This window comes from Cucurbita pepo, chromosome 15, assembly GCF_057944985.1.
Source record: "Cucurbita pepo subsp. pepo isolate OVF chromosome 15, ASM5794498v1, whole genome shotgun sequence".
NCBI lineage: Eukaryota > Viridiplantae > Streptophyta > Magnoliopsida > Cucurbitales > Cucurbitaceae > Cucurbita > Cucurbita pepo.
In genome coordinates this window covers 4,957,646-5,029,734 of record NC_141812.1, presented here as the reverse complement: position 1 = coordinate 5,029,734, position 72,089 = coordinate 4,957,646, and the positions used below count along the sequence as shown (strand labels likewise).

Here is a 72,089-nt window from a genome sequence, read left to right as displayed (position 1 = left end):
AAGGAACCTCTAGGCGTTTAGTGAAAGGACGATGAGCCGCTGAAACCCAAGGGGCAAGCCCCAAGGGACTAAGATTAGAACCAGACGTCCTAGAACCGAGTAGGAAACCGTGGAAATTCTGTTAAATTAAGGAAGAAAGCCTACAAGTAGGTGGCTTACTGAATATAATTTTTATACTCATCCTTGCTATGTTTTCCTTTTTTTTAGGAGCACGAGGCGTCGTTCAAGTGCGGCTGTGATGGAGGCGGGGTTGGTCACAGAGGAACGGGTTGTCCCGGGGCGTCAGTCTAGTCTTTATTTTGTATTTGCATCCTTTCGAAATTTATTTTGTTTTGTATGTTTGTTGTTCAAAAACTTTATTTGAATTTAAGGATTTTCTCTACTTCATATTTAAAACACTTCATGCATTTGTGTCTTGTCGCTAGTCACGATCTGTAGTAAAATATTGGGTCGTGACAGTTTTGGATTCATGAATGTTTATGAAAGACTCTTCGAAGGTTATTTATGATGAGCTTCCGCTTGATGAGTTATGTATGCATGGGTGACGTCACTAATTAGGTTGAAGAAAATTATGAGCATTACAGATCCACTCATCCTGGCAAGAAAATCCGAGAACGGACAAAGTAAGGTTCCAAACTTCTTGTTCCGATTTTATCTAGATATGAGGAGTTTCTTAAGATTTAGATCTGGAGTTTTTGAGGTTTGTAACTAAAATAAGATTCACACAGGTTTCTTGAAGTTTCGGGACAAAAATCGGAGTTTAGTCGGGCTTCGGGTAAACCGATCGAAAACAGAAAATGTGAGTTTTTTCGTATCTTTGGACGGCCTTAACTCATCCTGTGTTCAAGGAAAAAAAAATAAAGAAAAAATATATTGTAGAAGTAGAATATAAAATCTACAATTTTCGTGAAGAAACTTTGTTGACATATATTACGGATTGAAAGATAAGAAAATCCGAACAAAATACATCGAAAACGTGAAAACGCTAACATCTGGAAATTTGAAACACACGCAGGAGAGAGAAAGAGACCGCCACGCGTCGATCTGCGAACGGAAGAGTGTGGCGGAGTCGGCGTGCGTCACGTGGCAGCGTTCCGCTGGTGGGCTGAGTCGGGTCGACCCGTATGCCCGCCGAACCGGTCTGGAAACCCGCGGTCCAACCCGACGTTTCCTGCCAAACACTGTGCGCCACGTGTCGCGCTCATAAAATTTGAAGGTAAGTCCGTAACCGCTGGGGTTCGAAACGCGGCACTGCCCGCGCGTGTGCCCTGCGCGTGGAGGCTGCACTTGTGGCCGTGTGCCGGCGCGTGTGGGGACCTGCTGGCGCGTGGGACCCCATTCTCTCATCCGTTTGGCCTCCGTTTGCTTGTTTTTCGTCCCGATTTCAACATTGATCCTATTTTTATGTGAATTAGAACCTATCAAAGAAATTTTAGAATTTTTGGAACCTTTTCCGACAAATAATTCGAGCTTGGGAAGACACATGTCAACCAAGTAAGTAGCCATTTGGATTCCCAAGAGCCGTACTTGTAGGAACCGCTTGGAATAAGCATGCATGCTATCATACCCATAAACCTAGCTGACTGAACCTATCATATTAGTATGGAAACCATGAAAATGAAATAAATAAGGAAATCTATGGCTTATAGTTATGAATGATTATGTAATATGTTTAGATTGAGATTCTGATAATGTATGTGTGCATGAGGAGGATGCAAAACTTGTGAAATCTACGCTCCAGGTGAAGATGGACGTTATCTTCCCGTTGAGCATGTTTGTTAATATTGCATGAACTGCTGCGTGTTAACTCCTATGCATGATGATTGCTTGTGTTATCTTTCTTGTTGAATATGAAGAAATTATGAGCTTAGATTAGGGTGGTTGTGACTAAGTAGGCTAGGCGAGACCCTAGATTGGGGAACCTCTAGAATACCGTGCATTTAGACACGTGAAACAATTACCAGCGGATCCAGAGCCTAGAATTCCAAATTCGATAGGTTTGTGAGACCTAGCACGAGAATTCTAGAGATGCATAAATCCAAGTCTAAGCCACCAAGTTCCACCCTAGAAAGAATAGTAGGTCACCACGGTAACTGTAGGTAGCCCGCTAGAGTTGAGTAGTGTGGATAGTGTCATCAGAACCTCCACTTCCCTCCCTGCTCCAATACCGTACCGTCGAGACAAAGCTCCGGTACGGAGATTGTTGAGCTTGGCAGATCTGGAGAGGAAAGTGTGACAGGTGCCCAGACCTAGTGGTGATAGCTAAGGGGTCTTTTGAACAGGACTCCTGGGCCGTAGAAACCCGTCCCTGAGCGGGGGACGTGAAGCCACGTAGGATGACTTAGTAGCTGACCGGCACACAGGGGGTCGCACCCCAAATTTAGTGGATGTATGGTCCCGTGTGAGGGTTGTCAGCTAACCTCCACGGATGATGTTCAGAGAGAGTCACGTATTCAGATCCAGCCATACGATCCCCTCAGATTTACTTATGAGGTCGCGTCTCACCTTAGGATACTGATCATTCCACTGCATAAGATGGGCAAGCCTCCTAAGATACAGAAAAGAGAGTTGTAGCGTAATTCGTACTCACTAGAACCCAGAGATAAGACCGTGGATACCTACTAAGATAAGGATGCGAAAATAGCCTACAAGTAGGTTGCTTACTAAGTATATTTTTATACTCACCCCTTTCTCCCTTTTTTTATTTCAGGTACCAGTCGATACGGGGAGGTGTTCGAGAGCTGCACTGTCACAGAGGGGTGTCGTTCCGGAGCGTCAGTCCCTTGTCGGTCTTTTAGAGTCCTTTGTCCGTTTTCATATTTAGAGTCTTTTGTATTTCATTTTATATTTGTAATATTTGGCTCTGATTTTATATTTAATTTTGATGTCCTTGATTTCCTTTTCTTGTTTTAAATTTTGCCGGATTTTTACTTCTATTTTATTTTTTTTATTTTTACTCGAAAGTCGGGTCGTGATAAAAACGCTAGCGATGTTGTATTAAATAATAGTAAAAATAGGAAAATGTTGGGATCTCATGCATTATTGTGTGTTCATGCATTGGAGAATATCCCTATTCTTTCACGATAGTACGAACACATACACTACTAGGCAGGAGAGTGTTCTTTATGTTTATCATAATGCTGCCGTGACGGTCGTTATTGCTAACGGGTGTTTGGCATCAACAGCTCCCAGAGAATGCTCGCCCGACTAGAAATGGGGCCCAAGAGGTGTGCGTACCGACTGGTGGGTCCACACTCACGCATGTGGACCGTGTGTAAGATAATTAAGTACACATCCCAAGTACATGTTAGGATAGCCGCCTAAGGAATATAGACTGATATAATAGGTTCCACTCATGATTATGTGCATTTGGATCTAACTCTAATAGTGGGGTCACTTATTGAGTATTTCTTAAAATACTCAAGCCACGTGCTACTTCTGTTTTGAGTAAAAGAAATGCATCTTTATATGGCTGACAAGCATCACAATTCGAGACCATGACACATGCATATGGTAGTCGTATTTATTTTCTTAGACTTAAGATAGAATAGGATGTTTTTAATTTAAATGTTTATTTATTTTATTTAGTCTTTTATTATGTCCTTTTAAACATGTTTTTGAATACGTAAGTCCATGATAGTGTTTTAAGATGAAAGTTATGCTTTATGAAAGAATGAAATAATTTCGCATTCAATGTTCATGATATGTATACAATAGCGACCTTGACCTTAGATTAAATATAAAATTGAGAGTCGTTACAATTAAAGCTATAATATATTATAGCATTAAGAAAATGTTATTATAAGTTAAAAATATAAAATATTTTAGGTCTATTAGCTTAAAAAAGTGCGCTATAAAATGTTATCCTAGCAATTTACTTCTAGAAAGGTTGTCATCCCTTTTACTTTTGTGACTTGGGCTCATAATTTATTTCATTAGTTTTCTCTTCTCATAATAATTTTTAATTTTTTTCTCTCTTAAGAATCCTTCAAATCATCCATTTATTCTATGATTGCCTCCACTTGTAGTGCGGATTACGTAAGTCTTCAATGAATGACTATATAGGTTAATGCTCATTATCTCTTAACTTGACTGTTTTGCTAACCTTCTAAAGTTTGGAGTATTACCACATTTGTGATGCAACTCCGTAAGTACAAGGATAATTTTCTTTCTTTTTCTTTTTAATATTCTCATTATTTTTTATTGATGTAAATTTCCTAATAATGAGCCATTTGGGTAATTTGTTGGCTTTCTTTTCTTTTCTTTTCTTGTTTTTTTCAGTAGTGAGAGTTCAAATTATCAAGACTATATAATTTTTTTCATTTTTATGGGTGATATGGGGTGATAGATGTTGGATTGATATGGCAACCATAGAGAGGATGAATAGAGTTTTAACAGTAAAAATATTTAAGCCTCATTAATTTGTGTAATTATGAAACTTTTTATAAATAAGTAGACGTTGATAACTAGTACAACAAAATAATTCAAGAAATAACCATAAACAATTATGAAAAACTTAGAACATGCAATAAATGACAATAACAATTTTGATATTAGATAGGAAAGAGTTAGAAAATATAATACCGTAGTTTTACAGCGGTTCGGTCAAACTCGACCTACTTCACACTCCAAGCTCCTCTTAGGAATTTGAATAATCTTTCTTGACTCTTTCCTCGGATCAGAGCCCAACTGCTACACTGCTTTTTTTACGAGTTCAAGAACAAACTCAATCCTTTTCATGGCTCAGGATCAAACCGGTACAAATATTTGAATTTGGTAGGGACACACAACTCCTAAAGGAGTACGTTAAAATTTTGATCGCTCACAACTATTTTCTCACAATACATTAAAAATAGAAATAAAATTTCTAAAACAATACATTTACGATCAAACTATTTTCTCTATCATATAATAAAAATATAAATAAAATTGGAAGCTTAGAAAGAGCGAGTAGGCTTTAAAGAAATGATAGAAGTTATGTACACAAGGAAATCGATGAGTTTAAATAGAGAAAAAAAAGTGTCAAAAATATAAATTAATATGGAAAGTAAATATCAATAAAATTTTCCAAAATTCAAAATTTATTATAAAAATAATAATATAATAATAATAAATAGTATTAATAAAAATAATGTGAGTAACGACTTTTTGTATTATTATTTTTATTTTTATAATTCAAATGATATATGATGTATAAGTAATTTTATTTTTATTTCTGAAAAGTAATTAAAAAAACTTCACTCTTTCTTACCCTTCCAAAGTTATGAGTATCATGTTTTGATTGGTTCATGATGTCAATTTTGCCATCACATCGTCACGTCGGGTATCTTGTTTCGACTGTAACTTTATCGTTTTAACTCTGATTTGAGTGATTGAAAAAAGACGTTAAAGTCGTTATTCCCAACCTTACACGGTGGACCATTCAAAATATTGATAATCGTTAATAATTAAGTGTAGGTTTGTTATTAATTAATTTGAGCTTAAGGGTGAAAAAGCAATTTAAATTAACCATTGTCCTCTATAAGTATTGGTGTGCGTGTGGAATCAATCTTGGAAGTACCTTGAGGTATGGTAGCTTTTGATTATTGTTTTTTTTGTTGAAAAATGGAAAGATATCGCTGACTAAAATATTATAATAGATTGGATCCTCACCTTGACTTGACTTTGATGAATAATCTTTTATTTTGGTTTAAGCTTTAATTTCTTTCTCTTGTATTTTAGTTAGGTATATATATATATATTTTAAAGTAAACACCGTTCTTACCTTTGTGTTTTGTTGATGATATTGAAACATTTTCGATTGACAGTATGCCATGACCATTACTTTCTTCTTATTTATAGCAAATCCCAAAGAAATATTTATGCATTTGGTGCAGAATGACTTTGTTGTGATCAACCATCAAACAAATTACCTTGGTTGTATATAGTATTGGGTTCCCACAATCACCTTTTATCTACCTTTTATCTAGTGACATTAATTATGGTAAATAATTATGTAACTTAACATAAGACATAACGTGTCAACGTAGAATTTCGAATAAACAAAGAAACAATTTAATCTAAAGGGTAAGTCGAAGTTAACATATTTAACCAAAAATCGTTGTATGTTACTTTTAGCGGGTGCCAAGGGTAAACTTTAAAACAATATATAAGTATAATTAATAAAATAAAAATTGTAGTTAAATTAAAATTAACTATATAATGCAAGAAAATAATTTTGCAAATTTTGACTGCTCTCTCTGTTTTTTTTTTTTTTTTTTTTTTTTTTTTTTTTTTTTTTAAGTTATCCATTATTAATGGGCTTTTGGAATTTGTAGAAAATGAGAACAATTCTGGAAAGTTTATCTCCCAAATAGTTCTATTTCAAAGATGTAAGTCAAAGGTGTTTCCTCGATAGATGTCTTCAATGAGAGAGTTACCTTTATCACTAACCATAGTGATAGGGATTCCATGTAATCTTACTACTTCCTAAAGAATATGTCAACTAACATGTTTTGCATCATCTATTTTGTTGTATGCAATAAAATGAGTCGTTTTACTAAATTTGTCTACAAAAGCAAGAATACTATCTTACCCTTTTTAGTATATGGAAAACCAAGAACAAAATCCATATATATATATTAGTTCATGGTTCATCACTACATTCAAAGCAAAGGAGTATATAATTTATTTGGTTCTGATCTAAACTTAGCTTCTTTGCATTTAAGACATTGGTTGGAAAACTTATGAACATTGTTCTTCATCTTTGGCCCAAAAAAGCGTTCATGCAACATATTATAAGTTTTATTAATCCTGAAATGTTCCATTAAGTCACCCTCATGCGCTCGTTTTACATTTAGGAATACAAATCTTACTTTTCTTAAATAGAAATTCATGAAATACATAATCATCCTTTTTTCTTTGTTTTTTTTCTTTCTCTTCTTCTTCCTTCTTCTTCAAGACAAGATGCACATAAACCGTTTCAAAGCCTTGGTCATCTCTATATAATTCTTTAATATGTTCAAATCCAAGAAAATTGACACTAAGATAATATAGAGATGGTACCTTCTTGATAATGCATCAGCTACCATATTATTCTTACCTTGCTTATATTTGATGTTTCAATAAACTCCACCCACTTTTCATGTCTATGGTTCAATACGTTTTGAGTCATAAGATACTTCAAGCTTCCATGATTGGAGTGGATCACAAACTCTCTAGAGGCATAAGTAGTATTGTCACACTTGCAATATACGAACTAAAGCAAACAGTTATTTATCATAGGTAGGATAGTTCAATGTTGTCTCATTTAATTTTTCACTAAAATACATTAAAGGCTTTCCATCTTGCATCAAAATAGCACCTATGCCCAAACCACTTACATCATACTCAAATTCAAAAGTTTTATCAAAGTTGGGCAAGACAAGTAATGGTGCATTGATTACTTTCATCTTAAGCTCATCGAATGCATTCTCTTGCATTTCCCCCCTTTAAAAATAACATCTTTTTTCAATAAATCATTTAATGATGCAGCTAGCTATGATGCTAAAATCACCCTGAAAACTCTGAACTTTAATTGCATTGTTTGGTGTTGACCAATCCCTAATTGCTTTACCTTTCTCTTCCTCTACTTCCACTCCATTTTTACAACTAGGAAGGTAAGAAAGTTAACTTTTTCCATGCAAAACTACATTTATTAAAATTAGCATAAAGTTTCTATTTTCTAAATGTAATCAAAACTGACTTAACACGTTTCACATGCTCAAGCAAAATCTTCAAATAAATTAAAATATTATCAACATACATAACGACTTTCCAAAATACTTTCCAAAATATTCTCTCAAAACATGACTCATTAAACGCATAAATGTACTAAGAGCATTAGTTGACCCAAAATGCATAACAAACCATTTATACAATCCAAACTTAGTTTTGAAAGTTTGTTTTCCATTCACCTTCTAAATGCATTGTAATTTGATGATATCCAGATTTCAAATCAATCTTGGTAAATAGACGTGAACCATACAATTCATCAAACATATTGTCTAGCCTAGGAATAGGATGTCGATACTTTACAATGATTTTGTTGATGACTCTACAATCCACACACATGCACCAAGTTCCATATTTCTTTGGCACCAATAAAACTGGTACACAATATGGACTCAAACTTTCTCGTATATAGTCCTCTTCCATGAGCTCCTCCACTTACCTCTGAATTTCTTTAGTTTCAGTTGGAATGACTCTATAAGCGGGCCTATTAAGAATGACAGCGCCTAGAATGAAGTCTATTTTATGTTCAATACCTCTAATGGGAGGTAGTCATTTAGGTACTTCATCTTGGAACACGTTTCCAAATTCCTGTAAAAGAGATCGAAACACATTAGGCAAAGACAAGTTGTTATCGTTAAAGACCAAACATCATTCCTTGTAAATAAGTACAAAGATTGTTTTTTCGTTGCTTCTTAGCACTCAACCATAGCCAAACAACTCATTTCTTTCTTTCTTTTTTTCAAATTCATCTCTTTTTTCATTCTTCTTTCCACTATATTTTTCTCTAATTTTTTTCACTAAATTCTTGTTTTTCCTTCGATTCTTCTTGCTCGAATTCTTTCTTCTTTTTCTCCAACTTTAATTGATCAACAAATACATATGCATAACTCAAATGTACAATGTTGATTTTTCTACTATATTTTTGTAAAAGATTACCTAATCAAATAATCATCATATATGACATTCCTATCAAATTGTCAAGGACGGCCAATAAATATGTCTCGAGCAAGCATGGGTAACACATCACAAAAAATTTCATCTTTATATTTTTCTAAAGTAAAAGATATTAAAGCTTGAGAAACTATCTTCATTGTTCTACAATCATTGAGCCATTGAAGCTTGTAAGGTTTATGATGGGGTTGGGTTGAAATTTGCAACCTTTTGATCAACATGGTACTTACTACATTGGTGCAACTTCCATTATCAATAATAAGACTACTACATTGGTGCAACTTCCATTATCAATAATAAGACTACAAGTAGTCCTCTTAACTAAACATCGTGTGTGAAATAGGTTGTCTCTTTGATCATCAACATCATTCTCCATAACTTAGTTGTAAGAAGTCTTCTTGTAATAAGTGTCAAATGACTTCCATCTTCCAATTCATCCTCATTCGTTTGGACTTCAACGTAAATTTCTTCACCATTTGTGACAACTTGTCCATTCTTGATGATCATGACTCTCTTGTTAGGACAATCACAACTAATATAACCAATTCTTTGAAATTTTCAACATTTAATGTCTCTATTTCTTTCTCAATTATCCTTGTATTCCTCCACTTTCTCCTTACTCTTGGAGGTCTCAATTTTATCTTTTTCGTCACGCTCATACTTGCCTCTATATTTGAAATCTATCTTTTCAATATTTATGTTCTTTTTCCAATTGTTGAAAGTTTTAGACTTGGAAATAGCATGCCTCTTGGAGTTCTCCTTTTCCCAAGCTAGCTGCCCTTCAATTTTGACAGCAAGGTGTAACAATTCTTGCATATCAAAGTACGTTTGCCTATCCACTTGATGAGCAAGTTGTCAGTTCCACCCACTCAGGAATCTAGCCATTGTATCCTCCTCAGCTTCATCAATGGATGCTCTACTCATAAGAGACTCAATTTCTTTGTAATTAATTTTTCTACACTTTTAGATTCATGTTGCAAAGTATAGAGATTTTGCTTGAGTACTTGAGAATAATGCTTAGGAATGTACCTTTTCTCATTAATGTTTTCCATTCCTCCCATGTTTCAATTGGTTGTTCATAATTTCTCCTTTACCCTGATTTCAAAGATGTCCACCCTATAATTACAGAATAAAAAAATAAAAATTCAGCCATTACAAGCTTCAACTTTCTTTCTTCACTAAAATTGTTGCTATCGAAAATATGCTTAATTTTGCTCTCATATTGCAAATACTCCTCCGGATCAGGCCTCCCATAAGAAATTGAAATTTTAAGTTTTATTACCCCAACTCCTCTTTCTTATACTCTCTCATATTGATACTCCTTCTTCTTGGTGCAACTTCTTCGGCCTCTTCCTCTCCCCCCTAGGACTGTGTCCAACTAAAAGGGTGACATTGTCATCTTCTTCATTTTCAACTCCTTCATTCAAGATAACTTCCATTCCTTGAGGACTACCTAAAGATATTTCAATTCGTTCCCTTCGGTCTATGAAGGTTTTAATAACTTCATTAAAACAAGTAATGCACCCCTAGCTTCAATAATCTCCCCTCTATTCCCCTGTCTTAGTTTATGATTGTACAAACAGTAGTTAAATATGTTTAGGACCTCACACACTCAACTCACTAATTTTACACTCATGAACACTCATGTTTATTACACCCAAAGGTAGGCTATTTGAGAAAACGACTTAAATCATGATCAAGGTAGGCTAATATATGGATAAAACAATTCTTACAGTAGCTAACCGCCTATTCAAGTCAATCAAGATAAGGTAATCTTGAAATAACAACAAACTAAAATAAAGAAAGGATCAAAACAAATAAGAGACACAAAAGATATTTTTGGGTAAAATTGCCCACTCAAAATGAATTAAAAAAAGAAAGGTGGTTATGATTTTGACTAAATTTCATTTTAACTATAAAATAAGAGAATGATCTCATTTTCCTTTTTACATAATTTGGGCAAGTTCAGAAATTATTTTCTTGATTGAATTAGGAAAGAAAAATATCAAACACAACTGTTATCGATTTAGACCGTTAAACAAATTATGAATTGAAGTTTATTTGATCTTCAAATAAACGTGTAAATAGTCTAATAAATGATAAGGACAATTTATAGACACAATATTAAGAAGCAAAATTTGAGATGTGTTTTTTTTTTTCAAGATCTAAATATGATCTTTAAGGAGAAAATGAGAACAAAGTAAAAAAAATGTGCAGAAGGGTGGGAATGACAGCACGTAAATAAATGGACAGATTAAAAAAAACAATGCCTATATAAAAGATAAAATCAATTCTAGTATAGGTCACAAAATGTAACTAGACTCTAATACAAAATTGATACGACAATCTTAATCCGCAACCTAATGATTCAAGCTTTTGTTGAAGCAAAAACATTTGAATAAAAGAAATTAATACCTCCTTAACCCAATTCGGATCTACCAAGAGATAAGGTTAGAATTAGATTACCTCTCTCAAGATCAAAAATTTAGAAGCAAAATTTGGAACCTTGTTCTAAATTGAGTCACTCCACAATCGAACTTGATCAAATATTGATTGAATGACTCGGATGCAATCTATTATAAGAATTGCTTGAAACTTAGAAATTGTAAAAATTATGCTCAAATTTCTAAGGGTGAAAGTCTGATTTAGAGCTCAATTTTATTCATAAAAAATCTGCCCGCTAATTTGTGGGTATTTATAGTTTGTCCACAAAAGTAACTCTAGCTCTTGGAATGTCCTCTAAAAGAAGAAGTTCATGGCCATGATTGGTAAGTTACTCCCCTTACCCTTCAAAATGTCCACTAAAGTTATAATCATTTTTACAAGTAACTTCCCACCCTTTTGCCAACTACAAGAAGTTATAAAATTAAAATAATAAATAAAGTTTGCAAATAAATTATCAATCAAGTGTTATTTAGAGCAACCTCATCTTCTACTTTAATTGTGCAAATATTCACTTCTGTAGCTCCAAATAGTCTTTCCTCAATCGAATCAGCTTGTAACACATGAAATGAAGGTCGAACCGAGCCCATCTAATTTTGTAGATGAAGAAAGAAGACTTCATCAATGTAAAGAGGGCATCGATCGACCGATAGCTCTCTCTTGAAAATCAATTGAGAAATTCAGAAAAGAATTATTCTATTCTATCTATCTCTTGTCTCCCATATCTTCATCTTATGAACGAATTTATGACAAAACTCATAAAATCAAATCATTTCAAATGTTCTACTGAAGGAGAAGAAAATTCAAATGAACACATAAGAGGAGAAAATCTCACCATCTCAAAATACTGTCAATCAATTGATTGCCAAAATTGAAGATCAACTCCAAAATTGGACTATTCCAAAGGTAGATCCTAAAACTATCTACCAAATTTCGACCTCCAATTTTACTCAAATATCATGCATCAAATTCTCAGACAAAAATATCCCAATTCATAGCAATAGGGAATGTCTAAATCTTTTTTCAAAATCTCTTATACTCCAACATCGTGAAGAGTTTAATTATCTTCACGTCAGTCTTGTTCAAGTCGCTGTAAAACCATTGTTCAGACTTGGATTAGATATCCCAGTCCTTATCTCCCTACGAGATAAGAGACATGAAGACTTCTCAAATTCTTTACTGGGAATGGTTCAATCTAATTTAGAGAATGGACCCGTCTATTTCAATTGTTATCTAAATTCTACTTTGTCACTCAACGACCCACACATATTGTCAGCCCTCATACTGACTTACAGTAAAAAAATTTGAACATCAAGGCTGAAACTCATTCTTCCGTTCATAGTCAGGGTTTATTATAAGCTCATGAATACAAATACTTCTCAAAGAGCATTAAGATCCTCACCCCAAAGGGATCAACCATGCTCATAGAGGCAAATATTGGAAAGTGTTGTGTGACTGTTACAAAAACTCTCTCTTGGGATCAAATAACCAGAAATACTCCCAAAAAAATTCGGCGAAGAATCTAGTAAAAGAATTCCTGAATTCTAGACCGAGCACTTCAGGAGTTTCAAGATCAATATATGACCCCTTCAAGGTAAAAGATGATAAGAATCAGGGTGTTCCAAATGAACCTATTGCCAAGAAGATTCAAAAAATGTCATGAACATTGAAAAAATATGTCAACAACAAAATTCAAACCTACCTGCGGAGTTTTCAATTGATTTCAAACATGTCGCATTAGCCACTCAAGCACATCAACATTTTTTAGAAAGAACTATGTTTAATTTCATAAATTATGTAAAAGTCAAATGGTCAATTTGACTTATTCTTTTGTGGAGATTAAAGGAGATCGAGAATAAATCTCGTCCACAAACGTCTCGAATAAATCCCCTCCACAAACGTCTTTTATCGGGAGACTATAAATACCCACAATATATTATGTAAAATTGAGATTCGTGGATGAATGTAATTCAGATCTCAAATTAAGACGTTTCCCTTAGAAATCCGAGCATCATATTTGCCATTTCTAAGTTTCAAGCAATTCTTGTGGTAGAATTGCACCCGGGCCATTCAATCAAGCCTTGATCAAGTTAGATTGTAGAGTGACTCAATTTAGAACAAGGTTCCAAATCTTGCTTTTAGATCTTCGATCTTAAGAGGTACTCTAATTCTAGCCTTATCTCTTGTTGATCCAAATTTTGTATAAGGAGGTGTTAATTAGTTTGATTCAAGGGTTCTAAACAAAAGCTTGGATCGTTGTGCTGAGGATTAGGGTTGCCTTATCAATTTGGTATCAGAGCCTAGGTTTACATCTTTGTGCCGACTCTAGAATTGATTTTATCTTTCATTTCTGCTATTGTTTATCTTTTCTTTAAATTTGTCCATTTATTTTCTTGCTGTCATTTCCGCCATTATTCATCAACTTTTCACTTTGTTCTCATTTTCTTCTTAAAGATCACGTTGAGATCTTGAAAAAAAAAAAAAACAAAATCTTATCATATTTGTTCTTACGATTGTGATTATAAACGATATTTATCATTTTTTTAGATCATTTGCATGTTTATTTGAAGATCAAATAAACTTCGATTCACATCTCTTTCTTAATCCATCTAAATCTAGAACCGTTGTGTTTGATTTTTTTTTCTCTCATAATCTACGCTTGAAGATAACTTCTAAATTTCCCGAATTCTGTAAAAAGAGAGTTAGACCGTTCTTAAAATCTTCCCATCCTTTCTTTTTTGAATTTTTTATTTTATTTTTCAGGGTGCAATTCTATCCCAAGATATCTGTGTCTCTCATTTGTTTGTTCACTTCTTGTTTTATTTTGTTGTTATTTCATAATTAACTTATCTTGATTGACTTCAATAGCTTGCTACTATCAGAATTGCTTTACCCATATATTAGCCTACCTTGATCAAAATTTAGTCACTTTCCCAAACAGCCTACCTTTGTGTGTATAAACACGAGTGTCCCTGAGTGTAAAATCAGTGAGTTGAGTGTCTGAGGTCCTAAACATATTTCACTACTGTTTGTACAATCATGAACCAAGACAAGGAAAATGGAGGGGAGATCAATGATCTAGTTGAAGAAGTCCAGAAGAATGAGGAGGAACTGGAAGATGGGATTCATTTGGCACTTATAACAAGAAGACTTGTTAAAACTCAAGTTACGGAGAATGATGTTGATGATCAAAGAGACAACCTGTCCCACACGCGGTGTTTCGTCAAGGGGACTGCTTGTAGTCTTGTCATTGATAGTGGAAGTTGCACCAATGTTGTAAGTACCATGTTGATCAGAAGGTTACAAATTCCAACCCAAGATCATCCTAAACCTTACAAGCTCCAATGGCTCAATGATAGTGGAACAATGAAGGTAGTTTCCCAAGCTTTAATATCTTTTACTTTGAAAATATAAAGATAAAGTTCTTTGTGATGTATTACCAATGCAAGCTGGAGATATATTGCTTGGCCGACCATGGCAATTTGACAGGAGAGTTATGTATGATGGCTATTTGAATAGGTATTCTTTTTGTAAAAGATGGTAGAAAAACCAACGATCCAAGCTTTTGTTTTAGCAAGAACCCTTGAATCAAAGTAATTAACAACCCCTTATACGAAATTTGGATCAACCAAGAGATAAGGCTAGAATTAGATTACCTCTTACGATCGAAGATCTAGAAGCAAGATTTGGAAACCTTGTTCTAAATTGAGTCACTCCATAATCGAACTTGATCAAAGCTTGATTGAATGGCTCGGGTGCAATTCTATCACAAGAATTGCTTGAAGCTTAGAAATGGCAAATATGATGCTCGGATTTCTAAGGGAAACGTCTCAATTTGAGATCTGAATTACATTCATCCACGAATATGAATTTTACATAACATATTGTGGGTATTTATAGTCTCCCGACAAAAGACGTTTGTGGACGGAATTTATTCGAGACGTTTGTGGACAGGATTTATTCCCGACCCCCTTTAATCTCCACAAAAGAATAAGTCAAATTGACCATTTGACTTTTACATAATTTATTAAATTAAACATAGTTCTTTCTAACACATGTTAATGTACTTGAGTGGCTAATGCGACAAGTTTGAAATCAATTGAGCTCTCTGCGAAAGTCAGTTAAATGTCAATCCACTACGAAGATGGCTCAAGATCTCCAACTCATACTGATATGGATACTCAATCCGTCTACGAAATTCAGTTAAATGTCATTAAATCTTATTTCCAAATAGACAAGGAAAGATCTCCAACTCATACTTGATATGGATACTCAATCTGTCTACGAAAGTCAGTTAAATGTCAATCCACTACGAAGATGGCTCAAGATCTCCAACTCATACTGATATGGATACTCAATCCGTCTACGAAAGTCAGTTAAATGTCACTAAATCTTATTTCCAAATAGACAAAGGAATTTCTAAAAACAGTACGAAGATGGCTCAAGATCTCAAACTCATACTGATGTGGATATTCAATCCGTCTACGAAAGTCAGTTAAATGTCATTAAATCTTATTTCCAAATAGGAATTTCTAAAAACAGATTTTATGTCAGTTACCAACTCTTCAAAAAGAAATGTCTTCTTTCAAACCTACAAAGAAGTTGAGCGAAATGAATTAAGGGCTCAATGGTATTCTCATATGGAAGCCATAGAAGAAAATATACAATTCTTCGAATGGTTTGAAGAAAATATTTTGCAGATATGCACCTTAACTCAAAGGAGCTGGAAGACTACCAGGAGAGGCGAGATATATCCAAAACATCCTCCGTTGGAAGAGGTTGAATTTGACAACTACTAGCGAGAAAAGGTCAAAGCCAGTCCTTTCAAAAATATCCCGGAAGGACTAGAAAAGGGTAATTACCCCAAATGATATCAAGAATATCCATCATCAAAACAATTATTCAAATAATATTTTATCGACGATCGCTACTCAACTTGAGAGTATCGAGGGAAAAATCTCGAAGAAATCTGGTACTCAGCAAGAACAAGCAAGCAGCTTTGTACCAAGGATCGATGAGTCAATCCCAATACTCAGACTGGAAAATCTCGACATATTTATGAGGAGGGTTTCAAAAGAAAGGCTGTAATGGCCAAGATAGAAGAAAAAATTGGATAGGATTCTAAATCCTGGAATAACACCTCAAGATTCATCTATGAATGTCGTTAACAATTATGACGAAATCCATTGTAAATGAGATAGAAGAACCTCTCTACAATCGAATTGAAAGGATCTCTAGAAGAAGTCAAAATAATACCAGTAACCAGAAAAACTGGTATCCTCAACCATCTTTCCCGGATATTCAATTCGAAAAAAGACGCTACAAACTCAAGCCCATTACGATGGCCTAGCAATCTATGAATGGAATATCCATGGATTGTCTGACTATCTGATAATGAATGTTGTCAATGAGATGATGATGGCCGCAGGCGCGTAACAGGACCATAAATCTGACCATCAAATAGCTCAAGTCCTAGTAACTGGATTTACCGGGCAACTCAAAGATTGGTGGGGACAAATATCTTGACGAATCAACTCGCCAACAGATATTAAACCACTATGTTAATAGGCCAAATACTCAAATCATTAAAGAAGAAGGTCCATCAACTAGAACCAAGGTACAACATGAAATGGTAGAGGATACTGTATACCCTCATAGAATTCTTCGTAGGCGACCCCCTGAAAAAAACCTATCCATCGGGATTCTTCTATATCCATCAGGGGGTTTAGGGTATTCTTCGTAGGATTACAATATTCAATATTCATAAAGTCTCTAATGCTCACAAGAAGTTTAACACATGGACCATTGTAAAATTTAGAGAATTGAAATTGAAGTTGATGTCATGGTTCATATAGGTTGGCTTGGATACAAAGAACAAAATCGAACTTGATAAATTGGTGATACCAGCCTAAGCTAATCAAGTAAGTGACCTTACTATCGGCTCTGTCGAAAGACTTGTCTTATGTATGATGACACATGCCCAGTGGCTCTTGCAAGTGTCATTTATGCTTTATGTTATGTGATGATGTGATGACGTGATGACGTTAGATGATGATGTGTTGATGTTGTATGATGATGTGAAGACGTTAGATAGTGATGCGGTGATGTTATATGATAATGTGATGTTATTATATGATGATGTGATAATGTTATGTGATGATGTGATGATGTTAGATGATGATGTGATGATGTTATATGATGATGTGATAATGTTATGTGATGACGTGATGACGTTAGATGATGTTGTGATGATGTTATATGATGACTTGATGACGTTAGATAATGATGTGATGATGTTATATGAATGACGTACTTGGTATACTTGATGCACTTTATGGTAATATGATGAGTATGATGATTGCGTGACGTTTACCTTAATATGATGATGTTTTCCATATTGAGCATGCTACATGATGATGAGTGCCATATTGCATCATGTCATTAGATCGACATAGGACACAACCCTAAGAGCATGAAAATGATATTAATATAAATATCCACGAGTATGTGTTACCTAGAGTAACAGAGAGATGAGACTAGAGGGTTGTGTCAGAAGAGACGTTATGATGGATTTAGAGGGACCTCATGCATATTGTATATTCATAAGCATAAGGCTACTTTCCATAGAGATGATGAGTGCGGACGTGCACAGTACGATGATGAGTGCGAATGCGCACAGATGAGGGTATTCAGGAGGCGCATGACACTATGAGGTTCCACTGACCTCCGGATGTCACTACAGATTAGCTTGACTAGAGAGTCCAGGAGGTGTGCGATCGCCTTGGGGATTCATAGTCGCACGTGTGAGTCGTTTATAGGGAAGTACTACACATCTAATTTGTCCGAGACGGGAGGCCACCCTTATGATGATTAGAGATAAGTCTCTACATCATGATTGCATGTGTTTGCATTTGCATGGTCCCCTATAGTGGGGCCACTTACTGAGTATTCTTTGAAATACTCAGGTCGTGTACCACATCATTTTTCAGGTAAAGGCAAGACACACTTGTATGGAGAACGACGGCATCGCGAGCAGAGATTGTGGCACGTGCATAGGGTAAACTAATTTAAATTCCTAGTCTTACGTTAGAATAGGTTGTTTTGCATTTCATTGTTTTAAACTATTTTGTATTTGTTTTTATTTTCTCTAAATTTCAGTATTTAAACACATAAGACCATGACTGTGTTTTTCATATAAGAAGTTGTTTTAAGCGTTTTTTGAAATTTAAGTTAAATAATGTTCATGGAAGAGTTATATTTCCACATTAAAGATGAGTATGAAACGTTAGTAGCGATTTTGAGTATGTGAAAATTTAAGGTCGTTACATGAACTTACCTAGAATTTTGAGTTTCAAGGTTCTATTAGTCTGGACAATAGAATGTTGATCATTTTTTTTTAGCAAACTTGTTCCTTATCTTGCTCTAAAGCAATTGGACCCATGTCATGAATTATACTATGGAGGATGAATTATGGGGTCTAAGTTATGAAATTCCTAATCTTAAATGATATGAACCAAGACATCTTATGAATGGTAGTTCAAATTACTACAAGATAAAGTTAAAGTTTTATTAAAATCGAACTCAGCAATTAACTTCACATAAGAACAACAACTTCAAGATATTTCAAATGAGGTTTCATTTATTCTTAGATAGTTACAAATTGGATTAAGAACTTTTTTAATAAATGTTGAGAGTGTTAGTTCATGAGTATTAAATTTCTTAATTTTTAAGTTTTAGAAATATATATATATACTTTTTATTTAATTTTATTCCATAGAATTAAGACCTGCATATCGAATCCTTCCTCCCGCCAAACCTCCCCAAAGCCCTAAGTCTGCTGGTCTCTTTTTAAGTTCTTCTTCCAACTCTCTGCTTCTCCTCATTGTCTGCAACTCCCTCTTCCCTTCCCGCCACCAACTCCCTCCAATTCATACTTTTCTCTCAATCTCCACATTCTTACGCATCTCCTTTATCCACTTCTCACTCTCTCAGGATGAGTTTTGCCGCTTATAGAATGATGCACTCCCCTACGGGCATCGAGAATTGTGATTCAGGCTTTATCACCCACTCTCGCGCCGATTTCGTACCCCGCGTCACTTCTCACGCCGACGACCTTGAGTCCGATTGGCCGCCGCGCCGACAAATTGGTCCGGTTCCGAATCTCGTTGTCACCGCCGGTAATGTCCTTGAGGTATATGTTGTCAGGGTTCAAGAAGATGGTGGCAAAGAATCAAGAAGCTCTGGAGAAGTCAGACGGGGTGGCATTATGGATGGTGTCTCTGGGGCCTCGCTCGAGCTTGTTTGCCACTATAGGTATACTCCAAGTTTTGTGAATGTACGCTAGGAGTTTCGTGTTAGTATGTTCTTTGTTATAACTAGCTTGTCAAAACGTACACCATAGAGCAGCCTTTTGCGAGTTCCTCGACTCTGGGTCTTTTTATTGCGTCTCATTTTATACTTCTCATCAAACGAGTGACAAGTTTGCTGCTCGTTGGAAAGAAAAATTAATGTGACTAGCAATCTTGAGTAAAGGATGTCCCTTGATTTATTTCTGGTAAGCACTTGCTATTTTTGTTTAGTGATAATTTACTTTTCTCGGGGCCTGAATTGCAGGTTGCACGGTAATGTTGAGTCCATGGTAATTTTGTCTAGTAGAGGAGGTGATGGCTCCAAGAAGAGAGATTCGATCATATTAGTCTTTAAAGAAGCAAAAATTTCAGTGCTAGAGTTTGATGATTCTATCCATAGTCTCCGTACAAGGTACGCTTTGTTCTTTCTCTCTTTCACTCTCTTGTGGAGCTTATATATTAGTCTCTTTTTATTTCATCAATGAAAAGTTTCGTTTGTTGTAAAAAAAAAAAAAACAAAAAACAAAAACATTATTGGCGAATTAGACCATCTTCTCTTTAAGTTATATATATAATTCGTGGAATGTAAAATCGAAAGACTGAAAGTGCAATTCATTCCATATGTGCATGGTCCTAGTCTTTCTACATGCCCTCGATCGTTGCGGATTTACCCTGTCTAGTATCTTGACCAACAATTTTCTTGGGCTTTAATTTATTATGTGACTGATATATTGGCAACATAATTGTGTGTTATCCATGACCACCACGTAATTATCCTGCCCCTCCAAATTATTTCCTAATTGGTTCCTTCCTCCACCGGACAGATGTACAAATGTACTATGCTTGGAAAGAACTTGTGCAAGATGATACTCTGGTTATTCATTATTTAGTTGTCTTTTCATCGAAAAACTTATTTTAGTTGTCTAATTTTCTTTGGCATTTCACAATTACTATTGAGTGGAAATTTTCATTTGTAGCTCAATGCATTGCTTTGAGGGTCCACAATGGCTTCATTTGAAAAGAGGTCGTGAATCATTTGCAAGAGGTCCAGTGGTAAAGGTTGATCCTCAAGGCAGGTGTGGAGGAGTTCTTGTTTATGGTTTGCAAATGATAATACTTAAGGCTTCTCAGGTGTTTTTTGCCTTTCACACTTTTTTATTTGGATGTGCATGACAACTTTATGCCATGCTTTGTTGACGTGTAGTTCTTAATATCTTTTATAATATATTGGATAGAAAGAGAAACTATGTTGTGTTAATAAGTAATTCTATCCACCGCCTTGTGTTTACCACTATCCTTCAATTAAGTTTCTTGGTTAGCATTGAAATCTACTAAAGTTGACTTTCCTTGCCCATGTTTGCACGTTGAGTTAGATCAGATGTGACTAGTAGTTTTTAGTGATGATGGTAGTCAAACTCAAATTAATGAAGGTGACATATGGAGCAAATGTGTAGAAGATTTGTTTGATTATACTTTTGAGCTATTTTTGTAAACCTTAATGGACATGATGATTGCCTCTTTATCTTTTTCATAGCGAAGAAGAAATGGAGATTTCCAATGGCTGCTATTTATGGACCCAAGATGGATTGGAATAACATCTGATAGACAATAAACAATGTTATGATGTCTCTCAAAAGTGATTATGGAGAAGCTTAAGAGACTTTGTATGTGGATGGACTTCCCTAGACATTGGCCAAAATTTAGCGAAGTAGAATGTCACCTCACTGCCTGGTTTAGGTGTGGGCAATCTTAACATTAGAAACAGTAGCCTTTTTCAACTAAAGGGGGCTGGAGATTCTTAATTGATCCCAATGCTCTTGGAAGAAGGGTTATTGTTAATAAGTATAAATTGTCTTGGATCAGCTGGATATATATATTTTTTTTGATAAGAATGAGTAAAAAATAAAAGAATACAAGGGCATACAAAATTCCATGGAAGGGATCCCAACTAAAGAAAGGGGCTCAAATCATGCAAAATAATGCCTATAAAATTACTACAAAAGGTATGAAATCTAAGTCCAAGGAGAAACATGAAATCTAAAAAGAGACCAAACATCACTTGGATCTCTCTCCAAACCTTTAAAAGCTCTATTATTCCTCTCACTCTAAAGATCCGAATAGTATACACCCCAACAAGCCATGAAAACTGGTCTTTCTCATGAAAAGACGGATGGAGGAGGAACTCCCCATTCATATCATGTCCCTATAATGGGCAAGCAAGAAGTTGAATGTTTGAAAGAAAAAAATTCCAAATGGTCACGCAAACTAACATCTCCAAAGACTATGGTCTAGGTCTTTGCCTTTCGACTGAGAATACAACAAAACAAGCCAAACTTGCCAGGTACAGACGTTCACTTTCTTTGCGATCTTAATCCTCCAAAGAGGGGAAAAAAAAAAAAAAAACAAAAAACTCACTAGTGGGAGAAGGGTCTATCAAGCAACAGAAGAAAGATTTACAAGAGATCCCTCTTAAGGGTGGGGCTCTAGACACAAACATTCCTTCTCCCACGCCTAAAATCAAACTCCCCTATCAAGGACGAGAGACAACATACTTTGCTTTCCTGGTGGACAAGTGACTGAACCCAAAAAGATTCACTGGAATGTTGTGCCCACCCCACCCTTCCAAACGTTTTAGAGGTTCTTGGTCTACTATTGCTAAGTGTTGCCTTTTAGTGGACAAGTGGTATACTCGTAATGTTGGCAAAGGAAAGAAACTTCGGATTTGAGATTTTTTTTGGATTAGAGATGCTCCCCTTAAAGTTTCCTATCCAAGGTTGTAGGTAGTGGTTAATTCGATTAGGTCGTCTATTCTGAAGGTTTGGGTTGGAGCAGTTAGTAGTTAAGGCTTGAAATTTAGAAGGAATCTCACAAACACCTCCTACTTATTTGAAGTCGATTTAATTTGTCATTACAAGAAGAGGATTATTTCTAAGAGGAACCGTTTGGTGGCTGGTATTGGGAGTGATTCCTCTATTTTTCTGGGTTCTTTTGCTCACTATTTGATAGGTAAACTGACAGATATTGTGGCTCATTTAGCCTTGATTGAGGAGTTTTTGAATAGACTTGAATGGAGATTATCATATTTGGATAGTATCCCTTATTGTATTTTGAATCTTGAATCGTGTTCGGAGTACTTCAATGGGTAAGATGGGGCTACAAAGTTGTATTCTCTGTAGGGGTATCTTTACTAAATTTAATTTATGTTTACGTCAATTACGTCAATGAACAAAAGTTGTAGGACATACACATATTATATTAAAAATATTTTAAAGTTAATTAAAATATTAAATTATTTTTAATACTTCAACATTTTTCAATATAACTATTGAAGTTTGGTTTTTATATTCAAATTTAGTGAAACAAATACCGACATGTAACTCTTAGATATTGATTTATTCTACATATCTGAACACAAACATTAATATCCAAGACGTTTAAATCCCATGTATTTAATATCCATACCTATGAAACAATATCTGCGATCCAACCAAGCTGTAAGGGGTTTAAGAGAGCTAAGGTGGACGTTTGTTTCCATGTCCCCATTTAGGTCTTGGTTTATATAGCTTATAGCTATTCTCTAGGTGTTATTTTGCTAGATTGGAGCCTGTTTTTTATGTTTTGGCTTTTCTTTGGTTGAATTTTTTCTTGAGGAAAGTTCGACTTTTTATAGAAAAAGAAATAAAGAAAGTAGGATTTCAAAATTTGTTCCTTACAGAGAGATTGATTTAGTTAAGTTAACAACCACCATTCTCTTGGCTAAACACAGTTTATTTTTATTTTTATTTTTCATTTTTATATATAGCTCTCATTGTCTTTATTTGAAAATCAAAGAGTCCTAAGAAGATTAAAATATTTCTTTACATTATGTTGCAAGGGAAGTTAACCTTAGATATACTCTAAAGGAGAATGCTGAGCTTTCTCCTGACCCTTAGTTGGTGTGTTCTATGCAAAAAAAAAAAAAAAAAAAAAAAAAAAAAAAAAAAAGCCATGAAAGCCATTGGCATGTTTTCTTCCACTGCAATAGATTGCTGGGCAAAGCTGTTCAATCTCTTTGGCATTAGTTGCTGTTTTCATCATCATCATAAGGACGCGGTGGTTCAACTTTTACAGGGTTCTAACTTAAAATGTCATGAAAGTAACGCAATGTGCTCATTCCTTTGGTGGGTGGGGCTTGAAAGAAACCAAATAATGTTCAATGGACTGGAGTTGAATTGAAACAAACTGTGGGACACCATTAACTTTTATTCTTCCTGTTGGTGCATCCAAGTCTAAAGAATTTTGTAACTATGATTTTTTCCATATTGTTGCCAATTGGGAAGTTTTTTCTTGTAACCCCTTGGGATTTGGGATACCTCCTCTCCCATATTTCATATATTCCTTTTTGATCTCTTACAATTAGTATCTTTTGAGAAAAACATAATTGATAGATTAAAAACAAATCAGTCTAGAGCATCTCTTGGAGGAGTGAGTACAAGATGTGACTTTTTTGGGGTACCATGGGTGAAAAACAATAGTCATCATGAGACAACTTCTACGTCGATTGGTAAGAATCAATCTAACTTTGCAAGTGTTGGTAGAGCATGCTGAATCTGTTCCATATTGATAACTCCTTACTGACATGGCAAGTACTTGACGAAATGATGCTCCTATGTTCTAATAAAATATGGTCTACTATCCGTAGCTTTATTTATAAGTTTGAATGGTTAGGTCAAGCATCCACGAAAGAATTTCAATCCTTCCTTCCTATGGCGGATAGATTAAAATTTGAAATATATTAGTTTTCTTAGGCTCCTTTTGCAATTCTCTTTTTCTTTTTTGCCTTGCATGCCTGTAGCTTTCATTTATCTTAGTGAAAGTTTGGTTTCTCGTGATTTGTTTGTTAGGCTGGTTCCGGTTTGGTTGTGGATGATGAAGCTTGCGGTAACGTAGGTGCAAGTTCTGCTCGAGTTGAATCGTCATACCTAATTAACCTAAGGGATTTGGATGTGAAGCATGTAAAGGATTTTGTATTTGTACATGGTGAGTGTGTATTGGAACTTCCTTGATTTTCTATTTTGCCTATCCTGCTATATTTTTACCCTCGTGTTGTATTTTTTTAAATCTATTATTATTTTGTCTCAATTTTTAGTATCCTATAGCATTTTAACGATGGGGACATTTAGAAGAATTTAAAGAATTTTGACAGCGTTGATCATTCTTCTTTGGTTTAAATTGTTCATTAAGTTTTTCATTGAAAACATATATTTTATTTTGGAATAAATGGAGTATCAAGACGCCGTAATGCATTATGTTCATGGCTTACCCTTTCTGATCAATAGGAGCATCTTAGAATTACTTTCCCACTCAGCAAGAGTTGTCTCATTGAAAGCAAAATGAGCATTGGATATCAGATGATTAGAAGAAGCAATATAAAAGATCCTCAAAAAGGCGCCAATATATTTTTTGGTGGCTTACAAGAGGATGTTATATTTAACGAAAAATGCTCATGCAGACCTGAGCATGATTGTGGCGTCTGTACTCCCTTCAGGAAGAAGAATGAACCACCCATTTTCCTCCTGTCCATACACACTCGTTATTACCTTCCATAGAGGACTTTCTTCATTCACGAATCTCCAAAGCCATTTCAACAAAAGAGAGCATTATTCCAGTGTTTGAAGGATCCTATTCCCAGACCCCCCTACCCCATAGAAAATAGGAAGGGAAGTCCACCCCAATTGACAAGATGAGTACTTATTTTAAACTCATCACCATCCTACAAATAGTCGCTGACTCACTTACATGTCCAAATATAAATATTTAACATCTTAGACATTTATATTTATACCTACCAAACGAAACCCATGATTCAAACGAACCATTGTATTCTCCTCCAAATCATTGAGCTTATTTAGTAATAGAAATGTGATGGATTAGTTTTCTGACAAATTGAATTTCAATATCTCTTCATCTCCCCTTGCTTCTTTATGAAACAAGATCTTAACAAGAGGACAAGCTTGATGTACGAACTTTTTAACCAAAGGTCGCTTACTAGAACCCCTAAACTTCTTGTATTCCATGAAATTTTGGTGTAGATTTTGTATTTACATTTTCAAGTGTGGGGTTCTGTTTTTTTTATTAGAGTTCAGGAAGGTGGTTTTCGTACAACTTGTCACTTGTTCAATGAAATGTTTGTTTCATTCTTCTTTTTAAAAATAAAGTTTAGTTTTTCATGAAAAGATCAATATTTGAATCAATCTTTCTTGTATAATATTTCTGATGGAAGTTTTCTCTATTTTTTAGGTTATATTGAACCTGTGATGGTGATCCTCCATGAGCAGGAACTTACCTGGGCCGGCCGTGTTGCATGGAAGCATCACACGTGTATGATTTCTGCGCTAAGTATTAGCACAACCTTGAAGCAGCATCCTCTAATATGGTCTGCCAATGTAAGTATAAAGCTGGATCCGTCCTACCTGGAAGCTCATAAACTTCACCAACATAAACTGTACAGATATAGTATTTTTATCAAATAATTTATTTCATTTAGACCTTTTTATTAATCGACATCTTTGTAGAAATTACACATGGTTTTATTGGGCGTTGAAATTACAAATATAGCATTTTTATCAAATGGTAGTTTGAATCACATGAGTAATAGTGTATCAATCATAGACTCTTTTCATTATATCCATGAAAAGTTTTGTTTCTTGGACTAAAATAGCAGTATATCAATCATTATCCATATCGATGATAATATTTCCAATCTACATGTAGGTATATGGTTTCAGTATGATTATTTTGCTCAGAAACGGGGCATTATTATGGCTTTTATTTCATTTGGAATGCCGTATGAATGCTAATAGCTGGATAGCTGAATGGCGTATAAATTTCCAATCCACTGTACATGGAAGAACGTGCTTGGAGTCTTTATACTTTATAGAAATGCTAGAAGAATAACGTCAATTTGTAAAAATATAAACATCCACTATAGCTGTACTTCAACAGGATCTGTTCTATAGGTTGTACAACTTTGTTCTTGAGTTCTAAAAGATATAAACATCCACTTATACTGTAAATATTGATGTGCCGTGAGTTATGGTGTTTTAGCTATATTTGCTTGTACCACAAGAAGTTAAGAGTGAGTTGATTACATCAGTGATATTAATGATGATGTAGATAATAGTTTTTAAAATATATATTTAGAAAAGTGACACGCTTTACTTTTCTGTATTGATTCTTTATGGTCTTTTGTTTTGGGTTTGTGTGTTTTTGTTTTTCGGTTTTGGTTGGGCTATTATGTTCTACTTTTGGAAGTTATTATAAATTTTATTGTAATTTTTTATTTTGTCAATAAAAATTTTGTTTTATTGTGAAAGAAAGGAATACTTTGATTTTGTTTTTTATAATGACGTTTTTTTTAAAAATTGAGACTTAACATGTCATGCAGCAGTGATGCGTGACACATTGGATAGTTGAAAAGCCTCTTGCCCACCTTTGATCTCTTAAAACATTGTTATTGTCTATCAATTCTTGACAAAAGCTGGGTTAGTCTTGTGGCCTGTATTTATTTCAATTGTGTGGAAATGGTGGTAGTTGCACAAAAAGTTTCGTAAAATGATTAATGTTTGATCAAGATGCTCATTGTTCAATTACAAATTCCATGGTACTCGTGGGGTGAGGGGGTCTTAATTAGTTACAAGTTACTATTAATTTTTCTTTTCTTAGAACTCTTTCAATTGACAATAATTTTCTTTCTTTTGCTTTTACCGTTTCCCTTACTTTGTATGCTGTAGAACCTTCCTCATGATGCTTACAAGCTACTTGCGGTGCCATCACCAATTGGTGGAGTACTTGTTGTCAGTGCAAATAGTATTCATTATCACAGTCAGGTAGCATTAAATTTATGTTCTAGTATTTTTAATAAACAAATTATTTTCTGTTAAAAAAAATATTTGTCCGCCGCCAAAAAAAAAAAAAAAAAAGATAAAAGGAAAAATAGAAAAAAGTTGGAAGTAATTTTTTGTATGAGTGGTCTCGTCCTCTATGGCTTTCTCCACTTTACATTTTGGTTTTTAACATTGGAGTTGTTATCATACTTGTGTTGTAATCTAATGACCTCTTTTCTATTTCAGTCAGCTTCATGCATGCTGGCTTTGAATAATTATGCTGTTTCCCCTGATAGCAGGTTGCGCTTCTCTCTCATTTTCATTTTTTTTTTGTTTATTTATCTACTTTTTTTCTTTATATTTACGTGACTATTTCCTACCTCTTCTCTCTCATAATTATTCATGTTGGCTTTGAATAATTATGCTCTTCTCCTCCTTGAAATTGGAAAGATAGAAAGAAACATGTTATCAGATAGAAAGAAACATGTTATCTGTCTTATATCTTTTATCAGTTTTTAGTTTGGTATTCATGCTGGGACATTAGGTAAATCAATTTTGGCATTTAGTTCAGTAATGCTGGATAATTTATCTGTGGAACATTGTTTTTCTTTTTTTTTTTCCTTGAGTGATTGAGAGGTTTAGGGTTGATGAGCATTTTCCTGTACCCTTTTGGTCATTGTCCTTGGAAGTTTATACCTCAATGTCGACCTAATTTCATCTATTTTGTTAATTTTTTAAGTAGGAATGGCATTCAAATTCATTTTACTGAGGATTGTTGTGCAGTGTCCTTCGTTTGATTTCTTTAACCTGGTTATTTCATGGACTTCATCTTCTTGTCATTCCATTGCTTCCCTGGATTCCTTTCAATGTTGGCCACCTGAAAACTATTTATTTATTTTTAAATTTATTATTATTATTATTGTTATTTTTGTTTAGAACAAATATTGAGAGAGTTTCATTAATGAATTATTGCCTCAAATACAAGATGAAGCCCCATGTATATAGGGTAAACTGGAAGATAGGCTTAACTATCTAAGTTAACTAAAGCTAGGCTTAACTAACAAAGTTAAGTAACCTGTCATAAAAAAGGAAAACAAAGCTAACCTAACAACCGAACTAAAAGAGTTTGGAAACTACAAAGATACTGTAAACTCTTGCTACTAAATAATAAGAAAGACTGAACACATCAGTTTTGCTCAAATTTTATTGAGATGGAGACTATTAATTTAGCTTCCTGCCACACTCTGCAAGTTGTCGAGATGCTATCTTAATTTTCCTATTCAGGATAAAATGTTGTGGTTCTTGCATCCTTTGGGGTTCTTCTCTTGTGCTTCATTTCTTTCTTTTTTAAATTAATTTTCTTTTTTTACTATTTTTTTCCTTCTTCTTAATACCCCCTTTTCCCTTCGTCGAGAAATTCTACCTTTTTCGTGAGAAGCTTGCTAGAAAATCAACACCATTGATGTTTTTCAAAGGTCAATTCTGGTAAACCGTCTTGCCTGTTGTTGGTTCTCTATAATTTTGACCACCTTATTAAGCACTATTTTTGTTCTCCTTGAACAGTTGGGCCAGGTTGACAATTTGGATTTCTTTTACTCCCAACACTTACTCTAGGGATTTGTTGCTGTAGTTTTTCTCCGATCTTATCTTTATTGGTAGAAGCAGGGTTATTTTGTTTTTGGAGTTTCAGGCTGTTTTCTGGGGTCCTTGGTTAGAATGAAGTAAGTTATCAGGATTGAAAGGAGGTTTGCAGTGGTGTGCAATAAATGCCCTTTTGTGGGCTACTTCATCTTTTTGGTATAGCCTTTTCATCTCTTGATTTTTTTTGCTTCAACTTATGCTCTCGTCATTGTAATTCAGTCAAGATATGCCTAGATCAAATTTCAATGTGGAATTGGATGCTGCCCATGCTACATGGTTGCTAAATGATGTGGCCTTGCTGTCAACCAAAACTGGGGAACTATTATTGCTGGCACTTGTCTATGATGGACGGTGAGTACTTCCATTTTTCTTGGTGCCCATATAATTCCAGTAGCAAAGCATTATCAATATAATTGTCCGTTTCTCTCATTGGAACATTTTTAGCATGGAATAATATACTTTGTTGATTTGCAGTGTTGTGCAGAGACTTGATCTTTCGAAGTCTAAAGCTTCAGTACTTACATCGGTTAGTTAGATATGTTGTAGTTTTCAGCCTGGATACCATGAAACTACTTTGCCCTTCCCTTTTAGTTGTTAGCTTGATTCAGAAGCGATGTTTATGTTTAAATATATATATTCTGCTATTGATAGAAAACATGAAAAAATATTTAAATTGATGTTTATCTATATATATATTTTGTTGAAATGATATGTAGGGCATTGCATCAATTGGAAGTTCATTATTTTTTCTGGGCAGTCGATTGGGAGATAGTTTGCTTGTACAGTTTAGTTGTGGAGTGGGATCCTCAGGATTGGCATCCAGTCTGAAGGACGAGGTTCGTCAGGCTCCATGAACTTAGTTTTGCTAGTTACTTTGGACTTGCTTTTGTTGCTTACTTTGGATAGTTCTAGTTAAATGTTGTTTCCTTGCATTTGGTGATTCTTACTCTCCCTGTTTTTCAAACGCAATCACACTTATGTCAGTTTGATTTTATGCACCCTTTATTATTATTTTATTTTCTTTAATAATTAAGTTTCTGTTTATTTGCTGCTAGTGTATTCTCTTTTTTTAGCGCAGAGCATTCCTTCTATTATTTAACAAATATCAGCATATGACCTTTCATTGAGAAGAAGGAAGTTCATTTATTGATAAAGTATGGAGTTGAATAAGTTCATTTATTATCCATATAAAATTTTATATTCCACGAACTAATATTTAGATTCTTCCGCTAATTTGTAGTTTAGCGGATTAAGGTAATTGTCTCATTAAGATGTTATTTTTACTCCAATAACTTAAGGTCTTAAGTTGAATTGATAGGAGATAATGAAGTTTTAGTCAAGTTTCCTTTCGTTGAGAATAAGGAAGTTCATTTACTAATAAATATGTAGTTGAATAAGTTCATTTGTGGTTCATTTGAAATTTTCTTTCCTTGAACATTACATGTTGAGATTAGCTTATCCGTACATATTCCAAGTTGTCTTCAGTGCCTTGCATATTAATATTTTGTACACTTTATAGGTTGGAGATATTGAAGTTGATGCTCCAACATCAAAGAGAATGCGTAGATCATCTTCTGATGCTCTACAAGATATGGTTGGAGGGGATGAGCTATCGTTGTACGGTGTTTCAAATAATACGGAATCTGCTCAGGTTATATATAATGGACAATGTGAACAAAGTTTCAATCTTTCTTAATCCTCTTCTCTTGTTTCGAAGATGTTTTACCTTTATGAATAAATTGAAAAGGATCCAAAGGCTCCGATAAAAGCCAAAAATGAAAGAGAGAGAGATAAGCAATCAAGAACTACCCAGTATGGAATGCCTGCAATTTATAGGTTCCCAGATGAATGTTACAAATAAACCCACTAATGATGGTTCATCATGTGCACTTGCAAAAATGTTTGTTCGGTTTGTATGGTCAGGTTGTGTTAGGTTTAGTTTGAAGTTGATTAGTTAAACTAGTTAATATGTTCCCATTGTACAATCATCGTGTGTTAATTATTTCAAGTGTTATTCGTTTACTGTTTTTGACTTGTAAAAATAATGTATTGACTTATTAATATCAATAAATATAAACCCTATTGTCTACCTTCACCAAGATTTGGCTAGAGTTTGAGAAATAAGACTTATCTAAGCATCACAATGACGAGCAATTCTTTTGGCAATGACGAGGCATAAACTTTTCCAATAACTTACTAATAGTTGTATTTGCGTCGAGAGAAATATATTTTTATATAGTATCTGAGTTAGAGAGAGAGATAGAGGGAGAGAGAAAAGATGAGTGTTAGTTTCGATAGTGAACCATAACCAGGAAAATAGATGGACATTATGTTGCTCAGAATTTTATACTCTTATTTGAATTCCTGCTGCTTGGCTTCCTGACATCAAGTTCTTTTCATGCACGCAGAAAAACTTTTCTTTCGCTGTTAGAGACTCATTGATCAATATTGGGCCTCTGAAGGACTTTTCCTACGGTTTAAGAATTAATGCAGATGCTAATGCCACTGGAATTGCCAAACAAAGCAATTATGAACTAGTTAGTAACCTAATAACCTTGTGAAATTTGGTATTCTGTAAAAGAAGATATGTAATTTCTCTTCTCTGATAATTTGTAGGTTTGTTGTTCGGGTAATGGTAAAAATGGTGCATTATGCATTCTTCGGCAGTCAATTCGCCCTGAAATGATTACTGAGGTATAATATTGTGATTTATAGACGTTGAACTGTAAAATGGTTTCTTTTAAAAAATTAATATTTAATTTATGTATGGATTAAATTTTTTTTTTTTTTTTTATCAAAATAAAACATATATAGTTTATAAAAATGTTATAATAAGATGCGTTCCATTTAGGTATGAATGTGAATAAAACTTTATGGTAAAATATTCTTATCCGGATTATTATAAACAGCAGCCTTAATATGTCAGAAGATGCTGCAATTAATGCTCCTTCATTCCTGGCTTATGCCATCAGTTGTATTCTATGTTGTGTGGGTTTGGAAAATCAAAATCATTCGTTTTTTTTTTAATATTCATTTGCTTTGGTTTGTTGACAAATTTTTTTTCAGATTTTTAAATTGTATTGTGTTTCCAAATAACTCAAGGAGCAATATCCAGCTTTTGGTTAGTTCACCCTTGTCTTTAAATTGTGATGTATTCATATTCTCAACTTGGTTTTTTTTTTTCTCTCTTTTTTCTTTTTTCGTATCTTTTGAGTATTTGTTAGTTTGCATTATGTTTGAAAATTCATAGGCTATAATCTTGAAGTTATTCTCTTTTCTCTTATAGAGTAAGTGGAATTATTATGATTACATTTTCATGTCTTGCGAAGGAGGCTAAAAACTTTGATTTCTGTTTCAATACTGTAAATGATACCATTCTTATATGACTGAACCATTGTTCTCGGTTGTAAAAAACAATAAATATTTAAGCGAAATCAGTCAAATAAATCCATAGAAAGAAAGTTCTGGTTATCAGCAAATATTTCCTCGGTTTGGTGACATTCTGACTTGACGATACTATGATTGTAGTAGCCATATCTGGCATAAACGTGCATTTATGGGATTTTCAGGTTGAGCTCCCAGGTTGTAAAGGCATTTGGACTGTTTACCACAAAAATACTCGTGGTAGTAGTGCTGATTCTTCTAGAATGCTTTCAGATGATGATGAGTATCATGCATATTTGATTATAAGCCTTGAGGCTCGCACAATGGTAATTTTTTTTTTTTTTTTTTTCTCTTTCTTGATTTGATTTTAGGTTTATGGTGTCGATAGGGTTCGGTGGTGAATTTATTTTCTCATGATTTTAGAAATAAAAGTGAATTCCACTTGCATGGCTAAAAAACGATACAAAATGGATAGGACAAGAAAAAAAATCGAGAGAGTATAACCTCTTAGCTAATAGCTTCCATTGACTTTCTTTCGCACTCTCTTAATTTTCTTTCCTACAGCGTTCTGTAAGGATGCTAAGTAGAACCTTCCATGGAAGCTTGTATGTAATATATGGGGGCAAAGGATTTTTCACTCTTAATATTCTAGTTTATTAGGAGTACACCCAATGGAACCCTCAACACCTATTCCTCTTCCGTAGATTCTTCTTCCAGTTAAGATTTTCATATGTATTATCCCTCTCCAATCTCAAGTGTCCTTCAACTACTTTCAAGGTCATTTTTATGTTCTATGCAGATGGGTTCAAGTAGTTGCATAGATCAACAGGAGTGTACAAAGTAGTTGCACAGATGGGTTCAAGTAGTTGTACACTACTTTCAAGGTCATTACTTCATCCTGTACAAAGTAGAATATTTTTATGTTGAAGATTTGGCAAGATGATAAACACTGAGCTTCCCGCCTCTCCTATTCATATCATATGGGACACAATGGTTAATATTACACAGAAATCTTTTTATGACTATAATAAACAGGAGTGTACAATCCATGCTCAACGATTTCTGTAATCTAAACCCTTACGGAGTAGACAAGACAATCCTCATTGCAAGACAAATGAAAATGTCTCTTTAATTTGTAACAAAAAAGTTTGAAGAAAGTTGGAAACTATAGGGTGAAATATAGAAGCATGGTCCGATGAGAAACACTCGAGCGGCCCAGTGGGTCTTTCATATGGATGGATTAAAATAAAAAATCTCCTTTTCAATCGTTGGGATATTGAAACTTTGAAACATATAGGAGATGCATGTGGAGGTTCTGTTGAGGTTGTCAAAAAGACTCCAACTCATGTATAGACCTGATAGAAGCCACCATCCGAATAAAGAAAAATTCGTAGGTTTTGATACCAACTAAAGTCTCTCCACCATCAACATCATCAAAGACTCTCCTTATGGTCAATATAAACTCTTGCTTCAATGGAGATTTGTTTGTTGATGTTGTGGTCAGTTTCCATTGCACCGAAGCAACACTAAAAGGAATCTACACCGTGGAGGATGTCGAGGTTATCACAGAAACATCAGGAGGCATTCTTGGATAGTTCCCTTGGTCAAACCCCTGCGCCACATCACCGAAAGGGACAATATGACTCAACATTCCCTGGCCTACACAACAAAGTAGAGAAATAAACCCCCATGCTAGCAAAAATAATATGCAAAGGAAATCACCCTAAAAAGGTAATTCTTCTTTTGAAAAATAGTGCATAAAGCCATTAGCACAAGTGAAAATCTACAAAAAAATCTGTTTACAACAAGCCAGCTGTGAAAAAAAAAAAAAAAAGAAAAACAACGAATCACAAAGCCACTTATTTATGCAACACACATATGTTCAAAATTTTTGGAAAAGGATCCTCAATACCTTCAGATGATATCTCACTTTTCCTAGGGAGGTAAAACATTTATTGGACATGGCCTTAAGGTGCCACCCTTTCAAGAATGCAAAAGCCGTGCTATGGAAAAATTTCAATATGACCTTCTTTTGACTATGTGGATTCATGGAGAAGGCACAAACATATACAAAGCTCTTCGACAATCAGTTACCACACTTTATCTTGGTGTAAATTGTCTAATACTTTTTCTTCATGTAGTCACTCATTGTGAATTGAGAAGCTTTGTTTAACACATCCCTTCTTAAATTTCACACATCAATAAAATTTTCTCATATAAAAGGTGGAAAAAACAAAGGAGCGGAAAACAAACATTTTTGGTTTGTTCTAGCCATAATAGAAATTAAAGACAAAATGTTAGGAAGTTTTTTGTTTGAACTACGGAATACATGGAAGCCTTAAGCTAGGAAAAAAGAGTAATAAGCTCCTATATTCACGTGTGTACCATATTATTCACACACACACACACATATATATAGCCTTAAGCTAGGAAAAAAGAGTAATAAGCTCCTATATTCACGTGTGTACCATAACATTATTCACACACACACACACACACATATATATAGCCTTAAGCTAGGAAAAAAGAGTAATAAGCTCCTATATTCATGTGTGTACCATAACGTTATTCACACACACACACACACACACATATATAAATAGATAAGCATTGAACCGAGGATTGTTTAATAACTAGACAAATAGTTGACTATCTACATCAATACACAATGTACATATAACAATGACCAATAGATATCCATCTGTGTTCTCAATGTTATCACTATTGTATTGACAGGTACTTGAAACTGGAGATCTCCTAACAGAAGTCACTGAGAGTGTTGACTACTTTGTGCAAGGGAGAACAATTGCTGCGGGCAACTTGTTTGGAAGGTGAGTGCTACCTTATTTCAGTTACGTAAATTACCTAATATTTGCTATATGAGTATCTAGGATGTTATCTTTTATAATGTTCTAAAGATAGCTCACAATGTGCGCTACTAAGCGAAGGATTAAGAAGAACACAAACATTTTATTCTTCAAAAGGTAAGAGACTACAAGACGTTGAAGGAAATTCTAACTCTTGGATAAAATGTTAAGAAAATAAAATTTGTTAACAATTAATTGATATGCTAGAAAGAAAATAACATGAAGCAAATAAAATCTTCCTATCAAAAGTGATTTTTGAATTATAACATGAAGCAAATAAAATCTTCCTATCAAAAGTGATTTTTGAATTCTAGAAAATGAAAAAATAAATCTTACTTCGGTTTTAATGTTTAAAAAGCAAGGTCACATTTTTTTAATAAAGAATAAATGTTTCTATTTCTATTTCTATTCATTTATTTTTTGGTTTGTCTATACTCCCTGTTTCTCTTTATTTCATTATTGTTGTTGGATAAAGTTTCCTTTCCTTTAAAGAATAGTAAGGTTTTTTTTTCAATGTTTTGACCTCTTGTTTGCCTCTTTAGGCGTCGAGTTATCCAGGTCTATGAAACTGGTGCACGAGTTTTGGATGGGTCTTTTATGACTCAAGATTTGAACTTGGTAGTCCCTGGCAATGAATCTGGTAATGGTTCTGAAGGTTGTACTGTGTTGTCTGCATCTATTAGTGATCCATATGTCTTGCTGACCATGACGGATGGAAGTATTCGATTACTTGTTGGAGGTATGTTGAAGGATCTTCTAATTGTGAGCGGAGACAATGTGTTATCATATTAGATTGTATATTTACTTAATTTAATATATTGTCATCTTAGTTGCTACTTGCCAGGAAACTTGTTTACTCTACTAAGTTTCATTCTTTGCTAACAAAATTGATGTTTCATAGTTGGTGGGACAACCCCATGTTTGTATGCCCCAGGCATGGTTTAACGATGAAGCACAAAGGACAAAAATTGATGTTCAAATTTGGTTCAATAGGTGTCTCAACTACCTTGTTCCCAACCAAATTTGTTTCTCTTAGTATATCAATAATATGTTTTCTTTAGTTCACAAAGTTACCTTTTTTGGATCTTGCAAATTCCATTCGGAGGAAGTACTTTAGTATTCCTAGGTCCTTGGTCTAATATATTTCTTTGATTCACAAAGTTACCTTTTTGGATCTTTCAAATTCCATTACTAGGAAGTGCTTTAGTGTTCCTAAATCCTTCATCTGAAACTTACTTTGCATATCCGGGTATTACATAATACAATCAAAATTAATCCGAACATCATGCCAATGTATCCTACCAAATCCAAAGGCATTTTGAGTTTCATCATTTACTTAAATAGCGAACCTAGATTCTTTTAGCTCAATCTAAAATATTGTGGAAAATTTTGCGAATTCATGATGATGAATTTTTAGTTAAGACAGATGGTAGTTGTTGTCGACAGGGTTGGGAAAATTTAGAGAACATAAATAAAACACCTTTAGAGAACATGAACAAAAAACCATTTAGAGAACATAAATAAAAAACCAAATACGTGTGTCCATGTCATACTTTTTTTAAAAAAAATTGACATGTTTCAGCATTTTGTATTGTGTCACTTGTCCTTGTCTATGTTTCTGGGGTTACTTGTGTGTTGAATAAGATCTTTAATGTTGTTTATCTTTGGTATAAGGATTAAGGGACTATTGTTGTTTTATTCACCACTTTCATTTATGTTTACAATGTTTTGTTTTGTGTCTGTGTTTCACATGCTTTTACTTTGTCACAGATCCTTCTTCTTGCTCTGTTTCTGTATCTGCACCAGCCGCCTTTGGGAGTTCAAAAAAGTGTGTATCTTGTTGCACTCTTTACCATGATAAGGGCATTGAGCCTTGGCTTCGGATGACAAGTACAGATGCATGGCTTTCTACAGGAGTTGGGGAGACAATTGATGGTACTGATGGCTCACTCCAAGATCAGGGTGACATATATTGTGTTGCTTGTTACGATAGTGGGGACCTTGAAATATTTGATGTGCCTAATTTCACCAGCGTTTTCTATGTGGATAAATTTGTTTCTGGAAAATCACATTTAGTTGATTTTCAAATATCAGACTCGCAGAAAAGTTCTGAGAGGTTGGATGGAAATTCTCAGGAATTGAATAACAATGGTAGGAATGAAAGTTCACAAAATATGAAGGTCACTGAGGTAGCCATGCAGAGGTGGTCAGGGCAGCATAGCCGCCCATTTCTTTTTGGGATATTGACAGACGGGACAATTCTTTGTTACCATGCTTATTTATTTGAGAGTTCAGACACTGCCTCTAAAATTGATGATTCTGTTTCTATGGAAAATAGCTCAAGTAATATGAGTTCTTCTAGATTAAGAAATTTGAGATTTCTTCGTGTCCCCTTGGACATACAAGGAAGGGATGATATGCCAAATGGAGCATTGTCCCGTAGATTATCTATTTTCAAGAATATTTCTGGTTACCAGGGGTTATTTCTTTGTGGGTCAAGACCTGCTTGGTTTATGGTATTTAGAGAACGCCTTCGAATTCATCCTCAGGTACTTGTCTAATTTATTCCTGATAGTGCATGAGGTTTAGACAACATGAAGCGTTAGCATTCTTTTTGTTATAATGTTGTTTTGAAATATCATTTTTGTTTGATGTTGACAAGTTGCGATACTTCTTATCTTAGTTTCCTTTGGAGGATCTATTATTTACTTTTAGTCCCATTAATTACAATTAGTCTGTAGGTACATGTGAAATTGTTAACTTCTTTATCGGGTTCATTTGTCTTGACAAGACTTTATTCTGCTTCCAAAGGAAGAAAAAAATGAGTGTTAGTTGTCAGACAAGCTTTCATGTCTTTCTTGTTTTATTTGTCTATATTTATTCTTTTTTATTTGTGGCTCTTATGAAAATTATTATTTTTTATTTGTGGGTTAATGACAAGTCACAAAATTCATTTTGAACTTTGATCGTTACTTTCTCATTCAGGCTGGTTATTTGATGTGAAAAGATGTTCATAATTCTATTGCTTCGCAAGCTATCTATGAAAATTTAAAAAATTTTAGAAGTGTATCGACCCGACATATTCTTTTAACTCTTATAGTCTTGTAATTTTGGTTAGCATGCTTTCTGGAGGGAAGCTTAGACTTTAACGATTTTTTTCTTTCCTTTTCTTCTTTGATGTGGATTTATTTTATGGCAATTAAAAAGGCATGTGTAATTTCCTTACTAAGACCGTCTTGCCTTGCCCAGCTATGTGATGGACCCATCGTTGCCTTTACAGTGCTACATAATGTCAACTGTAACCATGGACTTATATATGTCACGTCACAGGTCAGAAATTTTTATAGTGTCCTGTTTTAGTTCACCTTCCCACCCACAGTTATTGTGTATGATTCTTAGCATTTACTGGTGTTTGCATGTCCTAGGGTGTTTTAAAGATTTGTCAACTTCCATCTACATCAAACTATGATAATTACTGGCCGGTACAGAAAGTATGTTCCCCCCTCCCCATTCTAATTTTATTTTTATTTGAATCTGTTCGTCTTTCGTTAACTTTAGCTGGTGCACAATATTTGAATTCTGCTCAGGTTCCATTGAAAGGAACTCCACACCAGGTCACCTACTTTCACGAGAAGAATCTGTACCCGGTTATAATTTCAGCACCTGTGAGTACTTCTATATTTTCTTTCTTTCAACTTTTTTCGCTTCTACATGCTTACACTACAACTGATGCTTTGCTGTGTACTGTGGATGACATCATCTGAAGAGTTAGAGCTCACAGTAAAATTTTCTTTCATTATCTTGATTTTTGCTTCCATATGAACTAATGACTTACGCAGCAGAATAAAGAACTTCAATATTTATAAGTTCATACTTCATCTTCTCCCGTTTTTCCTTTATTGTATGTTTGTCACGAAGTTTTCACATTATGATGTAACCTCTAGTGCATTATCTATATTTCATTTATAGATTTTTACCCGTAGGATTGAAATAGGAATGTTATTCTTTGAATCCTCAATTGGAATTTGGAACCTATTGATGTTTATTGTAAATTGTTTGGGAACAAAATAGGAATTGAACACATTTGAATTGTGGAGAACTTCTTTCATATTTCTAACGAATAAAAAATACATTACTAAATAGTATGCTAATATATTTTTTAATTAGCATAAGTTAATGATAAATTTTGATCTATTTTATTATTCTCCTATTTGATAATGATATGCTTTATTTTAACCATTTATGTCATATTTTCCAATAACCACTAATTAAAATGAAGTTACATCATCTACAAGCGAATAATATAACTTTTATTAGACTAACAATTTGCTAATTTGAAATATTATTCAAGTTTTTATGATATTTTGTAATAATGATTTGTATTTCGATCATTTATTTGATAGTATCATTGGAGTATCATTAGAGAAAGATTAATATGGTTGTTGGTGGTTAAGAAATATTTAATGCATCCATGGATGAGAGTTGATTTATTTAACTTTGTTATATTGGAGTATGGTAGTTAAGAAATATTTGTGGTGCTTATAATTTTTGAGCGTTAGTCCCTTTTCATTTCATCAATCAAAAGTTTCGTTTCTTATTCAAAACAAATATAGACTATAGTAGAAGGACAATTACGGATATAAAATATTATTAATTTTTATCTTTATAATATCTGGTAAGAATGAATTCTCTTTTAACAATTTAATTGGTATGATCTGGTAATAATTAAGTAAAAATAGATGCAGATTAGTTTAATTTTCTAAGACTCCCCCCACAAAGGAAATTGCATTGTGGATGACGGGAAGATCTCTCCTCTCCTTCCTAGCGCTCTCTGATTAGGTTTCAGGCGGTTCTTCAGCGTTCTTCTGTTCCAGTTTTCTTTCTTTGATTCATCAGATTTCTGTCATCTTCTCCCAAGTTCTCATTGATTTTGATGGAGTTAAGGAGTTGTTTTCTCAACAACACATATTTCTGTATTTGAAAATGATATTTATTTTTTCTAAGACCAGGATTGCATGAAGATTAGTCCTCTTTTGTTATCCTATTTATGTTGGTTTGAGAATTTTTTTAGTCAAATTGTTACATAATCCGGTATATCCAAATTTCTTCAAGCAAGAAACAAATGAAAGTGGTACTGCCCCTCTGTGGAAACATAAATTTTCATATAGTTTGGACCATTATCTGGTGGCAGAAAAGTGTTGTAAGTTCCACTTGGATTATCTAAAAGGGGTTGATTAACATTTTGGGATATACTCTTAATTATGACTCTTACCCCCGGAATTACCTTGCTCAGCTAATGATTTGTAAGCTGTGGAGCCTAATTTAATAACTGTATATTTTTCTTCCCCATCGGAGTGCAAACTTATGCTGTAACAATGATGTGGCATATCTTCTGCAGGTTCATAAGCCGTTGAATCAAGTGCTTTCATCTATGGTTGATCAAGATGCTGGTCACGTTGAGAATCATAACTTGAGTGCTGATGAACTGCAGCAAACTTACTCAGTGGAAGAGTTTGAGATTCGGATTTTGGAACCAGAAAAGTCTGGTGGCCCTTGGCAAACTAGGGCTACAATTGCTATGCACAGTTCTGAAAACGCCCTTACCATTCGCGTTGTTACACTTTTGGTCAGTTCTTTTGCTTTTTTCCCCTTCCCATGTTAGTCATTTTTGGTGATCCTATACACCCCAAATTTCAAGCTCTATCTTTTGGAATTCTTTTTCACAAGTATAGGGTGTGATGAGTTAATAGTTGAAGACAAAAGAAAAATAATATTGTAGTAATGTAATTATATTGGGAATTATACAAGGCTCTTTGATATAGGAGAAAGATCATTTATAAATAAGGAAAACACAGGAAACAAAAGTAGCAAAATTATTTTCGTAATTATGGACAGCTACTGTTTATTAATTATTGGTGTAGCATGTATATTGTATTATGAGTAGATGTAAGTTTCTTACATTCACAAGTTTATTAATCCTTTGACCTTTAACTCCAGCATATGAAATAAGAATTAGCATTCTCTCAAAATGTTCATTAGTTCACATGGCATCTAAGTTTCTTGTAGAATTCCTCTCCTACGCTATTTTGTTACTCTTGCAATAATGACTTTTGTTTAGTACAATAAATGTAAGTTATGAGAATTTGAACCTCTAACCTCAAGAAAACGACTGTTGAGCTAGGTTCATGTCGGCTCTCTTGCAAGAATGACTATAGTTAGACACTTGGAACATCACCAGTGGCTGTATATTGACATCACTCATCCAAGTATGATAATCATCCTTTGGGTAGTCGACTTATGTTTCATAAACTTAAAAAGTTCCTCTTCAAGAACAATAGCATATGTTATGCAAGTTGGTGCAAGGGCAAAATCGAGTTAAAACTGATAGTTAACTTTATCAACAAGAGCAATAATCTTCTAATAATAAATCCCATGTTGTTTGTTAAAGGTTCTGGTTACCAAATAGCTTTGCAAAAAAACTACTATAGTTGCATTTTATGGTAAACACCCATTTACGCCCCACCATTTTCTTGTTATTTTCCAAGTCATCGTTGTCATGATCATTCATCTTTCTATAATTGCTAGTTTCAATTTGGATTCTCCAAGAAAGTAGCCTGCGTAGTTAAAAGATAGTGGGTAGGGTTTTGGTGGCGGCTTGGGTTCTAATGCTAGGGTTTTTGGTTCAGATACCAAGTTAAAGATAAACAAACAAATGCAATCTTTTGTATATGTTTGTAGGTGATATAAGTTGTTGCTATTGTAAATTAACTTGCTCACATTTTTCTTAATTTTAGAAAGGTACACGTGCCTTTTATAATATAGAAAGCCTAACTAAATACCTAGATGTAAGGTATAATTGTAGAAAATAAATCTAAATAAATCCCTAGATATTAGGTAAGCTAGAGTTTCAGGTCATTTTTTCAACACTCTCCCTCAAGCTACATAATAGATATCATGTTCCCAGCTTGAATACTAACTCATGAAGCATTGAACTACAAAGTTCTTTTGTTAATACATCTAGTAGTTGAACTATGGGGGCACAACTCATGCAAACTATCTATTCTCTAATTTCTCCTTGATAAAATATCAACACGACTTTGATAGCTTACGAAGGCTTTGAATGAATTTGGTTAAGGTGGAATATCGGTAGCTATGAAGACTCTAGATAAATTTGGTCAAGATGGAAGATCGGTAGTAATGAAGGCTCCAAATAAATTTGGTCAAGGGAAAATTAGTAGCTATGAAGGCTTTGCCGATTAATCTGATCTCCTAGTATAGAATGACTCTGATACCATGTTGCAAGTGTAAATTATCGTACTCATATTTCTTTTTCATTTTTAGAGAGGTACATGTGTTCTTTTATAATAGAGAGACTAACTAAATACCTAGATACTAGGTAACAATATAGAAAAACATATCTAACTAAATACCTAGATATTAGGTAAGCTAGGGTTTAAAGTCATCCTTCAATATAAGTTCCTCGAACAACCATTTTATATTATAAAGACAAACATAACCATTATCATATATATGGGCAATTTAAATATGTAAAATTCAACGTTAATGAAAACGAGTGTTCTTTTCATGCTTGTTTATTCGCAGTTTCATAGAGTATCTAGCTTGGGATAAACAATTGGACATTAAAGGGATAGAGTGATCTTGAGAAGTAACTCCTGGATATAATAAGATTTAACACCTCATTATAGCATTGTGGCTTCTATATCTGTCTTTTAGTTTATTAAAAATAATGATATTGTGGCTTTTATTTTGTAGAACACAACCACAAAAGAGAATGAAACACTTTTAGCAGTTGGAACTGCATATGTGCAAGGGGAGGATGTTGCTGCAAGAGGAAGAGTGCTTTTATTTTCAGTTGGAAAAGATGCTGATAATTCGCAGACCTTGGTATATTTATGAATATTGTTTCTGAACTTTCTTTAACCATATTATTACCCATTTCTTTTCTGTTGGTTAATGTAGGAATTTTTTTTTTTTAAGGTTTCAAAAAAATTCTGTGTTTTCTCGTTGATATTTCAACCTGTGGTTCTTGTCTTCTCTCAGGTTTCAGAGGTTTATTCGAAAGAATTGAAGGGTGCTATTTCTGCTTTAGCCTCTCTGCAAGGTCATCTATTGATAGCTTCTGGTCCTAAAATTATCTTACACAAGTGGACTGGTGCAGAGTTGAATGGCATTGCGTTTTACGACGTTCCACCCTTATATGTTGTGAGCTTGAACATTGTACGTTCTACTTTCTCACTGCAATTTAATCTCTTATATATGATTTACATGTTAAATCTAGGCAGATGATCTTGAGTATTGCTGTTAATGGTCAAATTTATTTAACAATGTGTATGGCCCATGTTTTTAAGTTCTTGAATGGGGAGGAAGTTAATGACATACAAACTTGAGCTTTGGATCTCGTCTTTTCAGTTAATACCACGTTCAACTTTATACTATCATGCGAGAATTAATTCATTGCAACTATTCGAAACAAATCTAGAAATGTGAAAATGTTTGCTATTCACGTGGATGAAGTTCCAGTCTTACATTTCTTTGACCTCAAGCCTTTCTCTTAGTGTATGTATGTGGGAACTTCTGCAGGTCAAGAATTTCATACTTCTTGGTGATATACACAAGAGCATTTACTTTCTGAGTTGGAAAGAACAGGGAGCTCAACTTAGCTTGTTGGCGAAGGATTTTGGTTCTCTAGATTGCTTTGCAACAGAATTTCTGATCGATGGAAGCACTCTTAGTCTTACTGTCTCTGATGATCAAAAGAATATTCAGGTAAACTAACACTTCCTTAAAAATATTTTGGAGTAAATCTTATCATGGTGGCATCAATGAGACATGTCAAATTGCTTGTTTATACAAATATTTATATATATATATATATGCCACAACAGATATTTTATTATGCACCAAAGTCGACTGAGAGTTGGAAAGGGCAGAAGCTTCTATCAAGAGCTGAATTTCATGTGGGTGCTCATGTGACGAAGTTTCTACGGCTACAGATGTTGTCGACCACTTCAGATAGAGGAAGTAGTACAGTTTCTGACAAGACTAATCGCTTCGCTTTGTTATTTGGCACCCTTGATGGAAGTATTGGTTGTATTGCACCTCTTGATGAACTCACATTTCGTAGACTGCAGTCATTACAAAAGAAACTTGTTGATGCCGTTCCTCATGTCGGTGGTTTAAATCCAAGGTCGTTTCGCCAGTTTCATTCAAATGGAAAGGTTCATCGAAGTGGTCCAGACAGCATTGTCGATTGTGAATTACTATGCCAGTAAGTTGCCCCGAACCTTTTTAGTCGACTCAATTAAAGTGAGACCAAGTTGTTAGAAACTACGACACTCTACAATGGTATGATATTGTCCACTTTGATCATAAGCTTTCAAAGCTATGGGCTTCCTCAAAAGGACTCATACCAATGGGGATGTATTTTCCCTAAATTAGCCAATGTAGGACTCTCTAAGCCTCAACAATCCTCCCCTCGAACAAAGTACACTATAGAGCCTCCCCTGAGGCTTATAGAGCTCTCGAACGGCCTCCCCCTAATCGAGGTTTGACTCCTTTCTCTGGAGCCCTCGAACAAAGTACCCCCTTTGTTCGACACTTGAGTCACTTTTGACTACACCTTCAAAGCTCACAACTATGTTTGACATTTGAGGATTCTATTGACATGACTAAGTTAAGGGCATGATTTTGATACCATGTTAGGAATCACGAATCTCTACAATGGTATGATATTGTCCACTTTGAGCATAAGTTCTCATGGCTTTGCTTTGGACTTCCCCAAAAGGGGTTCATGCCAATGGAGATGTATTCCTTACTCATAAACCCATGATCATTCCTTTGAGGCTGGTTGGTTGTATTCTGTGATTAATGGCTCATAATTATGTTCGCATTTGTGGCAGCTACGAGATGATACCGTTGGAGGAGCAGCTTGAAATTGCTCAACAAATTGGGACAACTCGTTCGCAGATTCTCTCGAACTTAAATGACCTCTCTCTGGGAACAAGTTTCTTGTGATTGCAGGAGACTCATGGATTGTATAGACGTGTACTACAATCAAGTAAGTTAGAATGAAAAAAAAAAGAAGCAATTTTCATGTCATATATGTACCAATAGCATAGGACAGGACAAAAATGTTATAGATGCTTTGCCTCAAACTTGTATTTTCTTTTTAACAAATGTTAAGTCAGTTCAGTATATTGATGTTTAGCGTCCTTAATTTAAGATTATCATTTACTTCAAGATTGTGCTAGACCAAAAAACCATAGTCAACAAAATAGTTTCACTACTGGATTGTGTCCGAAGTATTTCTTTTTTCACAAATGTCAATCTATTTGAGTGTTGAAATTTAGATTTGTTGGATTTTTTTTTTTGGTAATTTTCTTACCATTTATCCATTTGCCATTTCCTTATTTGTTTGTTTGTTTGTTTTTGTTTTTTTTTTTTTAATACTGATTCAATTATTTCTTTTTATATGCACTACATTTCATGTTTTCATCATGAAAGTGAGATGTCAGGCTTAGATTATACCATGGAGGCTCAGAGGTAGAGGATGTTGTATCTTAATTCAGATTCACCCTTCATAATAAAATCCGTGTGATCACGAGTGCACAAGTCAAAATTAAGTATGTTTTCAAAACTGAACCTATGATTATGCCTTAAGGTTAGATTAAAAATAGTACCCTTAGTATCAGCCATTGACACGATTAAGAGCCTATAAATAGACTACTTATTGCTCTAGTTTTCACATGTTTTATAAATTAGACTACTTATTGCTCTAGTTTTCACATGTTTTTTAGGTAATTACTAGATACGACAAGAGTAATATGGAGATGTGTCATGGAGAAAGAACCTAGATTTATGTCTTTTTGCCCAGTCTAATTTTTTCCCTCGATGTATTGAATATTTTAAAGATACATTTTTTATGTTTTAAATTTCTTGAGTCTATTTTTTTTTTTTTTTTTTTTTTTTGTAAAAAAGAAAAGTTTACGTCTTTTTACTTCCTTCAATCTACGTCACGATCCATTTTTCGAAAAGCTAAAAAATCGAATCGTGATAAGGCGTAATGATATGAAATTTGTGCCGAATGAGGAATTCTCTCAATAATCTATTGCCAATGTTGCACATAATGTTGGTGATGCATATGATCATTGAATGAAGACCAATGAAAAGGCAAGAGTCTATTTAGGGAGCATGACTACAGCATGTATGAGATGGTAAGGCAACTTTTGAGTCTATGAAGAAAAAATAAATGGACCAATGAGGAGACAAATGTTGCCGCTTCTGGTAAGTTCAGATTTGGAGGTCTGACATCTAGAACTAAGTCTAGAGCTTCAGCCTCTGGGATTATGAACAAAAAGAGAAAATCCAATGTGAAGAACAATAAAACTACAATTGCCTCAAATGGAAAAAGAGTTGAGGTTGATAAAACTGCTAAAGGAGAATGTTTCTATTGTAATGAAAATGGACCATGAAAAATTAATGATGCTAACCAGATGAATAAAGGGTTTGACATGACATGGACATGCGCGCATGGGCAACAGGCCTTGTGTTAAAATATCATCATTAGCCCAATAGGTTTAAGCCTAACAATTACGTGAGTTGTTGTATTTTAGGAATAAATTTAGGAAAATGATTGTATTTTAGGAACAAGGTTGAGAAATTTTATCAATAAATTTTCTAGCTTCTACTATAAATACCCTCTCATCTTACCTAGGACATCATCCCAAAGAAATACAAAGCAAAAAGTGCAGTAGTATTCTACCGATTGTCTTGTAATCTCTTCTCGGTTGGTCTTAATAGAAGAGTGCGAGTGTTTCCCATAGAGAGTTGTGTTCAACAATTTGGTATCAGAGCAAGGTCGGTGTAGGTTGTCTGATCTCTTGGAATTTCTTAGTATGCTCTGTGGTTGCAATTCTGTCTGATCTTCCACATCAAAAACGATTTTTTGAGATTATTAGTGAGTGAGTTTCTTTGTGTCGTGAGTAGTCCGTGACTCTGCAAGTTTTGCGTCGAAAAGGCTCGTTTGATATTACTAAGGTATTGCCAACACGATGAGGAATTCTAAATTGTAGGAGGAATTAAGAAATTCAACAATTACAACACGTGGGCAACATGCATGATGTTCTAATTACAAGGACAGGACCTTTGGGAGGTCATTGGCAGGAGTGAAATTACGCCGCCAGAGGATGATTCTAGCAGTGCCTTGTGCAAATGGAGAATCAAAGCAGGCAAAATAATGTTTGCCTCGAAGACAATAATCGGAGAAAAAATGTTAGAGCACATTGAGATGACAAGACATCGAAAGAAGCATGAGACATGTTTATGATGTTGTTCTCAAAGAAGAACGATACAAGACCATAACTTCTGGAGAATGAGTTGTTATCAATTTCACAACGTGACATGACGATTGCTCAGTACTTCCACAAGATCAAGTCGATTTGTCGAGAGATTAATAAACTAGACCCGAAGTCTGCAATTGGAGAAGATCGAATGAAGAGGATCATTATCCACAGATTGCGACGAGAATATAGAAGTTTCATTATTGCTATACAAGGATGACCCACTCAACCATCACTTGTAGAGTTTGAAAATATGTTAGCCAGCCAAGAAGTCATGGCTAAACAAATGGGAGACATCACATTGAAGGAAGAAGAAGCATGATACACAAGTGAAAGTTGGAGCAACAATAAGTCGTCTACCCTAATTTAATTGAAGAGATTTGGAGGTATTTGTTACAATTGTGGAAAGAAGGCCACATGTCTAGGGATTGTTGGTCCAAGAAAAAGTCCGTTGAAAACAATGTGACAACGTCCAAGCAGGAGATGGAGGACGAATGGGATGCAGAGGCAATATGTGTCATAGAGATGGATAGACAGGCCATGTTAGAAGAAGATGAGTTAGCGCTCATGACGATGATGGGCGAACATATCAATTATGATGATGACTGGATCATTGTTTCAAGATGCTCAAACCACATGATTGACGATCAGAGTGGTGCAATGGAAGCGGGGTGGCCCTAAGAGAAGGAAGTATTATCATACTTTGAGCAAACTGAAGAAATTTTCCACAAAAGACGAGAAAACAAACTGTACACAATTGCTTAAGTGCTGATGTGTCTGAATATCCAAGTCACACTGATGTTGGTGAGCAAGAAGTGACTCAACCAAGTGTCCTGGTGAAAAGGAAATGACATCTCAACGACTTAAACGGTCAGAAAGAATCTAGAAGCCAAATCCAAAGTATGCCAATACAACTATTGTAAAAAACGAAGTTAATGAGCCAGAGACATACGAAGAAGTATCACAAAACTCAGCTTGGGAGAAAGCAATGGTGGAAGAAATTATAGCCTGGAGCAAAATCAAACTTGGAAACTAGTGCCAAGATCAGGAGATATTAAATCTATCTTTTGCATGTGGATTTACAAAATAAAGTGTACTCCGAATGGATCAATCATGAGATACAAAGTTCAAACTGTAGATCCAAGGTTTTCTCAAGAATATGGACTACACTATGATGAAATGTTAGTCCAGTGGCAAAGATCACTATCGTACAAGTTCCCTCCAGCACTTGTGGCAAATAAAGATTGTGAATTATGGCAGATGAATATGAAGAATATTTTATTGGATGGAGAGTTGGACCGGGAGATCTACATGAACCAACCAAATGGATTTGAAAATGAAGTTGGAGTCATTAGTCAGTACAGGCAAAGTCCAAAGAAGCTTCATTTGGATGCAACTCGACGAATCTTCAGATATGACAAAGGTACAATCAATTATGACTTTTTGTACAAAAGAAGTGAAAACTGCAAGCTAGCCAGATACTGTGATGCTGACTATGCTGGATATCACGATACCGAAAGATCAAGCATTGGTTATGTGTTCAAGCTCGATTTGAGAACAATTTTGTAACGAAACGGTATTTTTTATAAAAAAAATTTACCGATGTCGCCAACGAGGTCAAGAAAATTTTAGCGATCACCGAAATTTTTGGATCTCACAACCACTACCTCAACAGATCGTCTCCAAACGTTCCCTCCCTCCTCCAGCTTTGAGCCAACATCTGGAACACTTGCACAGAGGAAGAAAAGAGCATAAAAATAGAGAGATAGAGAGAGTTCATAGTTTTTCTCGAGAGGATCCAAAAACGAAACCCACGACCGAAACAACCCAAAACCAATGCCAAAACACCCAAGTTACATTGCGAAAGAGATCCCCGACGACTGCCCATCAACTCAAGGTATGTTTCATGCCGTTTTCATATTCGTCGTCGTCGGAAAGCGGGGTCGAGATTTCAGGTTTCCTAAACATTCATAGATCTGTTGTTATAGGTTGTTTCAAGCCACGAAACTCCCAGAAGGAAGGAGGGAAGAGAAACAAAGAGGAAGAAGAAGAAAAAGGACGAAAAGCGGCGTCGGAAACAACGAACGGAAGAATGAGTATGATGATATATGATGTTTATGACAATGTATGAGTATGATGCTTGAGCTGTGATGCATGTTATAGGTATGTGATTTATGTTTTGATGCATGACGTACATATTATGTTTGATGCACTTGATGACACTTATTGATGAGTATGATATTGCATGACGTTTTTGTTAATATGATGATGTTTTCCATATTGAGCATGTTGTATGATGATGATTGTCATACTGCATCATGTCGTTAGATCGACCTAGGACACAATCCTTATTGCATGAAAATGATATTAATATAAATATTCACGAGCATGTGTTACCTAGAGTAACAAAGAGAAACCAAGTTTGTTCAGTGGTCGTAACCTCATTTATTGGTTAGTGGGGATAAACCGGGCCGGGATTCAAAAGAATTGGGCGAAGTGTTTGTTCCCGAACGACAGAAGTGGAAAGACACTAAGGGAGAGGGAGAGACAGGAGCCCCGGGTGTAGGTCCTGAGGCGAAGGAAGGGCTCTTGCAGCGAATCAGAAGGTTGTTCTGGTAAAGGGGAGTGCTGGCGTTTTCATGATAGCAAGGTGCTCCCCTTTATTTGAATACCCACCTACTGCTTTGATTGTTATTACTTCTGCAGGAGCTACGACGTCATTCCTTGCGGCAACGATCGAAGGTCCTGTGCCACTTTCACTCCAATCTATCTGACCTTCAATCCATCTTTCTTTGTCTAGCCAGCTCATAACCAAATCTTAGACCAGGCTGACACAAACAACCTTTTTCGTTTTGGTTGAGGAAAAGGAAGAAACCCCAGCGACCAAGCACTTCTGCCCCCAAAAGCGGAGACCGAACAACCAACCGCCAAGTTGTCGAGGACACGTCTGAAGAGGAGGCGGGCGCCCTATCTATCAGTTTACCACCCTACCCACTAATGGACTATGAGGGAGCGGGCAGGCGAACGGGAACCTGCCGAGAACCCGAACCGCTTGACTGACTGGAATACTCCATTTCATTAGGGTCGAGGATGGATGAAACCAATCATCATCCATTGCCTGTCCCAGATGGAAGGTAATGCTACTAACTTGACGAGACAAGAAGAACAACAAGATTTATATATTACAGGAGGGAGAGAGAGTAAAGCTAACCTAACGTCTCGAACAAGAAGAATGATTCATTACATCCAGGAGGTAAAGCTAACCTAATAACGTGCCGAGAAAGACAAAGAACAAGACAAGATATGAATTATAGACAGAAAGGTAAACTCATGAACCTACAAGAGACTAGAGGGTTGTGTCAGAAGAGACGTTATGATGAGATTACGAGGGACCTCATGCATGTTGTATGTTCTTAAACATAGGGCTACTTCCTCTCACGATGCCTAAAGACAAGAGAATTCTTTGACTACACCTTTTGCAACCTTACTGTCTTACTTATAAGTATGAATCTATATTTTGCTTGGTTGTTTTTGTTTTGTTATCGACATATGGTTTTGAATGATGTTCATGCATGCACCTAGAAGCATGATTTTTATTAGGTAAGGTAAGACCATGCATTTTCGAATATGCAGTAGGGATGTTTTGTACAAGAACTAAAGATGTTTCACTATAATAAATAAAAGAGTAAGGTAAGAAGTGTGTTTCCTTAAAATAAAATAAAAATAAAAATAAAAAGTCAAGGAAATTAAAGCCCAAATGGAAAGAAGTATTTAGCAAATTCAAGGTGAGGATCCAATCTATTATAGTTCATCTTAGTCAACAAAAATTTCCATTATTCGCCTAACCTTAGATTATTTTTCCAACAAAAACAATGACCAAGAGCTTTTCCACCTCAATCTACTTTTAAGAATGATTACACACCCACACCAATGCTCATCGAAAACAATGACCAGTTTAAGTTGGAAATATTAAAACAATTCTATTAGCAAAAAAAAAAAAAAGAAAAAAAAAAAAGATATATATATATATATCCAAACCTGAGACAATTCCTCTCGATCCTAAGCTTGAACTCTCAATGCTTAAAAAAAAAAAAAAAAAAAAAAAAAAAGCAAACAAATTACCCCGTTGCTTGTTGTCAGAAAATCTGCATCACCAATGGAGGTGTCTAAATCGAAGGTATGGGAGAGTCGAGCTAAGGGAGAATGAGTGTTAACCTATATAGTATCCCTTGAAGACTTAGGTGATCAGCACCCACAAATGGATGCACGAGAGAATAGGGAGATGACTTGAAGAATTCTTGGAAGAGAAAAAAAAAATTATGTCAAGAGAAAGTTAAAGGAAATAAATTATGAAGCCACGTCACTAAAGCAAAGGTAAAAGGAGTGACAACCATCCTAGAAGTGTATTGGGCGATACGGTAGAAGTGATGAACGTGTTATTTTTCTTGTAGGACTTAGTTCTCTAGTGTGGGGTGCAATGTGGGAGAAAAATTGAGTTGAGGAAGAAATATAAGGAGTGTGATCAGAATCATAGTTTCGTGAATACTCTACAAACAGAAATACATAGAAAAATATATATTTGTTAATGAGAAAAAAGGGAGCGTGGAGAGAATGATTACTCTCGAGTAATCTCTTAAGTTTGGGAGTGTGACAGCTCTCCTAAATAGAGTTATACCAAGATTTTTTTCTTTTTCTTTTTAGTAATTTTGCACTCATTTTTACCCTTTTCTAATTAATTGCTCAATTTATTCTAATTAGTAAGAATGGAATAGTACGTTGTAGTTCAAGATGAAAAGAATATCAATATGCATAAATCAAGTCTAATTGTACATTTAATTGAGTTATTTGTTACAATTCTATAACATTTATATTCAACCATGATGCTATAGCAAATCTAGAAACAACCCTGCTGGCGATGACATGTTTGTACAAATTGTTGACCCTGATGCTGTAGCAATTTGAAAAGCAAACTTTTCGGACGACATGGAATTATAGTCCAAATCAGCAAGCCACGTGGGTTATTGACTACCCAATAAGGAACTTCCTAGGTGGACGATTTACTTCTTTTCAGCCATAAATGGGAAGCAATGAACCATATAAAAGGAAGAATGATTCACTAAAGGAAGAGAGCCACCAAAGGGGAAAATGAAAAACATACTGCAAAAGCTTCTGCTGCTGTAAAATCAGAGGACAGGAGGAACCCTAATTCAACAACGGTTAACAGTAGAAGGAAAAGAAAGCCAAAAAGGATAGATTAGGGCAAAGAGGTAGAAGAGAGAGCTCAAAGATGAGGAATTTCCATTAAAGCACAACAACAAAACTTGATAACTCTCTAATAATTTACTCTCTTTTCAATTTCTCTTTTTAATTCAGTTGGTAGGAAGAGCTAAATCTTCTAGGGAAAACAGAAGTTTGATATAGTTTAAGTATGTTGACAGTGTGGTTTTAGTTTAGTAGAGAGTTGTCATTAAAGATTTACCTGTTTGTTTAGTTGGTAAAACGTACATAATTATTTTCTTATTCGAAAGAAGAGAGGAGTGAAGAAATTCTTTTAATACTTTAGTTCCATTGCAAGAATACTTGAAGGTAACTAAAGTGTTAGAAATAATTCTAATTCTGTATGACCACCAAAGTGGGTTTGGAAATATATTAAAAGGAGTTAAAATTCACAACAAAATTCAACAACTTATTATTTAATCTGTAGTTGAACTAGATAGTTTAAACTCACCAACACGCATTTGAATGACACTAAAAATTCACTTAATGTTCAACAACAAAATTGACTGAGATAAAAGATTCTTTGTACAATCTATAATTTACTTATTACTTGCTAATTGCAATAGTGTATACTTACACTTATTTTGTGAATTTTATATCATTTTACTATATACATTCACGAGGGATCAATACTCCTACTCACATGTCTCCACATGTATGATTTGGATCACATCATTTGTTGCAATTACAAAAAAGATCGTATCAATCGTGTTACTAGGATAAGGCACCTAATCTTATCTACATACTATGGATCTTTTAGATTATTACTTGAACATGATTCTCTTGTGTGTCAGCTACATATCGATCAAGTTTACTATAAAAACTTTTGATTTTACACAATACTACATAATAATATACCCAATATAAAATAATTGATTATTTTATTAATAAATAAGAAAGTCATCCACTACAAAACCTACCAGCTTTCGGGCACAAATTCCAAGAAGGCATTAATGAAATACCTTGAATGTGTATGTATTTCTCCCAATGAATTTATGTCATAGTAAGTAAGAAAGTATTATGACCACTCGTTGAACCATGATTCTTAACGGGAGACATTATGCATGTTGTATGTCGCACAAGTATGTATTACTTCTTTAGTACGGACAGGCATCACGTTATTACACACTTCTTTCCCTTTCTATTAGTGTCCCTTTCTATTAGTATTTTACAGAGGATTCACGTGCACGTCTATTGGTTTTTAACAACACATTCCCACTAGTCATAAAACCGATTGCATGTGGTTGCTTTCCGCTCCAATATTGGTTCACTTACGAAGAATTTTTAAGTACTCATCTCATGTCTAACATTTTTGAGTAAAAGCGTGGAACTTATGTCTAAAGAATGGTGCCAGCTAAGGAAGTCATGGAATGAAGCGTTGATAAATAGTTCTAGCATTTATGTTATAGTTCTATTGTTAGTATAATTTAGTAGAATTTATATTTTTGAACTTTGGATTGGAGATGTCTTTTACTCTTTTTTTTCAATTAGGTTTACACTGTTTGAAAATCATATGAATTTTTAAGTCCACAAATTTTTTTAAGATAAATATGTCTTTTCAAGTTTTTTTTTTTTTTTCTTTTTTCCCACAAACTATCATATTATGTCATACCTCGCTATATCGGCCTTAACTTTTCGGACACATATTAGATAGAGACATCATTAAACCCTAAAAATTTCCAATTTGTTCCTAATTTAAAATATATGAAAATATGCTAAAAAGACATTCCTCCCATATTGTATATCGCTCCCAGATTTGACTTTAGCCAGGTATGAAAATCACTTTAAGAGGGTGGTTATTAAAATATTCAATAAGACACTCAAATGTGTAAACCATCATATAACTCATCCATCAAAATTATGGGACCTTAGTGGTTGATTATCCAAAATACATAACGTGTAATTTACTCACCAAAAAACCATTTTTAGAAGTCATTTTTACGAAATATATACAACATGCAACCTTTACCACAAAAATAATTACCGACAATCACCACCCTTCACGTAATCTTAGTGGTTGATTACTTGATACATACAATGTGTAACCCATACCATGTCCATTCCGTTCAATAATTATAATATACAAATATACGAGTCCAAAAACATTCATCATGACCAACAGAGCACGACAACAAATAACATACAACCATACAATAGTATGTATATCCAATTGTATTAAGAAAACAAAACCGTTTATGTTTCAATAGGGAGGCCCCTTGCTTAGAGAGCTACTCTTAATCGTCACTGCAAGTATTAGTCTAACTTTGACCTGGACAAACATATGATTTTATAATATAAATTAACCCATTGCAAATAATACATGACATAAAAATCATATATTTTATACTTATCAAAATCCTACAATGCAATTGTGTTACGCCTTAAGTCTCCTCCAATGTAGTTCCACCTGACAGATCAAACTTCTAACGTTAGTTTCTCGAATTTGTTTCCCTCTTGAAATGATATTTTTAGCAAAAAACTTAGTGGCGATGCTGGCAGACATACTGATATGAACCAAGAGACATCAATCATACAATATACTTAAATGAAGATATGAAGAAAAAGTTGTCAAAATTATCAAAAGATGTTTCAATTCATGTCACAATGAAGAAGAATGAAGTTTCATGTGATAAATTTTGGGTGGATTACAATTTAGAGTTATTGTATTTCATTAATGTAGTTTAAGAGTTTTTATTTTACTTTAGGTTACAATTACATAATTGCTAATTATGGCCATTAAGTATGAATGTTACAACTTTTGGAATGCCTCTAATAGTTTCATTTTGAGGCTATATAAAGCCATGTATATTGTATTTGTAAGGAAGACTTGGAAAATATTATTAAAGAAGCATTTGTGCTCTTTTTTTAGCCAATGGCTAAGTTTCTTTGCAATTCTATGTATTTAGATTGCATGTAGAATCATTCAAGCTCGACATGATCAATCTTGCTTGTGGAGTGATTCGAATCTCAAACAAGTGTTTGAGATATTTGATCAACAAGAGTCATTCAAGCTAGACATGATCGATCTTGCTTGTGGAGTGATTCGAATCTCAATCAAGTGTTCTTGCCTTGAGATATTCGATCAACAAGGTAATCCGAATCTTATTCCCCTTGTAGTTGATTTCTTATCATATCACATACAATTGTTGTAGAAAAAGATGGTGGCCATATTTACAATTTTCATACCGCTGACTGGTTCATCAGGTTAGAATAAGTGTCGCAAAATCACTATCCTACTCCACGAGAATGTGATTGTGATAAGTGGTATTCGTGGGGTGTTTTGTAGTTGAACCATAGAGGTCGGTGCACATGAGAACATGTACTAAAGTTATTTGGCTTCATTGGAAGCTGTTATAGTTGGCCACTTGTCAACATTTTCTCCTTCACAAGACTCGCAGTGGATAGTGTCCACTTTATCTCATTTTCACCCGCCTCAAAAAGTGGCATAACAAGCTTGTGGTGTTTAGATCTTTCTCTTATTCGACGAGTTGGGGTTATGTTCTTCCCTTTAAATGTCAATGGATCAAATTTGTAAGTGTCCCGCTGACCTCTCAGTTGGAAATGAACGTTTAACTAGTGCAGCGAAAGTATTAGAATCGTCCCTGATCTTACTTAGAATTAAACAAAACAAAATGTTAAACAAACTACGTTGAAGAAATATGGAGAAAGTTCTTGCACATCTTTAAAATACTTGCTCCAACTTTTACAATAGTTGAATCTCCTCTGTAAAGTATTCATCGCTAGGAATCGAACACAAAGTCAAGGCTTGTGGTTGCTTCTTGAAAGAAAATCTACAAGGACGAGAGAATGAGATTTTTAGAGAGAATTCTGGAATGGAGAAAGCGTGGGATACTTTTTGGCTCAACCCAAGAGTCTTCTCTACAGAATTTGAAAATATTTACCAAATAATATATATGAATATCTAACATGGTAGGATATTCTAATATATATTTAACTAAATCTCGTTCAAATTTCAAATATATATTTTCATTCAATTATCTATATACATAGATTATTTTAACATTTAGTATATCCAAAGAAATAAATATATTTCTCTTATTTGAATCGATTAAATTAACTGTATTTTTCTTTCAAAATTGTAATTTAAACACTCCAAACCAAATATATTTTTCTCTTTTTATTTAATCTATTTCATATTAAATATCAATTTGAACACTTCAAATTAAATACTTTTTCTTCTTTGAAATTTTTCTTCAACTAAATCGATCCTTTTCGTGTTACTATGAGCTAGCAAAGGAACCTTATGACCGTATTGATTATAAGCTGCAATGATATAAAATTAATTAAATATATTCCTTAATTAATCAACTTTGTTCATTAACTATAGGCCACTCCATTGTAGACCTAGAGTTGCATGCTTATATAGTGTAGAACAAGTTTTGACCATTGATATAATCGTTACAAGCAATCACCAGTTGTTCGTAATGTCTTATGCCTTAAGTGCCACTAACTCATGAACAATTTATTTATGATCAAACCATAAACCAAGTCCCTCCAGGGTCGGTGAGAGAGTGTGACTCCATTGTTCAAGTTCCGAAATCAGCACTTAAGGGAACTACTCGTCTACTTATTCTATGTCGGCAAGAGTGTATTTCATCTCGTGAAATTATGTTCCCAGCTCCCTGTTTGGTCAAGTTCCAAAAAGTAGACATATTAAATTTGCTATAAAAGTCATTCTCAACTCCCTTCAGATTAAGATTGAGTCGCATATGGTCATCCTGTAAAATATTAATTTTCTCGATTAATGAATTTGTAAAGCGAGATAAAAAAAATTTCGTGGTCCAATCTTATACAAACTCTTTGCCGTATAAGATACACCCACTCACATGTGTCAATATGAACGATTTAGATATAATATTTGTAACAATTACAAACAAAGTCGTATCAATTATGTTATGAGGATAAGAGACCAAACCTTATCGACATACGATAGACCCTTTAGGTTATTCTTAAACATGATTCTCTTGTACGTCAATCACATGTTGTTTAAGATTACATCAATGATCTAGGACTTTTCATACCATGAATAATGTTAAATTTTAAATAAAATAATCAAATATATTATTAAAATTAAATAATTAATTACAAGGCTTTATGACATGAATCTCAATGTCGAGGATATAGTGACATTGTTCCCACTTTTTATGTTACCCTAGTTTACCTGAGTGGCCTAGATCATAGATTGTAGTGTCATGGTATCCAGTTATTCCGACACTTGTTCTTAGTGTGCCTTTCCTTATAAGGAATTTGAGCAGGGTCGGTCTCAGTCAAGGCTCTACCTGCTCTACCCCCTCGTCAAGTACCACTTCAGATTTTAGGGCACATAATCTATCATCATGCAATAAAATCTAAGTTATTAGGTACGGTAACCAATTATAACCTAATTAGATCATAAGACGTAGCTAACATATGCATATAATTCACATAAGGAGCGAGATCTTGCCTACTAACCTTACAACTTACACACCTTGTCAAGGCGAGGTGAGCTTCAGTCAAGTTGCAAGGTGTCACGGTCAGGCTTTTTCAAGGCGTGTTGCTTACGGTCGCGTGTCAGGTGTTCCAATGACAATGGTTGTCCAAAACGTATTGTCCACGACCGCATGCCCGTTCCAACCCCTTTACTTGCTTTCATGTTAGATTGGCATTTACTATTCTTGTTGTGTTAGTACGGGGGCATGACCTATCCACAAAATCATGTCTACACCCTCCATGGCTAAAATGCTCCAAAATGTACTATACGGTGATGAAACTAGTCGTCAATTCTTCCTACGGGGTTAATGCTATAAAAGTTTAGTTGTTGCTTGCTTTTAGCCTGTAACATTGTTTTCTAGCACACACAAAAAAAAAAAAAAAAAAAAAAAAAAAAAAAAAAAAAAAATCTGTGCATTTTTCTCGCTTACATTTTCTAAAACACTTTCTTTCAAACATGACCAAGACTCGATCAAACGTCCAAATTGTCTACGACTTACAATTTTCATACTACTGACTTGTTCATCGGGTTAGAATAAGTGTCGCAAAATCGCTATCTCGCTTCACAAGAATGTGATTGTGATAAGTGATATTACAGCCAAGTTGGCTCCTTGAATCGTAGTACACAAACATGTTTGCTGCAAAACAACTCGGCATGTCCCGGGCTAATCAATTGGTAGAGATCGAAGATTAGTTACTCTATGTAAGTCGTTCCTACAAGCAGGATACTTACTAGGTATATTTATAAATTCACCCCGTTTTGTTTTCTTTTTCAGTTGTTCGCAGGTTGCAGGGTCAAGGTGGAGGAGCGTTCGAGAGCTATGCAGTCAGAGAGGGGGTTGTTATGGAACTTCCGTTCTTCTTTCAATTTTGTCAGTCTTGTCTATTTCATTTTTTAGTTGTATCCAAGTCCATTTTCCCCTTTCTAATAAATTCGAAGTCTTGTAATTTTATTTTAATGTGAAATTGTTTAACTTAATTTAATTTTAATTTTACTGCATTTTCTTATTTTATTTTATTTTATTTTACTTATATTTTTATTTGTTTTCGCTTTCGTCTTTTTACTTTCGATCCGAGTTTCGATGTCTCAGAATTTGTGCCGTGACATCTTGGATTTTCCATACCAGCAATAATATAAAATTACGAATAAAAGAATTATTAAATAATTAATTACAAAACTTTAGGGCATAAATCCCAACCATGGGAGACTTGAAGCAGTAGGATGAGACTATGAATCCTCCAAAAAGATGGGTAGAAATCCATGGCAAGGACTTCACAGCCACAACAACTACAATCAATGGTCCTTGTCCAGCTTCATATACGAGGTGGTCTATCGAGAATCTGAATACCCACAAACAGTGCACCTTCATGCCTTCCGAGCCAAACCGTCGAAAACCCTGCATTGGGGGTCTTAAAGTACCTATTTGCTTTCAAGAAAAGAGGTGTAGAGACAAAATTGTCAATGTATTATGTACATTGAGGACTAGGTTAACCATAGATCGGCCAAGAGCACAATGGTCGACCCTAGAGCTATGCACAACTTTATGATAGAGACGGAAGAAAAACACTTAAACATTCTCTAGTATAAAGACAGAAATGATGAAAGTTGTCAATGCGATACTTTTATCTACCTCAAGAGTTATAAAGAGAACTCCGATAAGTGAGAGACGGTAAAAGAAAAGTCTTTAATGATAAAAAAATTTGTTGATCCATATAAAAACGGCATATCATCGATATAGTCTATCAACGATAGACTTTGAGACTTCGAAAAGTGGAACATCCCTAAATTATTTCTTTGTGTGGTGCATTTATAAATTTATTGGATAGTTCCAAATATGACAAACAATTTTGTTTCTCTTTGTTTGTGTGACATCTTTGCAAATAAAACGTCACCTGATAAGGCAACCCTAATCCTCAGCCCAACGATCCAAACTTTTGTTGAAGCAAGAACCCTTGAATCAAAGTAATTAACACCTCCTTATACGAAATTTGGATCAACCAAGAGATAAGGCAAGAATTAGATTACCTTTTACGATCGAAGATCTAGAAGCAAGATTTGGAACCTTGTTCTAAATTGAGTCACTCCACAATCTAACTTGATCAAGGCTTGATTGAATGGCTCGGGTGCAATTCTACCACAAGAATTGCTTGAAACTTAGAAATGGCAAATATGATTCTCGGATTTCTAAGGGAAACGTCTCAATTTGAGATATGAATTACATTCATCCACGAATCTGTTTTTTTACATAACATATTGTGGGTATTTATAGTCTCCCGACAAAAGACGTTTGTGGTCGGGATTCAATTCCGATCCCCTTTAATCTCTAGAAATTACGAAGTCAATTTTGACCAATTGACCATTACAAAATGAAAAAAAAAAAAAAAAACAATAAAATCTTTCAACAAATGTCTATATGTTTGAGTAGCAAAAGAAATAAACTTAAAATCTATTAGGCTTCACTTGTGTAGGTTCAAACCCTGTTGTTGACATTATTCTTCATGTTTGTTGAATCTTCTTCGCTTTGGATCGTGTAATATGTCCATTTGGAACACCGTCATTCTTATCATCTTCCCCCTCTTCAAAATGATTCGTCCTCGAATCAGAAAAATCATCACCTACGTCATCATCACCTACATCAAAAGAACTCAAGTCAGCCACATTGAAAGTAGAATGTACTGCAAAGACTTGATAAGGGCCATCCCCTCTCGTATCCAAAGGTTTAAAAATGATTTTCTTCCGTCCTTTGTTAATCCTTGAAGCAACTTTGAAATTTTGGGTCTCAATTCTCTCCTTCACCTTCTTGTGCAATGTTTTGATCAAGTCTGCCTTACTTGTGGCTGCGTCACTCACAAATATATTAGAAGGAATAGGAAGCAAATCAAGAGGCGTAAGTGGATTAAATCCATAAACAACTTCAAAAGGAGAACAATGAGTTGTACTATGAATTGCTCTATTATATGCAAACTCTACAAATAGCAAACATTCATCCCAAGACTTAATATTCTTAGAAATAATAGCCCTAAGCAATGCTCCTAATGTTCTATTAACCACCTCAGTTTGTCCATCCCTCTGAGATGACTAGTTGAAAACAACAATTTGGTACCCAATTTACCCCACAATACTTTCCAAAAGTGACTTAGAAATTTAGCATCCCTATCACTAACAATTATTCTAGGGATTCCATGTAATCTTACTACTTCCCTAAAAAATAAGTCAGCAACATGTTTTGCATCGTTCGTCTTGTTACATGCAATAAAATGAGCCATCTTACTCAATCTGTCTACCACAACAAAAATACTATCTTTACCCTTTTTAGTGTGCGGTAAACCAAGAACAAAATCCATAGATATATTAGTCCAAGGTTCATTAGGTACATTTAAAGGAGTGTACAATCTATTTGGTTCTGATCTAGATTTAGCTTCTTTGCATTTAAAGCATTGACTACAAAATTTATGAACATCATGCTTCATTTTCGGCCAAAAGAAGCGTTCATGCAACATATTATAAGTTTTATTAATCCCAAAATATCCCATTAAGCCACCACCATGTGCTTCTTTAACAAGCAAATCTCGGATAGAGCATTTAGGAATACAAAGTTTACTTTTCTTAAATAAGAATTCATGAAACACATAATAATCATCTACAGCTGTTTTTGTAAGACAAGATGATAAATAATTTCAAAGTCGTGGTCATCTCGATATAATTCTTTAATATGCTCAAATCCATGAATTTTTGCATTGAGAGAAGTAAAAAGATTGTACCTTCGAGATAATGCATCAGCTACCACATTATCCTTACCTTGCTTATATTTGATAACATACGAAAATGTTTCAATAAACTCCACCCACTTTGCATGCCTACGGTTCAGTTTGCTTTGACCCTTAAGATACTTCAAGCTTTCATGATCAGAGTGGATCACAAATTCTCTAGGCCATAAGTAGTGTTGCCACACCTGCAATGTGCGAAGTAAAACAAACAATTCTTTATCATAGGTAGGATAGTTCAATGCTGCCCCATTTAGTTTTTCACTAAAATACATTATGGGTTTGCCATCTTGCATCAAAACAGCACCTATGCCCAACCCACTTGCATCACACTCAATTTCAAAAGTTTTATCAAAGTTAGGCAAGACAAGTAATGGTGCATTGGTTAATTTATTCTTAAGCTCATTAAATGCATTCTCTTGCATATCTCCCCATTTAAAAACAACATTCTTTTTCACTAAGTCATTCAATGGTGCAGCTATGGTGCTAAAATCTTTTATAAATCTCCTATAGAAGCTAGCTAACCCATGAAAACTACGAACGTCACTTGCATTTTGTGGTGTTGGCCAATCCCTGATTGCTTTAACTCTCTTCATCTACTTCTACTCCATTTTTACCAACTATGAAGCCAAGAAAGTTAACTTTTTCCATGCAAAAACTACATTTATTAAAATTAGCATAAAGTTTCTCTTTTCTAAGTGTAATCAAAACTAATTTAACATGCTCCACCAGCTCATGCAAGGTTTTTGAATAAATTAAAATATCATCAAAATACACAACAATATGCTTTCCTAAATATTCTCTCAAAACGTGATTCATTAAGGGCATAAATGTACTAGGAGCATTAGTTAACCCAAAAGGCATCACAAGCCATTCATACAATCCAAACTTAGTTTTGAATGCGGTTTTCCATTCGTCTCCCACATGCATTCTAATTTGATGATATCCAGATTTCAAGTCAATCTTTGTAAATAAACATGAACCATGCAATTCATCAAGCATATCGTCTAGCCTAGGAATAGGATGTCAATACTTTACCGTAATTTTGTTGATGGCTCTACAATCCACGCACATGCGCCACGTTCCATCTTTCTTCGGCACCAATAAGACTGGTACAGAACATGGGCTCAAACTCTCTCGTATATAGCCCTTCTCCATAAGCTCCTCTACTTGCCTTCGAATTTCTTGAGTCTCAGTTGGGTTGGCTCTATAAGTTGGCCTATTAGGAATTACCGCCCCTGGAATGAAGTCTATTTTATGTTCAATACCTCTAATTGGAGGTAATCTTTTAGGGACTTCATCTTGGAATACGTCATCAAATTCCTGTAAAAGATATTGAAACATACTAGGCAAAGACAAATTATTATCGTTAGAGACCAAACATCCTTCCTTGTACACAAGTACAAAGATGGTTTTTTGTGAGAACATTGCCCTTCTAACCTCTCCAACTCTAGCCAAACAATGCACATTCTTTCCTTGTTTTCCAATTTTATTCTTTTTTTCACTATGTTTTTCTTGTTGACTTTTATCTAATTTTTCACTCAACTCTTTTTCCTCAAACTCTTTCTTTTTTTTCTTCCAACTTTAATTGATCAGCAAATACATTTGCAGAACTCAAAGGCACAAGAGTGGTTTTTCTACCATCTTTTACAAAAGAATACCGATTCAAATAGCAATCATAAATAACCCTCCTGTCAAATTGCCATGGTCGACCAAGCAATATGTCTCCAGCATGCATTGGTAAAACATCACAAAGAACTTCATCTTTATATTTTCCTAAAGTAAAAGATATTAAAGCTTGAGAAGTTACCTTCATTGTTCCACTGTCATTGAGCCATTGAAGCTTGTAAGGTTTAGGATGGTGTTGGGTTGGAATTAGCAACCTTTTGATAAGCATTGTACTTACGACATTGGTGCAGCTTCCACTATCAATTACAAGACTACAAGGAGTCCCCTTAACTAAACACCTTGTGTGAAATAGGTTGTCTCTTTGATCATCAATATCATTCTCTATAACTTGAGTTTTAAGAAGTCTTCTGGTTACAAGTACCAAATGACTCCCATCTTCTAGTGCCTCCTCATCCTCCTGGATTTCCTCTTCAACTAGCTCATCATGGTCACTTTCCTCACTATCTGTGACAACTTGTCCATTCTTGATGATCATGACTCTCTTGTTAGGACAATCACGACTAAGATGACTAATTCCTTGACATTTCCAACATTTCATGTCTCTATTTCTTTCTCGAATCTCCTTATATTCCTCCACTTTCTCTTTACCCTTGGAGGTCTCAGCTTTGTTCTTTTTGTCAAGATCATACTTGCCTCCAACTTTGAAATCTATCTTTTCAATATTTGCCTTCTTTTTCCAAGTGTTGAAAGTAGTAGACTTTGAAATACCATACCTCTTGGAGTTCTCCTTCTCCCAAGCTAGTTGCCCTTCGATTTTGACAGCAAGGTGTAACAATTCTTGCATGTCAAAGTACGCTTGCCTATCCACTTGGTGAGCAAGTTGTCGGTTTAACCCACCAAGAAATCTAGCCATTGTATCTTCCTCATCTTCATCAATACATGCTCTATTCATAAGGGTCACCATTTCTTTGTAATATTCTTCAACACTTTTGGATCCCTGTTGTAAAGTATAGAGTTTTTGCTTGAGTACTGGAGAATAATGCTTAGGAATGTACCTTTTTCTCATTAATGTCTTCAATTCCTCCCACGTATCAATTGGTTCTTCATAATTTCTCCTCCACTTTGATTTCAAAGATGTCCACCATATAATGGCGTAATCACAAAATTCAGCCACAACAAGCTTCAACTTTCTTTCTTCACTGAAATTGTTGCAATCGAAGACATGCTCAATTTTGCTCTCATATTGCAAATACTCCTCTGGATCAGATCTCCCATAGAGAGTTGGAATTTTTAGCTTTACTCCCCCGACTCCTATTTCTTTTTCTCTCTCATACTGGTACTCCGTCTCAATTCTTTTTGGTGCTAACATTTCTCTACCCCTTCTTCTGACTCTTCCTCTCCCTCGACTGACATCTCTCCCTCCCCTAGGACTATGTCCCGCTAAAAGGGTGACATTGTCATCTTCTTCATTTTCAACTCCTTCATTCAAGAGTACTTCCCTCCCTTGAAGATTACCTAAGGCTATTTCAATTCGCTCCATCCGGTCTGTCAATGTACTAATAACTTGATTCAAACGAGTAATTGTTCTGACCTGTGCTTCTCTCCACCTAGCTTCATTAATCTCCCCTCCATTTCCTTCATCTTGGTTCATGATTGTACAAATAGTAGTGGAATATGTTTAGAACCTCACACACTCAACTCACTGATTTTACACTCAGGGACACTCGTGTTTATACACACAAAGGTAGGCTGTTTGGGAAAGTGACTAAATTATGATCAAGGTAGGCTAATATATCGGTAAAGCAATTCTGATAGTAGCAAGCTATTCAAGGCAATCAAGATAAGTTAATTATAAAATAACAACAAAATAAAACAAGACGTGAACAAAAAAAATAAGGGACACGAAGATATTTTTGGATGTAATTGCACACTGAAAAGAAAAAAAAAATCCAAAAAGAAAGGACGTGAAGATTTTAAGAACGATCTAACTCTTCTTTTTACAGAATTCGGAAAATTTAGAAGTTATCTTCAAGCGTAGATTATGAGGAAAAAAAATCAAGCACAACGGTTCTAGATTTAGATGGATGAAGAAAAAGATGTGAATCGAAGTTTATTTGATCTTCAAATGAACATGCAAATGATCTAAAAAAAATGATAAATATGGTTTATAAACACAATCGTAAGAACAAATATGTTAAGATTTGTTTTTTTTTTTTTTTTTTTTTTTTTTTTCAAGATCTCAACTCGATCTTTAGGAAGAAAATGAGAAAAAAGTGAAAAGTTGATGAATAATGGCGGAAATAAAAATAAATGGACAAATTTAAAGAAAAGATAAGCAACAACGGAAATGAAAGATAAAATCAATTCTAGAGTCGGCCACAAAGATGTAAGCCTAGGCTATGATAACAAACTGATAAGGCAACCCTAATCCTCAGTCCAACGATACAAGCTTTTGTTGAAGCAAGAACCCTTGAATCAAAGTAATTAACACCTCCTTATACGAAATTTGGATCAACCAAGAGATAAGGCAAGAATTAGATTACCTCTTACGATCGAAGATCTAGAAGCAAGATTTGGAACCTTGTTCTAAATTGAGTCACTCCACAATCTAACTTGATCAAGGCTTGATTGAATGGCTCGGGTGCAATTCTACCACAAGAATTGCTTGAAACTTAGAAATGGCAAATATGATGCTCGGATTTCTAAGGGAAACGTCTCAATTTGAGATATGAATTACATTCATCCACGAATCTGTTTTTTTACATAACATATTGTGGGTATTTATAGTCTCCCGACAAAAGACGTTTGTCGCCGGGATTCAATCCCGATCCCCTTTAATCTCCACCAATGACGAAGTCAATTTTGACCAATTAACCATTACAAAATGAAAAAAAAAAAAAAAACAATAAAATCTTTTAACAAATGTCGATATGTTTGAGTGGCAAAAGAAATAGACTTAAAATCTATTAGGCTTCACTTGTGTAGGTTCAAACCCTGGTGGAAATGAAGGTTCAAACCCTGGTGGAAATATTCATTTGTCCAATTTTGTAGATTCTTATCATCTTGACTCTATGTTACATCACCATCTTCTTCGCTTTGGATCCTATAATAGGTCCATTTGCCAATTTTGTAGATGATTCTTATCATCACTGACTCTATATTACATGATTCTTATCATCACCGACTCTACATTACATCACCAACTACAAATAAAAAATGATTCTTATCATCACTGACTCTATATTACATGATTCTTATCATCACCGACTCTACATTACATCACCAACTACAAATAAAAAAGACTATGAAAAATATATGATAGTTGTTACATTTGATAGTTGTTACATTGCATAGTTCTTTAGTTGAAACAAACAATTAAAATTAAACATCTTTTTTACAAAATAAATAAGAGTTGGAAAAATTAGAGTTTTTTTTTTTTTTGCTAAGATCTCCCCATCCCTTTTTTAGTTAAATAAAAAATAAAATCATATTGACAAACAAACTTTTTTTAAATTCAACGCAACTGAAAATGAGAGATGGAACGGTCGATCATTAAAATGGTAATGAGTGTCTTATCTTATAAGATAGCCTTCAATTTAAAAAGGTTGGCAGGAGGCAGAGATTTACCCACGTGACATGCCTAATCAAAATTGGTTAAAGGGTGTAAAAACAATAATTGTTAAATAGAACAAGAATAGAATAGTACTTGAGACGGATATTAGATTTCTTTTCATTTCAGGAACAAAAAGTACATTATCTAATATAATGAATCTATCTCCAAAAACAACTTTAAATTTCCTACTGATCTTGCTGAGACAACATCTCCTGTTCCAACCCTGAGTGTTATCTCGCCGTTCGCAAGCATTCTCCAGGAGTTAGTTTCCTGGTAAAAAGAACAAATATGATTAGTCGCCCCTGAATCTAGTATCCAAGTTGAGTTGTCATACTCTACTAAACATATTTCTACAACGAGTAAATCATATTTACCTTGTTGTGTCTTTTCGGCTTTCTTCTCTGCAAGGTATTTTGGGCAGTTTCTCTTCCAGTGCCCGTTTTCGTTGCAATGGAAACATTTTCCTTTATCTGCTTTTTGAACCTTGTGTTTGCGTTTAGTAGGAATCTTGTTTTTCCCTTTACCCTTCTTCTTCATCAAAACACTTTTAGAAGTTGAAGGTCCAGACTTATTTTTGGAGGATGATTCTCATAGTAATTTCTTGGAGATAGCAACATTTGCTTCTCCTATTTGTCCCTTGTTCATTAAGAGGGACTGATAAATCTGTAGCTCATTGAGAAGAGCAGTCAAGTTATATTCTATTTTGTTCATAACCACATTGGTGCGGAACTGGAAGAAGCTCTTCGGAAGAGACATCATGATAAAACTGACTTGACTCTTCTCATCAATGACAGCTTCATTTTCTTCTACCACATTGAAATGGACCATCATATCCAGGACATGTTCTCTAACTGAGGTCCCTTCTTTCATACGACAGTTGTAAATGTATTTTATGGCTTCATGTCTAAGGGAGAAGGACGGTTGTCCAAACATCCCTTTTAGAAATTCCATAATCTCTTTAGCATTACCCATAACATCGTGTTTCTTAGCCAAAACATCAGATATGCTGGCTAGAATGTACACTCGGGCTTTATCATTTGCCTTTATCCATCTGTCATACGCATCTCGAACTGTTCGGTTTGCATTTGAGCTGGAGTTTGGAGGACACTCCTCAGTTAAAACAAACTTTAAATAATCAATGACCAGTATTGTGTTTAGGTTTGATTTCCAAGTTGTGTAGTTGTCGCTGTTTAATTTCTCAGAAGCGAGTAATTGTACTATTGAGTTTGTCATGCTGTGATATAAAGAAAATTCTATTAGTGATTTGACTTAATCCTGTTTAATCCAATCAGTTTTAGCAAATGTAATAATGTACCCAAATCATTATTAATTTGCAACGATACTTTAGTGAGTTAGAGCAACTGCAACCGAGGGGCAGTCAATCACTCATTCACTAAACCAAGACATTCTTGACTTAAACACTATTCTCAGAATAACTCTTGTTCCTATAGTGTTCTTAGTTATCGCTGTTTTGGTCAAGAATATACCAACTCTTAGTATTTCTTCGTAAGTGTGACCCGCCATTTTCAGACCTCATAGATCGGTCCCAACAATGCTATCCAATGAAAAAGCCAAAGTTGGGAACGGACCTAAGAAATCCTATCCATTTCTGGAGTTTGCGTTGTTTCGACTCCCATGTTACGACCCTCCGAATGGGTAGTTGCTCTAGGGCAACATGCAGGTGGAACATGGGAATCTCACGGTGCAACCTAGTGGTGGAGACCATAGGACGTATTTGATATACTTCCTTCTCCCACTTACTATAAATACTTTTTCTATTCACCTTGTTATTGACTCATGCAAATACCTTCCGAATGGAAGACGCTCCCAGGGCGACACGAGGCCGAGCATGAATCTCACTGTGTGAAGTTTACAGAGAGCGTGAAAAGAAAACGATGTATCTTATACATCTTTTTCCTCCCACTAAGTATTTTAGATGGTTGGGTATACTCATTACTTAAGTATATTCCGGCTAATTAAATATAACTTAAGTCTAGGTGATTTTTCTAAATCTTACATCACTTAAGCATGCTCATAAAACTGGGCTAACTAAGCTCAAGTACTGGTCCGATCTCCAGGTAGTAGGTGTTCCGTAAACCGTCAACTTAAGTGCCTCCAGCCTTAGACAAGATCGTGTCAGGTGAGCTTTCTCGTAACCGCAATTTCGTAAGACATCGACCTATTTTAACTATTAAAATTGATCGTGCTAGGGTCTTAACCCTAAGTGAGCAAGCACTTATCTTTATTATAGATTTTAACGTCTATCTCGTTTTATGACGTTGAAAATAACCTATAACATGCATCTAACATGCTTTATATAACAATTATATAATCATCCATTCCATGCAATAATATAACAATTTATATCTATCACTCATGGAACCCTAAACATGCATACTATACATTATAACACTTATACAATACTTGGAATGCATGAAACATGCTTAGCCTATGGTGGGATTTAAATCTATATGACATACTTTATGCATATACATTTTCTATTTAATTAAAACATACATTCATAATGCATAATTAATTAAACACACTAAAGTGGGTTGGTTTTGGCATTTTAAAGCAAGCAATTAACTAAATTATTACATTAATAATTAAAAATAACTTGAGCCGCTCCCGAGGATCACGAACTGGGCGAACCAACCCTTAAAAACGTTGAATCGGACCCCAACGGTAGAAAAAACACCCGAACCGCCTCTTCCATCTTCTTCGATTTTGCTTGCTATCTCTTCCATTTTCGATCAATTACAACCTAAAATGGACTCTAATGACTCCATACAAATTACAGACCTTTCTTCATTCATTAAAGCCCATACACATTAGGCTTATTACAATAATTGTATCAAATGGAAGCATAAAAAAAATGCCAAAACCAAAGCCATCTACTTTAGCAACCACAAATTTCATTCATGAAATGGTACCCACCATGATCAAATTAATGTAAATACAGTGCCTAAAACTTGCTCTGATATCAATTGTTGGTGTTAATATAACACATGCGGAAACAATTTGGATCTTAGGCACTTTTAGAACATTAATTATAGTATATAACTAATGTTCATAAGTATTAAAACTTAATTAGTTTAGATACTAACCTTTTGTAGTTCAAACTCCTTTTTCCTCACGAACCGGTTTCGAACCACCACTAGTGTCTTCTCTACTATCCTCCGGCCTTAGAACGGGATTGTGGAATCCGGTGAGTGACTAAACTTGGGAGGGATTTTGTATATGTGGAGAGTGTTTGTGAGAGGTTTTTCTCAAGGTTTTCCACCAAGAAGAAGAAGACCTTCCATGTACCATGATCACTCTATTTAAAGAGTCACGTTTGCATGTTCATGCAAATTTGAGATCACCAAATTTTGACACTTAAAATTCCACTCAAATGTTTGGGATTATGTGGCAAGCATGCTTGTGCACGTTAAACCAAATTTTGACACCTCAAAATTCCACTAATGAATTTTTCCATTAAATGAAGTCAACATTTTGTCTTTCTTCATTTTAATCCAACAGTTAATTTGATTAATGAATTTCAAATTAAAGTAACATTAAATGATTAATTAAACTATTTAATTAATATTTAATATTAATTCAAATGCCAATCTCAATCTATTTTGATTCTCTTTGTTTGTGTGACATCTTTGCAAATAAAAAGTCACCGACTCTATATTACATCACCAACTACAAATAAAAAAGACTATGAAAAATACATGATAGTGTTTTCTCGATACTATCTTATATAATATATTTTATTATTTTTATTATAATAGAGAATCCATATAGAATGAGTATCTACAAATATAAACACCTGAAAGTATTAGGAAATTGTTATTATTATAGTAGGAGGTTGAGAAGCCCGATCAATGAAACCGATGTTGTTACATTGCATAGTTCTTTAGTTGACACAAACAATTAAAATTAAACATCTTTTTTACAAAATAAGTGATTGGAAAAATTAGAGTTTTTATTTTATTTTATTTTTTTTATTTTTTGGCTAAGATCTCCCCATCCCTTTTTTTAGTTAAATAAAAAATAAAATCATATTGACAAAGAAACTTTTTTTAAATTCAACTAAACTAAAAATGAGAGATGGAATGGTCAATCATTAAAATGGCAATGAATGTCTTATCTTATTAGATAGACTTCAATTTAAAAAGGTTGGCAGGAGGCAGAGATTTACCCACGTGACATGCCTAATCAAAATTGGTTAACCCGTGTAAAAACAGTTAACCGGTGTAAAAACAATAATTGTTAAATAGAACAAGAATAGAATAGTACTTGAGACCGGTAAGTTCAAATTAGAGTTAGAAGAGTAAGCATTAACCTATAAATATAGTGCCACAACTCTTCCATTTTCCCATCACTTGCTTCCTTTTTCTCTCTCTCATGCTTATCACCGGGCCTTGTATCATTAAGTTTTCTTTCGCTCTTCTCGTAACATTTCACGTTTTTCTTTCCCTTCTATTTCTGTTTTGTAACCATGTCTTGGCTGCTGAATTAACATTCAATATTATTAGCCTCGGTGCCAAGCCCGATGGAAAGACTGATGCCTCGTCTGTGCTTCAAATGACATGGACTAAGGCTTGTGACTCGTCTACACCGGCCACTATTTATGTTCCCAAGGGTATATTCTACGTTCGAAGTGTGAGCTTTAATGGGCCTTGTAAGAACAATGTTATTACTGTTCTCATTGATGG

At 34.7% G+C, this 72,089-nt stretch overlaps 1 protein-coding gene and 1 pseudogene across 1 annotated transcript; one reads left to right on the top strand and one right to left on the bottom strand.

Annotated features, from left to right (window-relative positions):
- Positions 1-18,924: 18,924 nt before the first annotated feature.
- On the top strand, positions 18,925-45,556 carry CPSF160 (cleavage and polyadenylation specificity factor 160). The gene is made up of 26 exons (XM_023665069.2): positions 18,925-19,458; positions 19,759-19,905; positions 20,471-20,624; positions 24,377-24,512; positions 25,773-25,918; positions 27,266-27,361; positions 27,605-27,657; positions 29,219-29,350; positions 29,474-29,525; positions 29,716-29,835; positions 30,519-30,650; positions 31,408-31,536; positions 31,616-31,693; positions 32,569-32,709; positions 35,120-35,214; positions 35,793-35,989; positions 37,021-37,799; positions 38,500-38,580; positions 38,676-38,741; positions 38,838-38,915; positions 40,649-40,876; positions 43,024-43,155; positions 43,312-43,488; positions 43,852-44,037; positions 44,157-44,539; positions 45,171-45,556. The coding sequence occupies exons 1-26, from the start codon at positions 19,139-19,141 to the stop codon at positions 45,283-45,285; spliced, it is 4,353 nt and encodes a 1,450-aa protein (XP_023520837.2). The 5' UTR covers positions 18,925-19,138; the 3' UTR covers positions 45,286-45,556.
- Positions 45,557-59,690: 14,134 nt separating this feature from the next.
- On the bottom strand, positions 59,691-65,421 carry LOC147789191 (uncharacterized; annotated as a pseudogene).
- Between the last annotated feature and the right edge of the window lie 6,668 nt (positions 65,422-72,089).

Excerpts from the sequence above, each read along its gene's own strand:
- CPSF160 (XM_023665069.2), top strand. The coding sequence starts at position 19,139 with ATGAGTTTTGCCGCTTATAGAATGATGCACTCCCCTACGGGCATCGAG. Across the intron at positions 37,800-38,499 it reads GCCTTCGAATTCATCCTCAG|CTATGTGATGGACCCATCGT; the intron begins GTACTTGTCTAA and ends TGCCTTGCCCAG. Across the intron at positions 43,489-43,851 it reads ATGTTGTGAGCTTGAACATT|GTCAAGAATTTCATACTTCT; the intron begins GTACGTTCTACT and ends GAACTTCTGCAG.